This window comes from Zea mays, chromosome 9 (genome assembly GCF_902167145.1).
Source record: "Zea mays cultivar B73 chromosome 9, Zm-B73-REFERENCE-NAM-5.0, whole genome shotgun sequence".
Lineage (NCBI taxonomy): Eukaryota > Viridiplantae > Streptophyta > Magnoliopsida > Poales > Poaceae > Zea > Zea mays.
This window is the reverse complement of record NC_050104.1, coordinates 110,407,848-110,458,448: the sequence shown is the minus strand read 5'-3', so window position 1 is coordinate 110,458,448 and position 50,601 is coordinate 110,407,848. Positions and strand designations below refer to the sequence as shown.

General features: G+C 44.7%; 1 protein-coding gene across 1 annotated transcript; it reads right to left on the bottom strand.

The window, feature by feature from the left end:
* Positions 1–31,351: 31,351 nt before the first annotated feature.
* On the bottom strand, positions 31,352–37,753 carry LOC100192547 (gl1 protein). Its single transcript, NM_001353471.1, has 11 exons — positions 37,605–37,753; positions 37,185–37,408; positions 36,106–36,344; positions 35,738–35,957; positions 33,457–33,578; positions 33,106–33,362; positions 32,868–32,975; positions 32,496–32,702; positions 32,239–32,349; positions 31,957–32,130; positions 31,352–31,774 (listed from the first exon to the last, which is right to left on the bottom strand). Exons 1-11 carry the CDS (start codon positions 37,653–37,655, stop codon positions 31,619–31,621), a joined length of 1,869 nt encoding a protein of 622 aa, NP_001340400.1. The 5' UTR covers positions 37,656–37,753; the 3' UTR covers positions 31,352–31,618.
* Positions 37,754–50,601: the final 12,848 nt, after the last annotated feature.

The following is a 50,601-nucleotide window of genomic DNA, read 5'->3' as shown; positions in this document are numbered from 1 at the left end:
AGTCTGGGTGCACCGGACTGTCCGGTGGTGCACCGGACAGTGTCCGGTGCGCCAGGCGGGCTCGAGAGAAAAGGCTGCTCTCGGGACTTCGACGGTGGTGTACGGCTATAATTCACCGGACTGTCCGGTGGTGCACCGGACTGTCCGGTGGGCCGTTCACCGGTGAACTCGTCGCTCTCGGGAATTCATCGTCGACGTACGGCTATAATTCACCGGACTGTCCGGTGTGCACCGGACTGTCCGGTGAGCCAACGGTCGGCAGGGCCAACGGTCGGCCGCGCGATCTGCGCGGGACACGTGGCCGAGCCAACGGCTAGAAGGGTGCACCGGTCTGTCCGGTGTGCACTGGACATGTCCGGTGCGCCAACGGCTCTCAGGCTACCAACGGTCGGCTGCGCCATTTTTGGAAGGAAATCGGGCACCGGACAGTGTCCGGTGTGCACCGGACTGTCCGGTGCGCCAGTCGACAGAAGGCAAGATCAGCCTTCCAAGATTGCTCTCAACGGCTCCTAGCTGCCTTGGGGCTATAAAAGGGACCCCTATGCGCATGGAGGAATACACCAAGCATCTCCTAAGCATTCCTAAGCACCAAGACATCAATTCCGCGCCTTTGATTCTTTGCGATAACATTTAGAGCTCTAGTTGAGTGGTGAACTCATTGAGTTGTGTTGCGAGCTCTCGTTGCGACTTGTTTGCGTGGTGTTGCTGTGATTTCTTGTCTTGAGTGCGTTGCTAATCCCTCCCTTGCTCCGTGTTCTTTGTGAATTTCAAGTGTAAGGGCGAGAGGCTCCAAGTTGTGGAGATTCCTCGCAAACGGGATTGAGAAAAAGCAAGCAAAACACCGTGGTATTCAAGTGGGTCTTTGGACCGCTTGAGAGGGGTTGATTGCAACCCTCGTCCGTTGGGACGCCACAACGTGGAGTAGGCAAGCGTTGGTCTTGACCGAACCACGGGATAACCACCGTGCCATCTCTGTGATTGATCTTGTTGGTTATTGTGTTTTGTTGAAGATTCCTCTCTAGCCACTTGGCGGTTATTGTGCTAACACTTAACCAAGTTTTTGTGGCTTAAGTTTTGAAGTGTTACAGGATCACCTATTCACCCCCCCTCTAGGTGCTCTCAGGGTGACAAGAAGAAGAAGATGAAGAAAGTGGTCTACTACGAGACTGACTCTTCGTCACCCTCCACCTCCGACTCGGAATCGGCATCCGCCACTTCTAAGCGCCATGAGCGCAAGAAGTATAGTAAGATGCCCCTTTGCTATCCTCGTATTTCAAAACGCACTCCATTACTTTCCGTCCCATTAGGCAAACCACCTATGTTTGAAGGTGAAGATTATTCAATGTGGAGTAATAAAATGAGGCATCACCTAACCTCACTCCACAAAAGCATATGGGATATTGTTGAGTATGGAGCGCAGGTACCAAAGAAGGGAGACAAGGATTATGACTCAGAGGAGGTCGAACAAATCCAACACTTCAACTCCCAAGCCACTACTATACTCCTCGCCTCTCTAAGTCGAGAGGAGTATAATAAGGTGCAAGGGTTGAAGAGCGCAAAGGAAATTTGGGACGTACTCAAGACCGCGCACGAAGGAGATGAGGTGACCAAGATCACCAAGCGGGAGACGATCGAGGGGGAGCTCGGTCGCTTCATGCTTCACCAAGTGGAGGAGCCACAAGCAATGTACAACCGGCTCAAGACCTTGGTGAACCAAGTGCGCAACCTCGGGAGCACCAAATGGGATGACCATGAAATGGTCAAGGTTATTCTTAGATCACTAGTTTTCCTTAACCCTACGCAAGTTCAATTAATTTGTGGTGATCCTAGATACACACTAATGTCTCCCGAGGAAGTGATAGGAAAGTTTGTGAGCTTTGAACTAATGATCAAAGGCTCCAAACAAATCATCAAGCGAGGCGCCACCTCCACACCTGAGGTGCAACCCGTCGCCTTCAAAGCGACGGAGGAGAAGAAGGAAGAGTCTACATCAAGTAGGCTCCCCATCGACGCCTCCAAGCTCGACAATGAGGAGATGGCTTTAATCATCAAAGCTTTCGCCAAATCCTCAAGCAAATGAAGGGGAGAGATTACAAGTCTCGTTCCAAGAAGGTGTGCTACAAATGTGGTAAGCCCGGTCATTTTATCGCTAAATGTCCTTTGTCTAGTGATAGTGATAGGGATAACGACAAGAGGGGGAAGAAGAAGGAGAAGAAGAGATATTATAAGAAGAAGGGCGGCGATGCCTATGTTTGCCGGGAGTGGGACTCCGACGAGAGCTCCACCGACTCTTCCTCCGACGAGGACGCCGCCAACATCGCCGTCAACAAAGGACTCTTCTTCCCCAACGTCGGCCACAAGTGCTTTATGGCAAAGGACAGCAAAAGGAAGAAGGTAAAATCAAAATCCTCCACTAAGTATGCAACTTCTAGTGATGAGGATAATTCTAGTGATGATGAGGATAATTTGCTCACCCTTTTTGCCAACTTAAACATGCAACAAAAGGAAAAATTAAATGAATTGATTAGTGCTATTCATGAGAAGGATGAACTCTTGGATAGCCAAGAGGACTTCCTAATTAAAGGAAACAAAAAACATGTTAAAGTTAAAAATGCTTATGCTCTAGAGGTAGAAAAATGTGAAAATTTATCTAGTGAGCTAAGCACTTGCCATGACGTTATTTCCAACCTTAGAAATGAAAATGCTAAATTAATTGCTAAGGTTGAGAAATCAAATGTTTGTGATGATTCAATTGACAATCTTAGAAATGATAATGCTAGTTCAATTGCTAAGATTGAAAAATTGAATGCCTCTCTTGCTAGCCTTAGAAATGAGAATGAAAAATTAATTGCTAAGGCTAAGGAATTAGATGTTTGCAATGTTTCTATTTCCAATCTTAGAAATGAGAATGACATTTTACATGCTAAAATTGTTGAACTAAATTCTTGCAAACCCTCTACATCTACCGTTGAGCATGTTACAATTTGCACTAGATGTAGAGATATTAACATTGATGCTATTCATGATCACATTGCTATGATTAAACAACAAAATGATCATATAGCAAAATTAGATGCTAAAATTGCCGAGCATGAGTTAGAAAATGAAAATTTTAAATTTGCTCGTAGTATGCTCTATAGTGGGAGACGCCCTGGCATTAAGGATGGCATTGGCTTCCAACAGGGAGGCAATGTCAAACTCAATGCCCCTCCTAAAAGATTATCCAACTTTATTAAGGTCAAGGCTCCCATGCCTCAGGATAACGAGGGTTACATTTTGTACCCTGCCGGTTATCCCGAGCACAAAATTAGGAGAATTCATTCTAGGAAGTCTCACTCTGGCTCTAATCATGCTTTTATGTATAAGAGTGAGGCATCTAGTTCTAGGCAATCAACCCGTGCTAAATTGCCTAAGAAGAAAACTCCTATTGCATCAAATGAACCTAACATTTCATTTAAGACTTTTGATGCATCATATGTTTTAACTAACAAATCAGACAAAGTAGTTGCCAAATATGTTGGGGCCAAACACAAGGGCTCAAAGACTTGTGTTTGGGTACCCAAGGTACTTGTTTCTAATGTCAAAGGACCCAAGACCATTTGGGTACCTAAGAACAAGGCCTAAAATTGTTTTGTAGGTTTATGCATCCGGGGGCACAAGTTGGATCATCGATAGCGGGTGCACAAACCACATGACAGGGGAGAAGAAGATGTTCTCCTCCTACGAGAAAAACCATGATCCCCAAAGAGCTATCACATTCGGGGATGGAAATCAAGGTTTGGTCAAAGAATTGGGTAAAATTGCTATATCTCCTGACCACTCTATTTCCAATGTTTTTCTTGTAGACTCTTTAGATTACAATTTGCTTTCTGTTTCTCAATTATGCAAAATGGGCTACAACTGTCTTTTCACGGATATAGGTGTTACTGTCTTTAGAAGAAGTGATGATTCAATAGCATTTAAGGGAGTGTTAGAGGGTCAGCTATACTTAGTAGATTTTGATAAAGCTGAACTCGACACTTGCTTAATTGCTAAGACTAACATGGGTTGGCTCTGGCACCGCCGACTAGCCCATGTTGGGATGAAGAATCTCCATAAGCTTCTAAAGGGAGAGCACATTTTGGGACTAACAAATGTTCATTTTGAGAAAGACATGATTTATAGTGCATGTCAAGCAGGAAAGCAAATTGGTGTTCATCATCCACACAAGAACATCATGACGACCGACAGGCCGCTTGAGCTACTCCACATGGACCTATTCGGCCCGATAGCTTACATAAGCATCGGCGGGAGTAAGTATTGTCTTGTAATAGTGGATGATTATTCTCGCTTCACTTGGGTGTTCTTTTAGCAGGAAAAATCACAAACCCAAGAAACCTTAAAGGGATTCTTGAGACAGGCTCAAAATGAGTTCGGCTTGAGGATCAAGAAAATAAGAAGCGACAACGGGACGGAGTTCAAGAACTCTCAAACTGAAAGCTTTCTTGAGGAGGAGGGCATCAAGCATGAGTTCTCTTCTCCCTACACGCCACAACAAAATGGTGTAGTGGAGAGGAAGAATAGAACTCTATTGGACATGGCAAGAACCATGCTTGATGAGTACAAGACTTTGGATCGGTTTTGGGCCAAGGCGGTCAACACCTCTTGCTACGCCATCAACCGGTTATATCTTCACCGAATCCTCAAGAAGACATCTTATGAACTCCTAACCGGTAAAAAGCCCAATGTTTCATATTTTAGAGTCTTTGGTAGCAAATGCTTTATTCTTGTTAAAAGAGGTAGAAAATGTAAATTTGCTCCTAAGGCTGTAGAAGGCTTTTTACTTGGTTATGATTCAAACACATGGGCATATAGAGTCTTTAACAAGTCCACTGGACTAGTTGAAGTTTCTTGTGACATTGTGTTTGATGAAACTAACAGCTCTCAAGTAGAGCAAGTTGATCTTGATGAGCTAGATGATGAAGAGGCTCCATGCGTCGCACTAAGGAACATGTCCATTGGGGATGTGTGTCCTAAGGAATCCGAAGAGCCTCCACAGGCACAAGATCAACCATCTTCCTCAATACAAGCATCTCCACCAACTCAAGATGAGGATCAAGCTCAAGATGATGATAATGAAGATCAAGATGAGCCACCTCAAGAGGAGGACAATGATCAAGGGGGAGATGCTATTGATCAAGACAAGAAAGATGATCCAAGACCGCCACACCCAAGAGTCCACCAAGCAATCCAACGAGATCACCCCGTGAACACCATCCTCGGCGATATTCATAAAGGGGTAACCACTCGATCTCGTGTTGCTCATTTTTGTGAACATTACACTTTTGTTTCCTCTATTGAGCCACACAGGGTAGAGGAAGCACTTCAAGATTCGAATTGGGTGTTGGCGATGCAAGAGGAGCTCAACAACTTCACGAGGAATGAGGTATGGCATTTAGTTCCACGTCCTAACCAAAATGTTGTAGGAACCAAGTGGGTCTTCCGCAACAAGCAAGATGAGCATGGTGTGGTCACAAGGAACAAAGCCCGACTTGTGGCCAAGGGATATTCACAAGTCGAAGGTTTGGATTTCGGTGAAACCTATGCACCTGTAGCTAGGCTTGAATCAATTCGCATTTTACTTGCCTATGCAACTTACCATGGCTTTAAGCTTTACCAAATGGACGTGAAAAGTGCCTTCCTCAATGGACCAATCAAAGAAGAGGTCTACGTTGAGCAACCTCCCGACTTTGAAGATAGTGAGTACCCTAACCATGTCTAAAAACTCTCTAAGGCGCTTTATGGGCTCAAGCAAGCCCCAAGAGCATGGTATGAATGCTTAAGAGATTTTCTTATCGCTAATGGCTTCAAAGTCGGAAAAGCCGATCCTACTCTCTTTACTAAAACACTTGCAAATGATTTGTTTGTATGCCAAATTTATGTTGATGATATCATATTTGGGTCTACTAACGAATCTACATGTGAAGAGTTTAGTAGGATCATGACTCAAAAATTCTAGATGTCTATGATGGGGGAGTTGAAGTATTTTCTAGGATTTCAAGTCAAGCACCTCCAAGAGGGCACCTTCATTAGCCAAACAAAGTACATTCAAGACATTCTTGCAAAGTTTGGGATGAAGGATGCCAAGCCCATCAAGACACCCATGGGCACTAATGGGCATCTCGACCTCGACACGGGAGGTAAATCCGTAGATCAAAAGGTATATCGGTCGATGATAGGTTCTTTACTCTACTTATGTGCATCTAGACCGGATATTATGCTTTCTGTATGCATGTGTGCAAGATTCCAAGCCGATCCTAAGGAAGTTCACCTTAAGACCGTAAAACGAATCTTGAGATATTTAGTTTATACTCCTAAGTTTGGCCTTTGGTACCCCAGGGGATCCACATTTGATTTAATTGGTTATTCCGATGCTGACTGGGCAGGGTGTAAAATTAATAGAAAGAGCACATCAGGGACTTGCCAGTTCTTGGGAAGATCTCTAGTGTATTGGCCTTCAAAGAAGCAAAATTCTGTCGCACTTTCTACCGCCGAAGCCGAGTACATTGCCGCAGGCCATTGTTGCGCGCAATTGCTTTGGATGAGGCAAACCCTTAGGGACTATGGTTACAAATTAACCAAAGTTCCTCTTCTATGTGATAATGAAGGTGCAATCCGCATGTCGGATAATCCCGTTGAGCATAGCTGCACTAAACACATAGCCATTCGGTATCATTTTTTGAGGGATCACCAACAAAAGGAGGATATCGAGATTGCATATGTTAACACCAAAGAACAATTAGCCGATATCTTTACCAAGCCACTAGATGAGCAAACTTTTACCAAACTTAGGCATGAGCTAAATATTCTTGATTCTAGTAATTTTGGTTGATATTTTGCACACATAGCTCATATATATACCTTTGATCATCTCTTTCTTTGCTATGACTAATGTGTTTTTCAAGTGTATTTCAAGCTATAAGTCATAGATTGAAAGGGAAATGGAGTCTTCGGCGAAGACAAGGCTTCCACTCCACTCCATCGAATTATTCATCCTTCGCCGTCGCTCCGCACCGCTCTCCAACTTTGGTATAATCTTGACTCATACATTATTTACCATAGGGGGAGAAAGTAGTTAAAAAGGGCTTATATTTCACTCAAAGTATCCGTTTTTGGCGATTCATGCCAAAGGGGGAGAAAGTATTAGCCCAAAGCAAAAGGACCGCACCACCACCAATTTCAAAAATGTAATCTTTCAAATATGGATTAAGAAAAGATTTTTCAATTGGTATGTTTTTCAATTGGTATCTTATTTTTTATATAATTTCAAATTAGTATACCCTCTTCAAAATAATATCTAAAACCCTCTTGAACACTAAGAGGAGGATCTCATTAGGGGGGAGCTTTGTTTAGTCAAAGGAAAAGCATTTGAAACAGGGGGAGAAAATTTCAAATCTTGTAAATGCTTATCAAAATCTTATTCATTTACCTTTGACTATTTGCAAAAAGACTCCGAAAAGAATTTCCAAAAGAGTTTGCAAAAACAAAACATGTGGTGCAAGCGTGGTCCAAAATTTTAAAATTAGAAGAAAGCCATCCATGCATATCTAGTAGAAATAATTATTGGTTTCATTCCAAGCAACCTTTGCACTTATATTATGCAAACTAGTTCAATTCTGCACTTTTATATTTGCTTTGGTTTGTGTTGGCATCAATCACCAAAAAGGGAGAGATTGAAAGGGAAATAGGCTTACACCTTTTCCTAATTGATTTTGGTGGTTGAATTGCCCAACACAAATAATTGGACTAACTAGTTTGCTCTAGATTATGAGTTCTACAGGTGCCAAAGGTTCACAACAAACCAATAAAAAGACCAAGAAAGGGTTCAAATAAAAAGAGCAAAAGACTACCAAAGTATGCCTTGGTCTGGCGCACCGGACTGTCCGATGTGCCACCGGACAGTGTCCGGTGCACCAGGGAATCCAACTCCAAACTTACCACCTTCGGGAATTCTGGGAGCCACTCCACTATAATCCATCAGACTGTCTGGTGTAGCATCGGACTGTCCGGTGTGCCAGCGGAGCAACGGCTACTTCGCGCCAACGATCGTCTGCAGAGAGCAGTTAATGCGCTACAGTGCGCGCAGAAGTCAGAGCAGAGCCAGAAGGCGCACCGGACAGTGAACAGTGACTGTCCGGTGGCCCAGAAGACAGATTCTCCAACGGTCGAACCCTAACGGTCGGGTGACGTGGCTGGTGCACCGGACAGTGTCCGGTGCACCATACGACAGTAGCCTCCACCAACGGTTCTTTTGGTGGTTGGGCTATAAATACCCCCAACCACCACCATTCATTGCATCCAAGTTTTCATCCTTCACACCTCATACAAGAGCTATAGCATTCAATACAAGACACAAACAAAGAGATCAAATCCTCTCCCAAGTCCAAAGATCATTCCAATCAATTAGTGACTAGTGAGAGAGATACTTGTGTTCATTTGAGCTTTTGCGCTTGGATTGCTTTTCTTCTTCATTCTTTCTTGATTCCAACTCAATTGTAACCAAGGCAAGAGACACCAATTGTGTGGTGGTCCTTGTGGGGACTTAGTGTCCCATTTGATTGAGAAGAGAAGCTCACTCGGTCTAAGTGACCGTTTGAGAGAGGGAAAGGGTTGAAAGAGACCCGGTCTTTGTGACCACCTCAATGGGGAGTAGGTTTGCAAGAACCGAACCTCGGTAAAACAAATCACCGTGTCATCCGCCTTATTTTCTTGTGATTTGTTTTTCGCCCTCTCTTTTGGAATCGAATTTAATTCTAACGCTAACCCCGGCTTGTAGCTGTGCTTAAAGTTTGTAAATTTCATATTCGCCCTATTCACCCCCCCCTCTAGGCGACTTTCAACAGACACATCTACATTGGTAAATAGACAATTATATCCCATATTACATAGTTGACTGACAAATAATAAATTGTACCTGAGCGATTCAACTAAAAACACATTTGATATGGAATGCTCGGATGAAATGGCTATCTTTCCTAGTCCTTTAACCTTGCCTTGATTCCCATCTCCAAAGATGATCGAATCTTGGGAATCTTTGTTCTTGACGTAGGAAGTGAACATCTTATTCTCCCCCGTCATGTGGTTTGTGCATTCGCTGTCGATAATCCAGCTTGAGCCCCCGGATGCATAAAGCTTCAAGGCAAATTAGGCTTGGGTTTTAGGTACCCAACTCTTGTTGGGTCCTACAAGGTTAGTTACAATAGTCTTTGGGACCCAGATGCAAGTCTTGTCTCCTTTGTATTTGGACCCCATCTTTCTAGCAACCACTTTTTCATTTTTATATGAAAGTACATACGTAGTGTTGCAAGCATAAAAGACAAAGGTAGGTTTATTACACATTTTCCTAGGAGCATGAGACACAAAATTTCTCCCAGTCCTACCATTAAAATTGGAACTTGAAGCAATCATAGCATGTGAATCAAAAGCATTATAACTCCTATTATAATGAGAATTTCTAGAAAATTTTCTATCATTATACATGAAAGCATGATTCTTTTGATTACTACTAGCCATAGGGGCCTTCCCTTTCTCCTTGTTGGGAATGGGAGCCCTTTGGCTTGTTAAGTTCTTGGCTTCCTTTCGAAAGCCAAGTCCATCCTTAATTGAGGGGTGTCTACCAATAGTGTAGGCATCCCTAGCAAATTTTAGCTTATCAAAGTTATATTTGCAAGTCTTAAGTTGGACATTAAGACTTGCCACTTCACCATTTAATTTTGTAATAGAAGTAAGGTGTTCAACACATGCATCAACATCAAAATCCTTACACCTATTACAAATGACAACATGCTCTATACAAGAACTAGATTTATTAACTAATTCTAGCTTAGCATTTAAATCATCATTAATACTCTTTAAGCTAGACACAGTTTCATGACAAGCAGATAATTCAGAAGAAAGCATTTCATTCCTTTTAACCTTTAAAGCAATAGATTTTTGTACACTAACAAACCTATCATGCTCTTCATACAAAATATCCTCTTGCTTTTCTAATAGTCTATTCTTTTCATTTAAGGCATCAATCAATTCATTGATTTTATCTATTTTAGTTTTTTAAATAAGCTTGTGTAATCTACTTCATCATCACTTGAAGTAGTATACTTAGGGGTGTCTTGAGCGCTTACCTTTTTCTCCTTTGCCATGAGGCAAGTATGACACTCGTTGGGGAAGAGAGACGACTTGTTGAAGGCCGAGGCGGCGAGTCCTTCATCGTCGGAGTCGGAAGAAGAGCAATCCGAATCCCATTCTTTGCCAAGGTGTGCCTCGCCCTTCGCCTTCTTGTAGGCCTTCTTCTTCTCCCTCTTCCCACTCTTTTCTTGTTCCTGGTCATTAGCATTATCGGAACAATTCGCTATAAAATGACTAGTCTTACCGCATTTAAAGCAGGAGCGCTTTCCCTTTGCTTTGCTCTTGTTGAGATGCCCCTTGCGTCCTTTTAGCGTGGTCTTGAAGCGCTTGATGATGAGGGCCATCTCATCTCCGTTTAGCCCGGCAGCCTCAACTTGTGCCACCTTGCTAGGTAGCACCTCCCTGTTGCTGCTTGTTGCCTTGAGTGCAACGGGTTGGGGCTCATAGATGGGCATTGGGTCGTTCAATGCATCATCAACATATCTAGCTTCCTTGACCATCATATGCCCGCTTACAAACTTTCCGAGTATCTCCTCGGGCGTCATCTTTGTGTACCTGGGATTTTTGTCATACCCGGGTTTCGGGGGCAATAAGACCCGGGCGCGAACATAATCACCAGGTGTGCTGGGACCAAGTCTCACACATATGATGAATCATGGCACATGATCGAATGTCACATCTTTATTATATAATCAGAGTTTTGTACAAAATAAATAAATAAATACATTATATGGAGACAACGGTCCAGCAACCTAAAGTTGAATGGGAGACGATGGCCTAGACCTCTCACGAACTCGTCACAGCATCCTCCAAGCGCCTCATCCTGCAGTACCTGTTCTTGACCTGTGGGGGGGGGGTGTGAGACAGCAAGAGTAAGCTCACATACGTTCATCGCTCAACAAGTTGTGGGGAATAATGTGCATGCACTCGCCAAAGGTGGGAGCTCACGTGAAGTGTAAGGCTTACCAAAGAGGATGATTAGAGCTGAGCATTGCTTTTAAAGTTGGTCAAAATTTTATTAGCAATTACTAAGTATAAGTAAATACCAACCCAATTAAATAGTAGAACAGAAGTAACAACATCACCTGCGATGCAATGCATATGACAAATTGAATTTAAGTTCCATAAATTAATCATCAGAGAGTCCTGAGCTGCTCATGACCGTGAGCTCGGCTAGTATACCAGTTTTACACTCTGCAGAGGTGGTACCCTTTACCCACAAGTCATGTTACCCATCTTCCAAGGGATCGCGACTTCCCATACACCTCTACCGAGGAGGCGAGGCAGGGTAACACTACGAGGCCTTTACAAAGTTCCACTAGCTTCAGAAAACCCGCTACAGTTTATAGGAAGCTCCAATGCAGGGTTCTTGCCTGACCGCCATCGCAGCAAAATCAACCAAGGACCTCCCTACACTGACCACTCCCCTACTGTCATTGCCCCTTTCGGGTAAGGTAGTCCTCCACTAGCTTTCCTAATTAATCAGCCAAGGGCGTCCATAAACCCTTGTTGTGGCACGTGTTTCTCAAGTTAAGCTCTATGTTTCAATTAACATTAATGATCTTGACATGAACATAAATAGAATAACAAAATAACTGGAACATAGATATGATAAATAATTATCCCAAATCCATGTAAAGCAATAGCAAACTACCCAAGTGATTCAGGGGTAAACAAGGTAATGAGATAAACAATCTAGGGTGACCTATCGGGTCCCATCGAAATTAACCTATGCATGAATAAGTGATATTAAAGAACATTATTGGGTAAAAAGTGGTCAAGGGCACAACTTGCCTGGCACTTGAGATTCCATGTACCAACTTGCTCTTCAGATGACACATGTCCTCACTGCTAAACGTAGCAATATAGACAAACGGTGTATAGGCAAAATTAACATTACACCAAACATATATGCAAAATATGTTAATAATCTACATATTGAAATAAGATCACATGAACAAGAATTATTAATTTTGGATTTATAGATTTTAAGTTATGGATTTCCAAAGATTCTATGTGTTTTGTACAAGATTAATTAGCATATCAATTTTTATTTTGATATTCATGTCAAAACAGTGATACTAAATGATAAACAATAATATTACAAAATTATAGGAACTGGAATGGATCAATTTGGGCTTAATATGAATTTTCTATGAATTATACAAGTTTCTAGCATTTATTTTCTCATTAAAAATCATTTTCTAATTACTTTTACTAGATTTTCTAATTCTCTGGACTGGGCGCATAAATATCAGAAACTACAGGGTCTAACTAGCAATTGATCATAAGACTCAGGATTCCCCACAGTGTGGACTGCGGGTTGAATAAATGAAACGGTAGGGGCTCTTTAAGAAAATAGGCGCGGCGAAGGGGTACGCGCGAATCTCGGTCGTCCGATCAGATTTCGTCGCGCCAGATTAAATCACCAAGCTGGAATGCCCCTATGCCATCCCAGTCACCCGCGGAAAGATCAACGGTCCACATTCAATGAAGACCTGCCTTGATCCAAGCCCTCCACGTCGGTCTTGCGCAGATATGATCTTGCACGTTCATCACAATTTGGACGACCAGGGTTACTTCTTCTTCCCCCCGGGCGACAGGGCTGCGGTGCGGTGCCCATACCCGGCGGTGCCATGGTCAGGGCAATCCGCCCGCGTATTCTAGTGCCAGAGACGATGGGTTTTACGCACAGGATGGAACAAGGCGATCGCCGTGGTAGGAAGCATACCTCGGATTGGAGCAGCAGGGGTCCTGCACACAGCATGCGGCAGACCGCGACGATGCTGACCCCAGGTGAGAAATTTAGGGCACATGGTGGTCCCTTCAACCACGGTGATGCTATCCCAACCTCCCAAGGGCACGGGCGAAGCTCCTCAACCCGACAGCAGGACCCCGACGAGGCAAGTAGCTTACAGATGAGATCCCCACGAGCTCTTTTCCCCGCGCTCACAATGCTGCCCATGGCGGCACGAGCACCGAAGGTGGCCGCGCCCAGCCAACACCCCAGCCCTCCGTTCGATTTGTTCACAGCGCTTGGCCGACCATTTAGATCGCACCGCAGAGCACCACGCGACCTGGGCAAAACCATCGATGGGCTTCTTTCCTCCTCTCTCTCTTTCTTCTTGCGTGGCTAACTTGGGGCTGCTAATGGCTGGATTCAATAGGAGGCGCCAGGGCCGGCTATTTATGGTTCCGGGCGAGGGAGTCAGGGAAGCGCGACGTTGGTGGAGGAAATCCCGAACTCCATGGGGGTTTGTTGCGCCAACCGAGGGAAGTCCGCGGCGTTCGTTAGTTTGGCAACATCGAGCGAGGGAGGAAGAAACTGACGGGGATGGCCCACTGGAAGTGATTGCTTCTTACCCCATGCGAATACTGGACCAAGGCTGGAATGCGGGGATGGGAGACAGACAAGTGGGACACACCTGTCGGTGCAGGGTCATGCAGGTTTGCAGGCCGAGTGGGCTATAAGTGATATTGGTCCAGGCGCGATGGTGAGGCTTTTCTTTATATATATATATATACTCTGTTTTATTTCCATTACTATTTTCCTTTCTCAAATTCTTTACTATATATATATATATGTTTTGTAAATTGAGGTCAAATTAAGTCTTGATTCCTTTGTTCAAACAAAAATGCTCATCACAAAATCATCAGCATGAAATGCATATTTCTAAACTCATTTATTTGTTACCTGACCAATATAATTCCATTATTTGAATATGCACCAATATAAGGAGTTCAAATGATCTCCAAGGTTCCATAAATTCTCAAACACTAAGAATAATTATATTTATTTATTTATTTTCCTGATACAAATTTTGGGCTTTACAAATCCTACCCCCCTTAACAGAAATCTCGTCCTCGAGATTTGTAAGAAAAGGGATACAATAGGTTTGGTCTAGAATTTTAGTTTCTCATTTAGTTTTGGGAATCAAGGTTTTGTTCATTTTTTTACATAACTGTTAGTAGATGATTTAGAAAATATGAATATTGTATGTCTAGCCATCTATTAGGTCAGATGAGGTACGGTTATGGCAAGTAGAGGTTGTGGCAAGGGTATAATAAGGAAAGACTTCATTCTGAACTCTGGATCTTGATTCCTCTCGTGATCCAACTTGATATTTGAAGACTTGAGTTGATGCTTATCCTCCTTTGACATGGTTGGTCTTCTTTGGCCTTCATCCTTAGAGTTTCCATCCGCGTTATGGACGTATGGTTAAGATAGTTGTCGGGTGCTTGGGCTGGGTAGGCCCAACAAGGTTTACTTTGCTTTTGGGATAAATGGGTTGGGCAACCTATAACATAGGCTAGGTTGTGGTGGTTCCACAGACGAGTTGGTCTAACACACCAATTTAGGTTTAGTACCCATCTATGTTACCAATATTAACTAACTTGTTTAAGTAACTCAATTTGGATTAGATCATGTTAGATTAGGTGGGATCTAGATCAGATTGGTATAACTAGATAAGTTCTATTTATTTTAGGCTAGATCATGGTTGTTACTGTAGAGTGGGATAGGTATGCCAATTAGAACAAGATAAATCCATAAGGATGAGGTATAATCTTTTGGGGTTAGTTAGATCTATTAGGATAACATAAAATCTTTTCAAGATAAGACGAACTTACTAAGGTAATAGAGTATTATTTAAGATAAGATGGATCTATGTGTGTAGGATAGAATCTTTTCAGATGAGATAGATACGGAATACTAGTTACCTTTTTAATGGGATATTCTAGATTGTCTAGTCATTTTATGAATACTATCCTTTATGCCTAGATGTATATGCAGATGTAATTGTGGACACTACTCCACAACTCATCACACTCAATCAAAGATCCAAATCAAACAAGTATCATAAGAACAAACATTCAAGTTCATAGATATCTATATAAAAATAGTTTTGTTTTTGTTCCTAAGAGTAGGTCTCTTATTCCTAAAGGTCACTTTAGGCACAGGATTTCAAAGTGTGAAATCCACATTTGTCTTTAGAAAGAAAAGGTAAGAGTAATCAGAGTAAAGCGGAAATAGATGAGAAAAGATTAAGAAAAGTTTAGATAAGAATCAGAGTAGCAAAGGTAAGTAGACAATGGTTGTCCAGTTCTATCTAGGTTTCGTCCTACAGTCAACATTCCTCTAATACCACTTCTGTCACACCCGGGTTTTGGGGGCACCAAGACCCGGGCGCGAACATAATCACCAGGTGTGCTGGGACCAAGTCTCACACATATGATGAATCATGGCACAGGATCGAATGTCACATCTTTACTATATAATCGGAGTTTTGTACAAAATAAATAAATAATTACATTATATGGAGACAACGGTCCAGCAACCCAAAGTTGACTGGGAGACGACGGCCTAGACCTCTCACGAACTCGTCACAGCATCCTCCAAGCGCCTCATCCTGCGGTACCTGTTCTTGACCTGTGGGGGGGGTGTGAGACAGCAAGAGTAAGCTCACATACGTTCATCGCTCAACAAGTTGTGGGGAATAATGTGCATGAACTCGCCAAAGGTGGGAGCTCACGTGAAGTGTAAGGCTTACCAAAGAGGATGGTTAGAGGTGAGCATTGCTTTTAAAGTTGGTCAAAATTTTATTAGCAACTACTAATTATAAGTAAATACCAACCCAATTAAATAGTAGAACAGAAGTAACAACATCACCTGCGATGCAATGCATATGACAAATTGAATTTAAGTTCCATAAATTAATCATCAGAGAGTCCTGAGCTGCTCATGACCGTGAGCTCGGCTAGTATACCAGTTTTACACTCTGCAGAGGTGGTACCCTTTACCCACAAGTCATGTTACCCATCTGCCAAGGGATCGCGACTTCCCATACACCTCTACCGAGGAGGCGAGGCAGGGTAACACTACGAGGCCTTTACAAAGTTCCACTAGCTTCAGAAAACCTGCTACAGTTTATAGGAAGCTCCAATGCAAGGTTCTTGCCTGACCGCCATCGCAGCAAAATCAACCAAGGACCTCCCTACACTGACCACTCCCCTACTGTCCTTGCCCCTTTCGGGTAAGGTAGTCCTCCACTAGCTTTCCTAATTAATCAGCCAAGGGCGTCCATAAACCCTTGTGGTGGCACGTGTTTCTCAAGTTAAGCTCTATGTTTCAATTAACATTAATGATCTTGACATGAACATAAATAGAATAACAAAATAACTGGAACATAGATATGATAAATAATTATCCCAAATCCATGTAAAGCAATAGCAAACTACCCAAGTGATTCAGGGGTAAACAAGGTAATGAGATAAACAATCTAGGGTGACCTATCGGGTCCCATCAAAATTAACCTATGCATGAATAAGTGATATTAAAGAACATTATTGGGTAAAAAGTGGTCAAGGGCACAACTTGTCTGGCACTTGAGATTCCAGGTACCAACTTGCTCTTCAGATGACACGTGTCCTCACTGCTAAACGTAGCAATATAGACAAACGCTGTATAGGCACAATTAACATTACACCAAACATATATGCAAAATATGTTAATAATCTACATATTGAAATAAGATCACATGAACAAGAATTATTAATTTTGGATTTATAGATTTTAAGTTATGGATTTCCAAAAATTCTATGTGTTTTGTGCAAGATTAATTAGCATATCAATTTTTATTGTGATATTCATGTCAAAACAGTGATACTAAATGATAAACAATAATATTACAAAATTATAGGAACTGGAATGGATCAATTTGGGCTTAATATGAATTTTCTATGAATTATACAAGTTTCTAGCATTTATTTTCTCATTAAAAATCATTTTCTAATTACTTTTACTGGATTTTCTAATTCTCTGGACTGGGCGCATAAATATCAGAAACTACAGGGTCTAACTAGCAATTAATCATAAGACTCAGGATTCCCCATAGTGTGGACTGCGGGTTGAATAAATGAAATGGTAGGGGCTCTTTAAGAAAATAGGCGCGACGAAGGGGTACGCGCGAATCTCGGTCGTCCGATCAGATTTCGTCGCGCCAGATTAAATCACCAAGCTGAAATGCCCCTATGCCATCCCAGTCACCTGCGGAAAGATCAACGGTCCACATTCAATGAAGACCTGCCTTGATCCAAGCCCTCCACGTCGGTCTTAACGGTTTAGATTGAGGCGTCGAACCGGCACGCGCAGATATGATCTTGCACGTTCATCACAATTTGGATGACCAGGGTTACTTCTTCTTCCCCCGGGTGACAGGGCTGCGGTGCGGTGCCCATACCCGGCGGCGCCATGGTCAGGGCAATCCGCCCGCGTATTCTAGTGCCCGACTCTCAGAGACGATGGGTTTTACGCACAGGATGGAACAAGGCGATCGCCGTGGTAGGAAGCATACCTCGGATTGGAGCAGCAGGGGTCCTGCACACAGCACGCGGCGGACCGCGACGATGCCGACCCCAGGTGAGAAATTCAGGGCACACGGTGGTCCCTTCAACCACGGTGATGCTATCCCAACCTCCCAAGGGCACGGGCGAAGCTCCTCAACCCGACAGCAGGACCCCGACGAGGCAAGTAGCTTACAGATGAGATCCCCACGAACTCTTTTCCCCGCGCTCACAATGCTGCCCATGGCGGCACGAGCACCGAAGGTGGCTGCGCCCAGCCAACACCCCAGCCCTCCGTTCGATTTGTTCACAGCGCTTGGCCGACCATTCAGATCGCACCGCAGAGCACCACGCGACCTGGGCAAAACCAGCGATGGGCTTCTTTCCCCCTCTCTCTCTTTCTTCTTGCGTGGCTAACTTGGGGCTGCTAATGGCTGGATTCAATAGGAGGCGCCAGGGCCGGCTATTTATGGTTCCGGGCGAGGGAGTCAGGGAAGCGCGACGTTGGTGGAGGAAATCCCGAACTCCATGGGGGTTTGTTGTGCCAACCGAGGGAAGTCCGCGACGTTCGTTAGTTTGGCAACATCGAGCGAGGGAGGAAGAAACTGTCGGGGATGGCCCACTGGAAGTGATTGCTTCTTACCCATGCGAATACTGGACCAAGGCTGGAATGCGGGGATGGGAGACAGACAAGTGGGACACACCTGTCGGTGCAGGGTCATGCAGGTTTGCAGACCGAGTGGGCTATAAGTGATATTGGTCCAGGCGCGATGGTGAGGCTTTTCTTTATATATATATATACTCTGTTTTATTTCCATTACTATTTTCCTTTCTCAAATTCTTTACTATATATATATATGTTTTGTAAATTGAGGTCAAATTAAGTCTTGATTCCTTTGTTCAAACAAAAATGCTCATCACAAAATCATCGGCATGAAATGCATATTTCTAAACTCATTTATTTGTTACCTGACCAATATAATTCCATTATTTGAATATGCACCAATATAAGGAGTTCAAATGATCTCCAAGGTTCCATAAATTCTCAACCACTAAGAATTTATTTATTTATTTTCCTGATACAAATTTTGGGCTTTACAATTTTCACGGATGAGGTTCACAAGATGAGGGTCAATGACAGTAAAAGACCTGAGCATAAGTCGGACGACGTCGTGGTCCGTCCATCTCGTGCTTCCATAGCTCCTAATCTTGTTGACCAGGGTCTTGAGCCTGTTGTACGTTTGTGTTGGCTCCTCTCCCCTGATCATGGCAAAACTTCCTAGCTCGCCTTCCACCAACTCCATTTTGGTGATCATGGTGGCGTCGTTCCCCTCATGTGAAATCTTGAGGGTGTCCCATATTTGCTTGGCGTTGTCCAAGCCGCTCACCTTGTTGTATTCATGCCTGCACAATGATGCTAACAAAACAGTGGTAGCTTGTGCATTCTTATGAATTTGTTCGTTAATGAATACAGGGTTATCCGTACTATCAAATTGCATTCCATTCTCAACTATCTCCAAATACTAGGATGGAGAGAGAAAAGGTGACTACGCATTTTGTGACTCCAAAAGGTGTAGTCCTCTCCATCAAAGTGTAGAGGTTTACCAAGAGAAATAGAAAGTAAATGGGCATTGGAATTATAAGGAATACGAGAATAATCAAATGAAAATTTTGAGTTAACCGGTTTCTTTTTCTCGTCGTAGTTGTTGTCTCTTGGGGAAGAAGAAGACTCATCACTGTCGTAGTAGACGATCTTCTTGATGCGCCTCTTCTTCTTCTCGTCCTTCTTCTTATGACTTGAGCCAGAGTCAGTGGGCTTGTCGTCCCTCGGCTCGTTGAGGAAGGACTCCTTCTCCTTGTCGTTGACCACCATCCCCTTTCCCTTAGGATCCATCTCTTCGGGCGATTAGTCCCTTTCGTCAAGAGAACGGCTCTGATACCAATTGAGAGCACCTAGAGGGGGGTGAATAGGTGATCCTGTAAAATTCAACAACTAATAGCCACAAAACTTGGTTAAGCGTTAGTATGGCTAAGTAGCGAGCTCTTGCGAACACAAGTATCACAGAAAAACAATCACAAAAGACACGCGAGTTTATCCCGTGGTTCGGCAAGTATAACACTTGCCTACCTCCACATTGTGGCATCCCAATGGACGAGGGTTGCACTCAACCCCTTTTAAGTGATCCAATGATCAACTTGAATACCACGACTTTTCTTTGCTTATCTCTTTTCCCGTTTGCGAGGAATCTCCACAAGTTGGAGTCTCTCGCCCTTACAATAAAGATTATGGTGGAAGCACAAGAGTAAGGATGGGAAGCAACACACACAAATCCGCAACACACATGCACACAAGCCAAGACTTGAGCTCAAAATGAAGCACAACGAGTTCACTACAAGAACGGAGCTCAAATCACTAACACGGTCGATCAAGTGCGCGGAGACGGAGTGTGGAAGACTTAGAATGCTCAAAGTATGCTTTGGTTACTCCTCCATGCGCCTAGGGGTCCCTTTTTAGCTCCAAGGCAGCTAGGAGCTGTTGGAGGCATTCTTGGTAGGCAAATCTTGCCTTCTGTCGGGTGGCGCACCGGACAGTCCGGTGCGCCACCGGACAGTCCCTGTAGCTGTCCAGTGTGCGATCTCCTTCCTTTTCTGGTGCATCCGACCATTGCAGATTCATGGCAGTTGGCGCACCGGACACTGTCCGGTGCACACCGGACAGTCCAGTGCCCCTGCCGACCGTTGGCGCGCCCATGCGTCGTGCGTGGATTGCGCGGCCGACCGTTGGCGCAGTCGACCGTTGGATCACCAGACAGTCCGGTGCACCACCGGACAGTCTGGTGAATTTTAGTCGTACGCCGTTGAACGTTTCCCGAGAGAGGCCTGTTCACCGAGACTGGTCTGGCGCACCGGACACTGTCCGGTGCACCACCGGACAGTCCGGTGCACTCAGACCGAGCAGGAGAGCCAACTCATTTCCAATCGCTTTTCTCATGTTTCTAGCACTTAGACACAATACATTAGTACCCAAATCAATGTACTAAGTCTAGAAACGTACCTTGTTGCATGATTTGCACTTCTTAAATCTTTGGCACGGTTTAACACTTAGAGAATATGTGTTGGGCACTTAATCACCAAAACACTTTAGAAATGGCCCAAGGGCACATTTCCCTTTCATAAGTGCCCAACACATTTTAATAAGTTCTTACGTGCTAAATGAAGAGAGAAGTGCAAATCAAAGAGAAGGTATGTTTCTAGACTTAGTACATAGTTTTAAGTACTAATATGTTTTATCTAAGTGCTAGAAACAGTGAGAAGAAAAGAAGAAAAGAATTGCAAGTGACTTGGCTTGGTGCAGCCGAAGTCCAGCTCGGTCTGGCACACCGGACTGTCCGGTGCGCCAGGCTGGCTTACGGTGAACAGGCCACTCACGAGAAAAATCGGCGGCGTACGGCTATAATTCACCGGACAGTCCGGTGGTGCACCGGACTGTCCGGTGAGCCAACGGTTGCCAGCGCAACGGTCGGACGCGCAATCCGCGGGCGACGCGTGGCCCATGCCAACAGTCGGCAGGGGGCACCCGACTGTCCGGTGTGCACCGGATAGTGTCCGGTGCGCCACCTGGCCCAGAGATGCAACGGTCGTCTACGCCAGAATAGGAAGGAGATCGGCACCAGACCGTCTACAGTGACTGTCCGGTGGCACACCGGACTATCCGGTGTGCCACCCGACAGAAGGCAAGGATAGCCTTCCTTGTTGGCCTCCAACGGCTCCTAGCTGACTTGGGGCTATAAAAGGGACCCCTAGGCACATGGAGGAGTCACCCAAGCTTACAAGAAACATTCTAAGACTCCAAGACTCCAACTTTGTGCATTTGATTCTTTGAGATAGTGACTTGAGCTCCATTTGAGTTGTGAACTCCGTGGGTTGCGTTTTGAGCTCAAGTTGTGACTTGTGTGCGTGATTGTGCTGTGATTTGAGTGTTGTGTGTGTTGCTCTCCCCTCCCTTACTTCTATGCTTCTTTTGTGATCATCATTGTAAGGGCGAGAGGCTCCAAGTTGTGGAGATTCCTCACAAACGGGAGAAAGACAAAGAAAGGAAAAATCGTGGTATTCAAGTTGATCATCGGATCACTTGAAAGGGGTTGAGTGCAACCCTCGTCCATTGGGACGCCACAACGTGGAAGTAGGCAAGTGTTACTTGGCCGAACCACGGGATAAAAATCACGTGTCTCTTGTGTGCTTTCTCTTTGATTGTCTGTGTTCACAAGAGCTCGTTTCAAGCTACTTAGCCGTTCTAACTTTAGTAATTAAGTTTTGTGGCTATTAGTGTTGAATTTTTATAGGATCACCTATTCACTCCCCCTCTAGGTGCTCTCAATTGGTATTAGAGCCGTTCTCTTCATCTAAAGACTAATCACCCGAAGAGATGGATCCTAAGGGAAAGGGGATGGTGGTCAACGACAAGGAAAAGGGGTCCCTCTTCAACGAGCCAAGGGACGACAAGCCCACTGACCCAGGATCGAGTCACAAGAAGAGGGATGGGAAGAAGAAGAGGTGGATCAAGAAGATCATTTACTACGATAGCGACGCCTCCTCTTCTTCACCAAGAGACGACGACGACGATGACTCATCTAAAAAGAAATCGATTAATCAAAACTATTCATTTGATTATTCTCGTATTCCGTTCAATTCCAATGCTCATTTGCTTTCAATTCCACTTGGTAAACCTCCACACTTTGATGGAGAGGACTACTCTTTTTGGAGTCACAAAATGCGTAGTCACTTATTTTATATCCATCCTAGTATTTGGGAGATAGTTGAAAATGGAATGCATTTCGATAGTATGGATAACTTGGTGTTTATTAATGAACAAATTCATAAGAATGCACAAGCTACCACTGTTTTGCTAGCATCCTTGTGCAGGATGAATACAACAAGGTGAGTGGCTTGGACAACGCCAAGCAAATATGGGACACCCTCAAGATATCGCATGAGGGAAACGACACCACCATGATCACCAAAATGGAGTTGGTGGAAGGCGAGCTGGGAAGGTTCGCGATGATCAGGGGAGAGGAGCCAACACAAACATACAACAGGCTCAAGACCCTGTTCAACAAGATTAGAAGCTATGGAAGCACAAGATGGACGGACCACGACGTCGTCCGACTAATGCTAAGGTCATTTACGGTAATTGACCCCCATCTTGTCAATCTCATTCGTGAAAACCCCAGGTACACCAAGATGACGCCCGAGGAGATACTTGGAAAATTCATGAGCAGGCGCATGATGGTGAAGGAGGCTCGATATGTGGACGATGCTCTAAACGGTCCACTACCCGTCCACGAGCCTCAAACTGTTGCCCTCAAAGCAACCAACAGCAGGGAGACGCTACCAAGCAAGGTGGCACAAGTGGAGGCCGCTGGCCTCAACGAAGATGAAATGGCGCTTATCATCAAGCGCTTCAAGCCCATATTAAAAGGACGCAAGGAGTACCCCAACAAGAATAAGACAAGGGGAAAGCGCTCCTGCTTCAAATGCGGTAAGACTGGTCATTTTATTGCTCAATGTCCCGATAATGAAAATGACCAGGGGGAAGAAAGACATGGGAAGAAGGAGAAGAAGAAAAGCTATAGTAAGGCGAAAGGCGAGGCTCACCTTGGCAAAGAATGGGATTCGGACTGCTCTTCATCTGACTCCGATGATGAAGGACTGGCAGCCTCGGCCTTCACCAAGTCCTCTTTCTTCCCCAACGAACGACACACTTGCCTCATGGCCAAGGAAAAGAAGGTAAGTGTTCGTGATACCCCTAAATACACTACTTCTAGCGATGATGATTCTAGTGATGATGAAAAAGATTACTCTAGCTTATTCAAAGGTTTAGATAGAGCTAAGGTAGAAAAGATCAATGAATTAATTGATGCTCTAAATGCAAAGGATAGATTGTTAGAAAAACAAGAGGATATTTTATATGAGGAGCATGATAAATTTGTTAGTGTGCAAAAATCTCTTGCTTTAGAAACTAAGAGAAATGAAATGTTATCTTCTGAGTTATCTGCTTGCCATGAATCTATCTCTAGTTTAAAGACTTCGAATGATGATTTAAATGCTAAGCTAGAGGTAGCTAATAAATCTAGTTCATGTATAGAACATGTTGTAATTTGCAATAGATGCAAGGATTTTGATATTGATGCTTGTAATGAACATCTTGCATCCATTACTAAATTAAATGATGAGGTAGCAAGTCTTAATGCTCAACTTAAGACTTGCAAGGTTGATTTTGATAAGTTAAAATTTGCTAGGGATGCCCACACCATTGGTAGACACCTCTCAATTAAGGATGGACTTGGCTTTCGAAAGGAAGCCAAGAACTTAATAAGCCAAAGGGCTTCCATTTCCAATAAGGAGAAAGGGAAGGCCCCTATGACTAATAGTGCTAAAAGGAATCATGCTTTCATTTATAATGATAGAAAATTTTCTAGGAATGCTCATTATAATAGGAGCTATGATCACGATGCCTTTAATTCACATGCTATGTTTGCCTCTAGCTCTACTTTTGTGCATGGTAAGCCTAGGATAAATCATGTTGTGCATCATGTGCCTAGGAGAGTGTGTAATGAACCTTTCACTATTTACCATGCTTGCAATACTTCATTTGCGCTTGTATGTAAGAATGAAAAAGTAGTTGCTAGAAAGTTGGGATCCAAATGCAAGGGAGACAAGACTTGTATTTGGATTCCAAAGGCTATTGTAACTAACCTTGTAGGACCCAACAAGAGTTGGTACCTAAAACCCAAGCATAAATTGTTTTGCAGGTTTATGCATCTGGGGGCTCAAGCTGGATTATCGACAGCGGATGCACAAACCACATGACGGGGGAGAAGAAGATGTTCACCTCCTACGTCAAGAACAAGGATTCCCAGGATACGATCATCTTTAGAGATGGGAACCAAGGCAAGGTCAAAGGCTTGGGCAAGATAGCCATCACCAACGAGCACTCCATTTCAAACGTATTTCTAGTAGACTCGCTTGGTTACAACCTCCTGTCTGTAAGTCAATTGTGCCACATGGGCTACAATTGTTTGTTTACAAATGTTGATGTTTCTGTCTTTAGAAGGAGTGATGGTTCATTAGCATTTAAGGGTGTATTAGACGACAAACTCTACTTAGTTGATTTTTTGAAAGAGGAGGCCGATCTAGATGCATGCTTAATAGCTAAGACTAGTATGGGCTGGCTGTGGCATCGCCATCTAGCACATGTTGGGATGAAGAACCTTCATAAACTTCTAAAGGGAGAACATGTGTTAGGACTAACCAATGTATGTTTCGAAAAAGATAGACCTTGTGCAGCTTGTCAGGCAGGGAAACAGGTGGGAAGCACACATCACAACAAGAATGTGATGACAACATCAAGACCACTGGAGCTTCTCCACATGGACCTCTTCGGACCCGTTGCCTATCTTAGCATCGGGGGAAGTAAGTATGGTTTAGTAATTGTTGGTGATTTTTCCCGCTTCACTTGGGTGTTCTTTTTGCAGGACAAATCAGAAACCCAAGGGACCCTAAAGCGCTTTCTAAAGAGGGCTCAAAACGAATTTGAGCTCAAGGTGAAAAAGATAAGAAGCAACAACGGGTCCGAGTTCAAGAATCTTCAAGTGGAGGAGTATCTTGAGGAGGAAGGCGTCAAGCACGAGTTCTCCGCTCCCTACACACCACAGCAAAATGGTGTGGTAGAGAGAAAGAACAAGACACTTATCAACATGGCGAGGATGATGCTAGGAGAGTTCAACACGCCCGAGCGGTTTTGGTCGGAAGCTGTGAACACAGCTTGCCACGCCATAAACTGGCTCTATCTGCATCGTCTCCTCAAGAAGACCTCCTACGAACTCCTTACCGGTAACAAACCCAATGTCTCTTACTTTCGTGTATTTGGGAGCAAATGCTACATTTTGGTGAAGAAAGGTAGACATTCCAAATTTGCTTCCAAAGCTGTAGAAGGGTTTTTACTAGGGTATGACTCAAATACAAAGGCGTATAGAGTCTTCAACAAATCATCGGGTTTGGTTGAAGTCTCTAGCGACGTTGTATTTGATGAGACTAATGGCTCTCCAAGAGAGCAAGTTGATCTTGATGACATAGATGAAGATGATGTTCCAACGGCCGTAATACGCACCATGGCGATTGGAGATGTGCGACCACAGGAACAACAAGAGCAAGATCAACCTTCTTCCTCAACAATGGTGCACCCCCCTACTCAAGATGATGAACATGTTTCTCAAGAAGAGGCGCATGATCAAGGGGGAGCACAAGGAGAACAAGTTTTGGAGGAAGAAGCACCACTGGCCCCTCCAACTCAAGTCCGAGCGACGATTCAAAGAAATCACCCCGTCTATCAGATTCTGGGTGACTTAAGCAAGGGAGTAACAACTCGCTCACGTTTAGCTAATTTTTGTGAGCATTACTCGTTTGTCTCTTCTATTGAGCCTTTCAGGGTAGAAGAGACCTTGCAAGATCTGGACTAGGTGTTGGCCATGCAGGAAGAGCTCAACAACTTCAAGAGGAATGAAGTTTGGAGCCTGGTGCCACGTCCAAAGCAAAATGTTGTGGGAACCAAGTGGGTGTTCCGCAACAAACAAGACGAGCACGGGGTGGTGACAAGAAACAAGGCTTGACTTGTGGCAAAAGGTTATGCCCAAGTCGCAGGTTTGGATTTCGAGGAGACTTTTGCTCCTGTGGCTAGGCCAGAGTCTATTAGAATATTATTAGCCTATGCTGCTCACCACTCTTTCAGGTTGTTTCAAATGGATGTGAAGAGCGCTTTCCTCAACGGGCCAATCAAGGAGGAGGTGTATGTGGAACAACCCCCTGGCTTTGAGGATGACAGGTACCCCGACCATGTGTGTAAGCTCTCTAAGGCGCTCTATGGACTTAAGCAAGCCCCAAGAGCATGGTATGAATGCCTTAGAGATTTCTTAATTGCTAATTCCTTCAAGGTTGGGAAAGCCGATCCCACTCTTTTCACTAAGACTTGTGACGATGATCTTTTTGTGTGCCAAATTTATGTCGATGACATAATATTTGGTTCTACTAACCAAAAGTCTTGTGAGGAGTTTAGCAGGGTGATGACTCAAAAGTTTGAGATGTCAATGATGGGCGAGTTGAACTACTTCCTTGGGTTCCAAGTGAAGCAACTCAAGGACAACACATTCATCTCCCAAACGAAGTACACTCAAGATCTTCTCAAGCGATTTGGGATGAAGGACGCCAAGCCCGCGAAGACACCTATGGGAACCGATGGACATGTCGACCTCAACAAAGGAGGTAAGTCCGTTGATCAAAAGGCATACCGGTCTATGATAGGGTCATTACTTTATTTATGTGCTAGTAGACTAGATATTATGCTTAGCGTATGCATGTGTGCTAGATATCAATCCGACCCAAGGGAATGTCACCTTGTGGTCGTTAAGCAGATTCTTAGATATTTAGTTTCTACGCCTTGCTTCGGGATCTGGTATCCAAAGGGGTCTATCTTTGACTTAATTAGATATTCATACTCCAATTATGCTGGATGCAAGGTTGATAGGAAGAGTAAATCAGGGACGTGTCAATTCCTAGGAAGGTCCCTGGTGTCTTGGAGCTCAAAGAAACAAATCTTTGTTGCCCTATCCACCGCTGAGGCCGAGTATGTTGCCGCAGGACAGTGTTGCACGCAACTACTTTGGATGAGGCAAACCCTCTGGGGCTTTGGCTACAATCTGAGCAAAGTCCCACTCCTATGTGACAATGAGAGTGCAATCCACATGGCGGATAATCCTGTTGAACATAGCCGCACTAAGCACATAGACATCCGACATCACTTTCTGAGAGACCACCAGCAAAAGGGAGATATCGAGGTTTTCCATATTAGCACTGAGAACCAGCTAGCCGATATCTTTACCAAGCCATTAGATGAGAAAACCTTTTGCAGGTTGCGTAGTGAGCTAAATGTCTTAGATTCGCGTAACTTGGATTGATCTATAGCATACATGTGTTTTATGCCTTTGATCATGTTACTTTATGCATTTATGAAATTTGTTGCTTGTTTATGGTGCTCAAGTTGTGCAAGGGATCCCCGGACCTCACAAGTCCATGTGTGAATGATGCACATATTTAGGGGGAGAAGTGCTACAACTTGACCCTTTGAGACTAACCCTTGTGTTTGAGTTACTTGATGTAGTCTCAAAGGTGCATTGAAAGGAAAAGGTGAACTTGGACCATGCAAAGACTTCCACTGCACTCCGGTATTAGTGTACTCACCTCCAAGTTCATTCTTATGCTCTTATTGCCTTTTGCTCTTAATTGACATTTTTGGTGAGGCAATGGGGTTAAAGGGCAAAAAATGATGTCGTTTTGGTGCTTGATGCCAAAGGGGGAGAAATTAAGGCCAAAGCAAATGGATCAGCTACCACTTGAGAATTTTGAAAATAGTAGAGTTAGAACTTTTGATTTGTCCAAAATACTCTTATTGCAAAATTTGGTCTCCTGCGGGGAAGAATTTATGATTATGGGAAAAAGGGGGAGTTTTTGGCACTTGATCATTTTTTCCATTAGAATATCTCTCTTTGTGCCTAAACAAGTGTGTTTGACTTAGAGATAGGAAAATGAATTTGATTTGCAAAAACAATCCAATTGGTGGCAAAGAATGATCCAAATATGTCAAAATTTGTGCAAATACAATTTTGTTCTCAATTGCAGTAATGTTGCACTTCTTTTAGTTGCTTTTGGATGTGTTGGTATAAATCACCAAAAAGGGGGAGATTGAAAGGGAAATGTGCCCTTGGGCAATTTCTATTATGTTTTGGTGATTAAGTGCCCAACACATTTTAATAAGTTCTTATGTGCTAAATGAAGAGAGAAGTGCAAATCGAAGAGAAGGTATGTTTCTAGACTTAGTACATAGTTTTAAGTACTAATATGTTTTATCGAAGTGCTAGAAACAGTGAGAAGAAAAGAAGAAAAGAATTGCAAGTGACTTGGCTTGGTGCAGCCGAAGTCCAGCTCGGTCTGGCACACCGGACAGTGTCCGGTGCGCCAGGCTGGCTTCCGGTGAACAGGCCACTCTCGGGAAAAATCGGCAGCGTACGACTATAATTCACCGGACTGTCCGGTGAGCCAACGGTCGCTAGCGCAACGGTCGGCCTCGCAATCCGCAGGCGATGCATGGCCCACGCCAACAGTCGGCAGGGGGCACCGGACAGTGTCCGGTGCGCCACCTGACCCGGAGATGCAACGGTCGTCTACGCCAGAATAGGAAGGAGATCGGCACCGGACCATCTACAGTGACTGTCCGGTGCGCCACCCGACAGAAGGCAAGGATAGCCTTCCTTGTTGGCCTCCAACGGCTGCTAGCTACCTTGGGGCTATAAAAGGGACCCCTAAGCGCATGGAGGAGTCACCCAAGCTTACAAGAAACATTCTAAGACTCCAAGACTCCAACTTTGCGCATTTGATTCTTTGAGATAGTGACTTGAGCTCCATTTGAGTTGTGAACTCCGTGGGTTGCGTTTTGAGCTCAAGTTGTGACTTGTGTGCTTGATTGTGCTGTGATTTGAGTCTTGTGTGTGTTGCTCTCCCCTCTCTTACTTCTGTGCTTCTTTTGTGATCATTATTGTAAGGGCGAGAGGCTCCAAGTTGTGGAGATTCCTCGCAAACGGGAGAAAGACAAAAGAAAGGAAAAACCGTGGTATTCAAGTTGATCATCAGATCACTTGAAAGGGGTTGAGTGCAACCCTCGTCCATTGGGACGCTACAACGTGGAAGTAGGCAAGTGTTACTTGGCCGAACCATGGGATAAAAATCACGTGTCTCTTGTGTACTTCTCTTTGATTGTCTGTGTTCACAAGAGCTCGTTTCAAGCTACTTAGCCGTTCTAACTTTAATAACTAAGTTTTGTGACTATTAGTGTTGAATTTTGACAGGATCACCTATTCACCCCCCTCTAGGTGCTCTCAGTTACAGCAGTCGACCGTTGGACCCAGTGGATCGTTGCTCCGTTGGCTCACCGGACTGTCCGGTGCACACTGGACAGTCCGGTGAATTATAGCGGAGTGACTCTGGGAAAACCCCGAGAGCGCCCAGTTCGTGGGTTGCCTCGGCCTGGGCACCGGACAGTGTCTGGTGCGCCACTGGCAACACCAATGCTTGTCTTTGCTCTAAACTTTGTAGAGTTCCCAACTTATTTTCTTTGCTGGTTTATGTTGAACTTTATGCAACTAAGATAAATGACAACTAGGCAAACTATTTAGTTCACGTGGTTTGTGATGGACGTCAACCACCAAAATTGATTATAGGAAATGTTTTAGACTAATTTCCCTTTCACTATACAACAGATATACTTGAGTAACAACCTTCATATATTCCTAGATACAAGCAAGCATATCTAGCCAATAAAGTAGCGAGAGGTTGTTACTCGAGTACACGATATACATGGGTATAGAATATACATCGCATATCTACCTTTGTCGTGCTCTGCAGGTTCTTTTCATGACGTCCTAGTCTAAGGGTTGTTTGTTTATTATTATAATCTATCTAGATTATATAATCTAACTTATTTTAAACTATCACTTAATTTAAAATAAGTTATGTTATAATTCCAAATAAATAGGCCCTAAGTATGTTCGAGGCACTCATGCCATGCTATGTGGGGCGGCACGGTAGGCCACAAATTAAGGTATAGCCTAGTTGGTGGACAACTAGATTATAATATTATATGATCTGTATTATATTCTAAATTATATAATCCAGATTATAATCTATATGTAGCTGTTTGGTAGTCTAGATTATACAAATGTAGATTATTTACAAAGACAACAGTACGCTTGTTTGTTTATTTGAGTTGAGGAAAGAAAGATGATATATATTGTAATTTCTATTTACAATAACTATTAGTAGTAGGTCTTTTGCCAAAAATAATCTTAAATAAGCTACTTTTTGAGAAGATTATGAGATTATTGTAATCTAGGCTTTAGATTATATAATTTGAACTCATAATCTAGGTGTTTGTTTACCTGCTGGATTATTTGCGCTAGATTATATAATCTGGATAGATTATAATCCGAAACAAACAGAGCCTTATGCCCTGTTTGTTTCAACTTACAGATTATATAATCTAAATTATAATCTAGATTATATAATCTGGATTATTTGCTCTGGATTAAATAAGCTAGGTGCTACTATTTGTTAGCTCAGATTATTTGGACTCGGCTTATTATTCATATGCATACAAATATAACAATACCCTTGACTGTTTTACTTGTCTGGTGGGTGAGAACGCTTATGGCCAGGTGGATGGCAATTGGAAGTAGTTTTAATCAACTTGCCATGGGTAGTGGGTCTTTTATCAAAAATAAGATGAAATAAGCACCCTTTGACGAGCTTATAGGATTATCATAATCTCAAGTGCTAGATTATATAATCTTATCAGATAAGTTGCTTGTTTGTTTCCTCACTAGCTTATTTACATTGGATTATATAATCTACATAGATTATAATACCAAACAAACAGGGCCTTAGGGGGTGTTTGTTTAGAATTATAATCTGCCTAGATTATATAACCTAACAACTTTTAAACTAATCGTTGGTCCAAAAGTTGTTGGATTATATAATCTGGGCAGATTATAATCCGAAACAAACACCCCTTAGTCTAACTGTTCAATTGATTTCGAGTCGGATCGTTTTTCGGGCTCTTGTTTTTGTACCATGCTTGGGTGGGCCCAGTTGGTCCGGCCCAGACTTTCAATCCAGTTTAGAGCCCAATGAACAGTACAGACCGACATGACGATTTATACTAGGTCGCAGGCCTGGCCATAAGTAACGGAAGCCCATGCCTCGTGCAATATTGCAGTATTCGGTACGTACATAAGAGTATTGGTATATGCGAACCAGCCTATCAACTCTGTTGCATTGCGCTTGCAGCAGTCTTGGACTATGGTAGCTAGTAGCTGGTAGTAGTAGTACACGGTAGCACACCGACCCACCCGTCGCAACAGCCATGCGACAACGAATAGACGACGCGTTATTTCCGGGCGGGGCCGCGCGCGCCGGCCGTCTCGGTCTCCCGCTCCGGGCGCCCTCCCGCTCACGCCGGCGTGAGCCCGTGCTTGAGCGCCGCCTCCCACACGACGTCGATCCGGTCCACCTCGAGGGCGCCCACCTCGTGGTGCTCCCACCCTTCCAGGCAGTGCACCACGCCGCCGGCGTGGCACGCGTGCACCACCCCGCGCTCCATCGTGTACTGCAACAACAACAACAACAAAAAGGCCCATCCCAGCGCGCGGCGGCGGCGCACACGGTCACCGTTAGCAAGTAGCAACCATACGTACGTAACCAAAGCGTGCAATAATGCATGCTGAACGGCGAGACGACGTCGGTCGCTAGCGAGCGTCGCCTCTCACACGACCATTCAGCTGATCATACCTCGCAGGAGCCGAGACCCTCGACGTCCTTGGGGAGCCTCATGGCGGCGAGCTTGCCGTAGGTGCAGTCCCGGCGGAAGCCGATGATGGGCGGCACTACGAACTGGTGGAAGTGCGTGCCCGGCGGCGCCCACCGCTGCTCCCGCGGCGACAGCCACTTGCCCACGATCCATGTCTGCCATGTGGTTCACCCACACCCCCCGGAGTCAGTGTCAGCACGTAAGGCAATGGCCACAAGCTCCAACGAAAGAAGGGACGTCTTCAGTCAGTAACTCCCTGCTACCTTACAGCCCTGCGCCGCCTGGTACTTGGTGACCTGCACGATGTACTGCTGGAACTCTGGCGGCGCCTCCCTCTGAATCTTCAGAAACCTCTCCGTCGAAAGCGTCAGCATCTGAAATTAAAAAGGCAGGGAATTATTCCATAACTGAATATTTTTAGTAACTTGCTTCGTTTCAGAGGAGCCTCCAAGTTCAGTCGTGATGAATTGTAAATCCAAGTTCAGCCGTGATGAATTTTTCAGGACGCGCACGCACGTACCAGGACCCTGATCCTCTTCCTGCAGAGGTACAGCGCGATGGCCCTGCCGAGCTTGGACGTGGCGCCGGTGAGGAACACCTCCCTCACGCTGCTGGGGATCTCGTTGAGGATCACGGCAGCCGTCAGGGTGTTGCCGTGCACCACCCTCACCCTCAGGTTCGGGTGCTTGTTCACGAAAAGTGTGCCGCCGCCGTTGAGAGCCTCGTTCTGTAAAGAATACAATATATACATGTGTTCGGTGGTTTAGTCTAGAGTGACCTGTCCATTTCTTTTTTTTCCTTAACCATTTTGCTCTCTTCGTTCATGACCAGTGATCACAGTTCTGAAATCAACAGGACATATATATAGAGGATAATGATGCTGGAGATCCACCTTGTTCAGCGCAGCAAGGCTGATGACCTTGACGCCCATCTTGTCTGCCCTGAGGATGGCGAGCTCGATCTGGCGGTTGATGCCCTTCTTCGCCGACGGGATGAAGTACTGCATGCAGTCCGATCGACAAGGGAAAAAACAAAACAAAAACAAAGAGAGACGCATTATCAGTGCGAAGCGCCGGCGGGGTGGGTAGCCAGCCACTGGCCAGCAAGGGGTGCGCGCGGCTGGTGGTGACCTGGAAGCCATATCTCGGGACGCTCCACGTCTGGTGGAGCCGGCCGCGGAGGAAGTAGAAGCTGACGGTGAAGGTCTTGGAGAAGAACCACTGGAGGAGCATGAAGGCGAAGGCGACGGGCCAGAGCGGGAGCAGCACCGGGCGCATGGCCCACGGCAGCGAGCTGCAGGAGCGGAAGGCGAACGGCACGTGCATCGACGACACCACGTCCACCACGTGCGCCAGGAACACGAAGTCCGGCACCCGGTCGTTCATGCCTGTGTATATATCAAGACACATTCAGTCATCAGCTCCAGTTCTTCACAGATCGATCGATGCCCGTCTGCAGACTAAAGCTGGACTATTTGCTACCTTGGTCGACCTCTCTCTGCAGCCCCCACGATCTGGAGCTGAGGGTCCCTCCGAGGGCGTCGTACAAAGGCATGAACAGGCAGAAGTTGCAGTCCTTCTCCCTGTGGTGCAGGCTCAAATACCTGCAAATTAATCACCATTCACCACATCACAAAAGGACGGCAGTGATTAACCAGTTAATAACAAATCAACCAAACACACACACACACACAAACAAACAAAAGGTTCTTCGAATTTAGAGCGTTGCGGCAAGGCCCTCCATGCATGAATGAATGCAATATATAAGGAGGACCCCCCATGTTGCATTGTCATGCGCAATATAAGAGGTCTTTTTGGATCGTGATCTTGGGCACAACAAGATGTGAGCGACAACGCATATGTGTGCAGGAGGACCAGCTAGTGGTCGCAATTGTAACCCCCTCCGATCCGGATCCCGTCCCCTCCCGGTGCTGTACGAGGATCATTGATTGCCCAAACATGGGTTGCTGATGCCGACCCGGCTTGGGCCTGCCTGCTCGGTGCTCGCCGCGCCGTGCCCAACTGGACGACCACGGCCAGACGAGAGCCAGGCGCTCTACGGCCACAGGAACAGGACGGGCGCACATGGCCGGAATCCCAGCCGACGGCGGCTCGCCGGCTGGCCCCTGCCTTGGCCCTTGGCGCGGCAGCTAGGCTCCAGCGGCAATCAAGGGATACATGTGCCGCATAGTATAGGCCGCACGGGCGGCAGTAAAGCCAACGACACCGCCCAGCCGGCGGCACATGCGCACCGGTACGGCCCCTATCGTCGCCGGGAGCTTTGGTTCCACCGGTCGGATGGCGGGACGATCGGCCACTGCATGCACTCGCTGCTGGCTGGCGCTGAGACCATCTGTCTGTGGGCCTCCGATCGATCGAGCGCGGCGTCCTGCTCCACCGATCTGTGCGTGGTCTGGGACGACGACGCACTGTTGTGGCTGTGAGCGAGGGGGCCGGGCCGTGGAAAGGACATGCGTTTGGGACTGCCCGCGAGTGCAGCGAAACAAACAGGAACATTCTCCTCGGAACAGCCCAGCGGCCGATCCGATCCGGCGACATATGAGCCTACTCGATTATTACTGGCCTATTTTTTTATTATCCTGCTCGTCGTTAGCCATGCGTCGCTGGCCGTGGGCACCTAGACTAGACAAAAAAAAAGGTTCAAATTAAAAATGGCGGCAGATCGGTCAGCAGGTGGTTAACTAGCCATCCATATTAGTATTGCCGGAAACGATTCCTGCATTCCTGTATAAACCGACGAGTCCTAATTACCATTAGCTCTTGTAACTATTGAAGTTAGCAGCATATAGATATCGGCAATTGTTTACTAGGTGTCTGGTTCCTGCCAATTAAAGTTTAGTGTAGGTCGCATGGAATATTTAAACAATAAATTACTGATATTAAATATAGTTTAATTATAGATGAAGACAAAAAAATTAGGTGAATTTATTAAACATAAATAAAACTATATTTAATACCCGTCATTAACAATTAAACATTTGATATGACTAATAAGAAACCAGAGGGCGGAGGGAGTGGCAGCTAGCGCCAGGTGCGCGCGCACGCAAGGAAAGTGCGTCCGTGCAGTGGCCTAACTGCAGGCAGGCATGTCTGAAGTTCGGCTGTTCGGGAGTAGTAGATCGCAGGAGTATTGATTATCATGAGAAGCGCGCGCAACCCATAAATGAGGTAGTTGGAACGAAGGTTGGCGACATCATCTGTCATCTCATCTCATGCGCCTCGTCTCTTTTTGTGTGTTGGACGAAGCTGCCAATCACGACCATGTACTGAGTACTATGCTTGCAGTCGCCTCGCCCGCACTGAGTACGAGCTCGAGTGCAGAGCTGGTCTACTACATCGGTAGCTAGTCTACGTACGTATACTACACACGATCGAGTAGTGGTGATAGAGCAGAAGTATACGTACGTACTAGTACTATGTCAGTATGCGTACGTAGGCCCAGCGCCTATACGCAATCCCGCACACAGCGGAAACGGAACACGACACAGGTGGATTTTTGCCTATACGCAGTAGTACGTACAGCGGCCGCATGGACGCGTGCCGCCGTCGTACACACTGCTCGTCGTGCTCGACTCCTGTCCTGACGCAGTTTGACCATCCTCATGTCATGTTGTACGTACGTACACGTACGTACTAGTAGTACATCATATAAAAGTAGATGGATTCGATCGAGACGACCAAAAGACTTGGCGACAGACACACACACACAGCAGCAAGTGCAGCGATGGTGTGGCTTACGTACGTGGCGGTGTAGACGAGGTATCTGAGCGGCGGGAAGGCGGCGAAGGCCCTGTGCGAGATGACCTCCACGTTGCTGTACCCCATGCACCGGAGGCAGTCGAAGAGGAGGACGTGGCCGTAGACCAGGCTCACGGACCCGGCGCCCGCCAGGAAGGCTCCCGCCAGCGGGGCCCCCATCGCCAGCGTCAGGAGCAGCGCCTCCAGCGGCGTGCCGAACCCGGCTGCAGTGCATACGATACGAAACGATGCACGCATTAATTAATTAGCACCACCGTGAACGGTTTTTGTAACCACTCAATTCAAAAAAAAATAAAGATGAAAAGAAAATCTCTCGAGTCTGCAGGGTAGCAGTAGCACGCGTAGACGTACCCGTGAACGGCTGCGTGACGGGGGACGAGTGGTGCCTGGCGTGGTACTGGCTGAAGAGCGGGCCCCGGTGCAGCGCCCTGTGGGTCCAGTAGAAGACGGGCTCCGAGACGGCCACGTGCAGGAGCAAGGCCAGGGCCCACCCGCGCGGGTCCCACGCCCGCAGCTCCGACACGGCCGGGAACGCCGCGCTGCCCATCGCCACCGCCGCGACCAGGGTTTGCAGGATCACCATGTTATCCCTGCGAGTACGCACGTTCGAGTTCAGGTTCAGGTCATAGTCATACGTACATACTATACACATGAACTGTGCGTCAGTGCGTGCTCCTTATTATAATTTATTAGATGAACACAAACAGTCCTCCCGTACAGCACAGTTTATGCAGATGCGCAAAGCAAGCAAGCAGGTGATAAGGACTGAAAAGAATTACTGCACATTTATTACTGCCCTGGCGTGAATGGCACCTCCCACCCGCTAAGTCCCCAACGGCCGGCCCATCCATCCATCCATATAAAAGGAGGGAAACCGGAGCACGGCACGGAGAAAACATGTACAAGACCAAAGTGAGCAGGCGCGCACTCGTACGCCATACATGGACATGGACGCCCCCTGATGCGCGTGCACCAGTACTAGTACCGTCACTGATTTCTTTGCCGATCAAATCCCACTGAGACCGTGCAGTCATCATCTAAAACACTGTTTTGCATTAATCATGAGTGGAGTTCGAATACGAATACGAGGACGAGCAAATAAATTACTGGAGATAGCCTCACTCGTTTCTTTTCAGAGTTGAAACAAAATAATAATAATAATAAAAGATAGACGCCACCTTCTCAGTAAAATTCGGTGTTCCAGATAGACGAGAGTTTCGACTTTGAAGCGAGTTTTTTAGTGGGGAACCTTAGCAGGAGCTCCAGCCAATCGGAAGAAGCACACCAGCTAGGTAGCGAGCTCGGTCGTCAGAGCCATGATCAGCACAGCAGTCAGCAGACAGCCATGGCGGCAGGCCGGCAGCAGGCAGAGAGACATAGAGAGTACTACGTATTATATGCATGCTCAGCAGATCAACGCTATAGCTCACCAGTCCCACTCGGCGTCGATCTGGCGGAAGTCGACGCCGTCCTTGACGACGCGGCGGCGGCGGGTGAAGAAGAGCATGTTGCCGTAGGAGAACCAGAGCTGGAAGGTGAGCGAGCGGAGCGCCAGGAGGAGCAGGAGGTGGAGGCACCACGACCCCAGCGGCAGGCTCCCCGTCTCCCTCCACGCGTGCGCCACCTTCGCCACCAGAGGCCCGTACAGCAGGTACTGCGCGTGCACGCCCGTCCAGACAAACAAAAGCGAGACCAAGATCAGTAAAGCTGCTGCGTGCGTCGTCGTCTACATACCGATGGTGAGCAGGAGCTAGCGTCAAGCTAACAGCTATGGCGCGCGCGCGGGCGAATGAACGAACCGGCCGGTATGCATGATCAGACAGACAGACAGACAGTCGTTACTTGCTTGCCTTGTATGATCCGAGGCTTGCCCATGGCCAGGAGGCGAGCGGAGCACCCATACCCAGGCCCTGGCCGGGAAGATGGGGTGCTCGTGAGCGAGAGGTGGCCGGGGAGAGAGAGAGAGAGTCTCTGCACTGCTGGGTGGGACGACGATGCCTATCGCCTCGAATGCGTCTTGGACGCCACCCCGTCCCTATTTATAAAGGACCAGTTGCAAAAATAGCAGAGCTAATTAATAAAGGGACAGTTGCTGCCATTTCCAACTAACCCAGGGTTTCTTCCAAAAAAAAGTCGAATGTCTTTAATTTTGTTTCATATATAAAAAAACAGCAAGGCTAGTTAATGAAGAAACAGTTGATACTGTCCTATATTTTCTTTTTTACTTTTAGCCCTTCTTTCTAAAATAATTTACATCCGTCCTTTTGTTTTTATTTTGAAAACATATTTATATGTCACAAAGTTGAGGTATTAAGATCCGGAAGCTGGAGCCGCACGAGTGCTGCTGGATTGTTTGCGGTTCTATTCTACAGAGAAAATTAATAGAGGAAAATGCATTAGAGGTTATCGACATGTTATGTATTTGAGTTCTGAAACTCTCAAAACCAGATAAACGGATCCTCAAATTTAGTCGGCCGTCAAATTTGGATTTGCTCAAACTGACTTTGGCGCACAAATGCCGGAGGGAGTTGTCAGATGCTCAAGCGCTGAGGTGAAGTATGGTGTATTCCTGCTGCTTTTCAATTAATTGAGTAATAAATAGTAGCAGGATGAACATTCGTACTTTGAATTCAGGTTTTCAAGCTTGGTGACGTTGTGCGTGTGACAGTACTTTCAAAAGTATGGTCATCTTCAACCATTCTCACCACATTTTCACCCTATCTGTACTTTCTACTATATTTCACTATATCATTCCAAAAGATACTTCATTACTTCCACATTAAGGACGTCTCCAACAACACACCTTATCTGGGTCCCCATATATACTATAGTTTTAGTTATTTAGCATTTTTTCATCAGTTTTTAAAGTGTAAAAAATCATAAAATGGTTGTACTATCATATCATAATACACGTTGTTATCATATTACATTACTTAAAAAGAGTTAATATCCCAAAGAAATTAATTAATTAAAATATGGGAAGAGATTAGAGGTCCCCATATATGAGGGAACAACCTCTCTCCCCCAACATGGGGTAGGCTGTAGAGGCAATTGTTAGAGGGGTTTCTCACCCCAAATCACACCCTATATGTGGGGTGGGGGAGTGGTAGGGGGCTCCGTTAGAGCTGGTCTAAGGCGTGCTTCAACAGAGCCCTGGATTGGCTTCTCCTGACACATCTCCATGTACGACGCCTCCCTCTTTCCATCTAATAGATCCCTCAACCCTTCTCCCTTTTTCCAGTCTAACAGGAATTTCTCTCCGTGGAGAGGGGGAGCGTCCCCCTCTACTCTAATTAACTATATTTATTGTGAAGTTAACTTTTTGAGCTTAACTAATAGATAACAATATATATTACGATACTATAACATTATACCAATTTTTTAAAACTTCAAAAATTGATGTATAAAAATCAAATAGCACACTTAAAATATAAAGGAAAAGGTCGTCAATAAGGGGAATTTTTGGAGACGAGAAAAAAGAGGGATGGAAGAGGGTGAGGTACTTAAAATGAATAAAAGGTATAAACAGGGAGATATAAAGCCTAAGTGATTTGCTTCGTATCCACCTCACACTTCGTGCTCACACTAAACTTAGTCAGATCATATTTAAAAGTTTTACTAAATTGAACAAGACATCGATGAATTACGTATAGGACTGGACGAAATGGCCATGACTCATCGGCTCGCTCGGCTTGTGCTCTGCTCGGCTCTCATTTGATATTTTTTTCTCGAGTTGAGCCGACATTCTAGCTCGCTTCCTTAACGGGCCAGCTCGGTTTGTTAACGAGCCAGCTCGTGAGCTAAACGAGCTATCACATTTCAGCAAAAATAAACTATATGCATATCATTTACACACCAATTGATGAACATGTTATATACGTGTGTGGTTCCTATGACCTACAGTATGCGTTAAACTAATGATTAATGAACTGTGTCTTATGTGTTAAATTGGTTTGTGCGACTATGACTATGGGCTAAACTGATTAACATGTGTGTGAATGGTCAATTGATGAGTTATGTAAATTTGGTGTTATATTGATGTGGTATGTGAAACTATGATTATAATTACTATTTTTATTGTCAAATTGGTTTGAAATTAGTTAAAATTGATTATTATATATGTTGGTTTTTTTTGCTCTGTCCGCGAGTTAAACGAGTCAGCTCGAGATCGTAAAAGAGTCGAGCTGTCTTATATGGCTCGTTTGCTTAACAAGCCAAGCCAACTTGTTAGCTTAACGAGTCAGCTCAAACTCGGACAAAGCGAGCCGGCTCAATATTCAACGCTAACTGCATAGCCAAAAGTATCAACGTTTTGCACTCAGTCTATTTTAAACTGTAGTCTGTTTCAGTTATTTTATAAAATATATTATATATAGGTGTAGCGTACATACCAGTGTATATATCACAAAAAAGACTGTATACTAAAAAAAATGCTAAAACAATATATAAATGAAATTAAATGGCACGCCGCGCAGCTTGCATCAGTAACCGAAACGTACAGCAGTAGTCCTAGTCGTATGTATGGAAGGCAAAAATATCATAGACCATCCGTGCAACTTAGGGGGTGTTTAGTTTAAGGAATCACTATATCCAAATTGAGGTGATGCATCATGGGTTCATTCTTCAAATTTGGTGGGATGACCTCATTCCTCACATTAGTACTAACTAACTAACTATGAGGAATGAGGTGGCGATGGATCAACTCATTCCATTCTACAAACCAAACAAAAATAGCGAGGAGTGAGAAGATGATGGACTAGCTCATTCCTCAAACCAAACACGCTATTAATTTCTTCTTGCCTCCCGCAGTACTGCTCATCCAACGTTGTTGTAACCGTTCAGCCCATTTCTGCTAGAGGGTCCAGCCATGCGTAAAGGAGTTGCCGTGCAATGCGGTACGGTACGGCGTGGTCCATCTGGATCTGGTCCGATGTTTTGTTTCCAGCTGCTGCAATATTCCGCACATCAGACCGTTGTTCCCGAATCAACCTGCGTTCTTTTTTATTTGTCGCGGTTTAGTTTAAAAATAAACTATTAAACGACAAGTATCTGAAAATGGATGTAGTATAACCAGCGAACAGGATGTATTTCTTCCCTTCTACTTAGAGTACAAGATATTTTTACTAAATATCTAGGTACAATGTATATTTAAACGTAGTAAAAATCTATATATCAAGAAATTAAAATGTTCTATAATATAAGATAAAGTAATTATTATCTAAGCAGCTCTAAATTAATGGGTTAACTGATATGTGGCTCGAACGGTACAGGTGGTGATAATTGTAACTTCGTATGTTAGACATGCAAGTAGGCAAGTAGCAACATCAATCGACATGCTTTACATGAACATGCATGTGTGCGTCACGCATGCATGGCATGGTGTAAAACACAAGAGCGCTGTTGCTTGCTTTAACAAGACTTTAATTCATGACTATAGGCGTTGGCTGTTGTTTATTGCACAAGATGAAATTGTATGTATGCAAATATGAGTTACTCGGTCAGAATATAGCACCGTTTGGTATGACAACAGAGAGAGAGATATATAGAAGGCGGCAGTGCTTATCAGAGTGTTTCGTGGATTAGCTGTGAATCAAAATACACCATAAAACAGATTACCTTTTTCATCATCAAAAGAACAGAAACAGGTAGAAGGCAGAGAGGGAGAGACATAAACAAATTCAAAGGTGCAAGAAGCAAGCATGGCGCAACGTGAGTTTGCGCTGTTTAGCACATGAACGATTATTTCTTTATGCTCCGCACATAAAAGATGGTTATTCTGGTTAAATCAATTTGTGCTAGCTATCACAATTCTTTAAGTTTTAGCGAACTATTTTTGCTTATATTTGGTATCAAAGTCAAGTTTTTAGTATTTTGATTTACTAGGATAGCTATGTTGAAAGACCAAACTAGAGGACTAAAGGGGGTAAATGAGAGACAATAATTTTTTTTTGTTCAAAAACAATCATGACTTCGATCTCAACTAACCCTGATAGTCCTCTGAAAAACAAAGGTCAATACTCACACGAGAAACACATATACCAACTAGTGAGATGATTTGCTCAAAGCAGTGCAACAAACATAAAGGAACAATTAGACTACGAGACCCGATATTCCGTGAGGTACTATAACTTGATTGGATGGAGATTTCGACATTGATGATCCAAGACTCCGAGCGAACGGATCCTCGCAATCACTACACCACTGCTCCGTTTGTTATCACCCGTGTCACACGAGTGACCTCGCCACGAAGGCTTATTCTTGCAAGCGCAATCAATAACACAAGCAAGAATAGGAAGAACGCAATCAAAACTGCATTGATCATGAGGTGGAGTCTCACAAACTGATGAACGATGACACTGTTTGATGACATATATGATCTAAGCAAAATCTAAACCCTAATGTGGCGGCGGCGGCTGGTAAAATAGAGGTTAGGGGCGTGCACAACCCCTATAGGTACCCCTAATGGGTTCCAACACGATACACGGCCCAACAGCCCAACAGACGGCGTTGCCGCACCAAAATAGAATCTGAACGCTGACTTGTTTCGACGATTCCCGTTGACTCCGGATGAATTTTAAGGTGATTCTAGTTGGGTTGGAAAGCTTATCTTCTTATATTTCCATCCATATAAAGTCCAACCTAATCGAAGTTCGGATGCATCCTAGGCGTCCATTTTAGTGCAGATTGGTCCTAGACTCTGAGGTTGTAACACCCCGTCCAATCCCGGACCGGCGGTACTTACTCCTGGCAGCTCTCTAGAATCACATATTGTCCCCATAGACCAACACGAGCCTTTTGTGCGCACTTTGTCCTCACGTAACCGAGAAAACTTTCCGGTTGGTCACCCATCCCAAATTGCTCCAAGTCAAGCACGCTTAACTTGGAGGTTCTTTCGAGATAGGCTTCCAAAAAAGAAGATGCACCTTGTTGGTATGAAAACTTAATTAATTCTATTATTAAGTCTTGGTCCAGGATATCACCATCCTAGGGGCCAGAATATCACAGAGGTGGAGATGAAGTTGAGTCGAACTTGGCTTTCTCTTATTATGAATGTCCTAACTTCTCCTCCTTCACATCTTGGCATTTACTAAGTCCTTGATGGTCCTCTCCGAGGTTCCTAATCATCAAAACATCCATGACACAAAGTGTAAGCTCTAAAATACAATTGACTAGGTAAGAACGAACCTGAAGATTTAGTTGTCGTGCACGTGCTCGTGTTGTCGGCCCATGCATTATTTGTATGAGAGTTATGTCCTCATCATACTCCCCCACTTGAATTGGAGTCGTCCTCGACTCAGGCGGTGCCCAAGCAACCCTGAGATGTACAAGGCCTTTAGGCCCAAAAACAGGCGTCGCTGATTTCTGGCAGATTTTGGACGTCATCTTGTTATGACGATTCCCATTAGCTCCAAGCATATTTTAACGTGGGACTAGTTGGGTTGGAAAACTTATTTCCTTAGCTTTCCAACAGTATCTAGAACATCAAAAACAAGACCTTGACCTAGGACAAACTCGATACGACGGAATCTGAAACCAAATTGTGCAAAAAGGCTAAGGCGAAGTCTTTAGGTCAGGATACACTAATGGTTTTTTTAAAGATAAGACCTAATGTTAGAACTCTTTTCTCTTTGACTTTTTTGTAGGTTATAGGATGAACAAAATGAATCTAAAGGCAGGATTATATCTCACGGGCAACCTAAATCTTGATACCACTTGATAGAGGGTAAGGCCTGATCTTCCGTGAGGTAGGATAACTTGATTGGGTGGAGATCTCGACGTTGATGATCCAAGGCTCCGAGCGAACAGATCCTCGAACAAATCTTCTTATTTCTCTAGGAGATCATCTTTTTCATCAATGGCTGAAATAAGATTTCTAATTTTAACAATAGCATTTTTATCTAAGCCTTTCAACAGTTTGGTCATATCTTCATCATCCTCACTAGAGCTAGAAGAATAACTCCCATCACTTGAGAAAGTATATTTTGGAAAGAAGCTTACATTGGTATTTACCTTCTTTTTGCTCTCCTTGTCCATAATACATGTATGCTTGGGGAAGAAACTGAAGTTGATGGTGGCAACTCCATCATCGGTTGAGCTCTCATCATCAAAGTTCCATTCCTTGTCGATATGTGCCTTCCCACCACTCTTCTTGTTGTTGAATAACTTCTTGTTCTTCCCATAGATTTTCTTGTCCTTTTTCTCCTTCTTTTCATTCATATCATCATTTTTAGAATATAGACAATTTGAAATGACCACCCTTACCACAGTTGTAGCAATTTTTCTTTGAGTGTAGCTTGTAGGTCTTTTCTCCTTTGTCCTTTCGACCCTTCATAAGTTTCTTGAAGCTTTGGATGAAAAGGGACATCTCCTTCTCATCAAGGCTTGATTCTTCCTCATCTTCATCTTCACGTTCACTTGATGATTCTTCCTTCACTGCCTTGGCCTTTTGCCTTTTGGTTGCTTTTAGTGCAATCTCTTGTGGCTTGTTGATAGGGACCCCATGGAGAGGTTCATAATGTGCTTGGCCTCTTTATGCAAGATGTCGTTGTTGTTGATCCTACCAAGTACTTCCTTTGGGGTGTCTTTCCTAAAATTAGGACGTTTATGAATTAAGGTGCACAAGGTAGGATTTCTAAAAATATAAGCCCTTAACATCAGTTTGACGACGTCGTGATTGCTCTTCTTGCTTTCGAGGCTTCTTTGTGAGTTGATGATGTTCTTGAGCCAATTGTACATCTCTAGCGGTGACTCATTGGGGGCGAATGGTGACTATTTTGAGCTCCCATTCAAGAAGCTCGATTCTTGCCTTGTGAATGGATTTTGTCCCTTCATGTGCCACCTTGGGAGTGCCCAAAATTTATTTGGCACTCTCCAATCTATGCACCTTGTTGTACTCCTCTTGGTTGAGGCAAGAGATGAATACGGTGCAAGCTTGGACGTAGCGGTGTATCTTTTGCCTGACTTCCATTTGGGAGTAGTCCTCGTCGTTGCTATCCAAAACTCCATCCCTTCTACAACATTCCAAATACTTGGATGGAGTGAGTATAAATGACCTCTCATGACATGGCTCCAATTAGCATAGTTTGTTCCATCGAAGTGAGGAGGCTTGCCAAGTGATACCGATAGAAGATGGGTAGTGGTGTTCGAGGGAAGGCGACCATAGTTAAATGCCATGTGGGAATAATTAGATTTAGATTTAACTGATTTATTTCTTTAATGTCGCTTGTGGTGGATGACCTCCTCTTTACTACTTGAGCTTGAGGAAGATGTGTCGTCGTCGGAGGAGACCACCTTCTTCTTTTTTGATTTCTTGGGCCTTTTTTCTTTTGGTTGTTCTTTGATACTTCTTCTTCTTCCATATTTTTTTGTCCTTGTTCCTCTCGGATTTGGATACTTCTCCTGACATCACTTTGAGTTGGTAGACATTTAAAGAAGTGTCGGTCTCTAATACCAATTGATAATTGCCTAGAGGGGGTGAATAGATGAGTTCTAAAAATTAGCTCAAAACAATCCAAAACTTTATCGAAGATATGTTATTTTGATAGAACAAGTCCGTTAGTTAGGGGATCAACTAAGTTCAATTGTTGTAAAGATGAATGGACACTTAAGATTTGGCGACAAAGAGAACACATGGAGATGAGAGAAAATGTAAATAGCAAAAACAAATGCAAGAGAGACATGGTGATTTGTTATCGGAGTTTGGTTTCATAAAAAAACCTACGTCGCAGTCGAGGAGTCCACTAAGGACTGGGTCTCTCATAACCCTTTCCTCACTCAAGTCATCACTTAGAGCACCTAGAGGGGGGTGAATAGGTGATCCTGTAAAAATCGAACACTAACAACCACAAAACTTAGTTATAAGTGTTAGTACAGCTAAGTGGCTTAAAGCGAGTTCTTGTGAACACATACAATCACAGAGAGATCAACACAAGACACGCGATTTTTATCCCGTGGTTCGGCCAAGTAACACTTGCCTACTTCCACGTTGTGGCATCCCAATGGACGAGGGTTGCACTCAACCCCTTTCAAGTGATCCGATGATCAACTTGAATACCACGGTATTTTTCTTAGACTTTCTCCCGTTTGCGAGGAATCTCCACAACTTGGAGCCTCTCGCCCTTACAATGATGATCACAAAAGAAGCACAGAAGTAAGGGAGGGGAGAGCAACACACACAAGACTCAAATCCACAGCACAACCACGCGCATAAGTCACAACTCGAGCTCGAAGTACAACACACGGAGTTCGCAACTCAAATGGAGCTCAAATCGCTAACACAGAGAATCAAATGCGTGGGAGCGGAGTCTGGATGCTTTAGAATACTCAAAGAATGCTTGGGTGACTCCTCCATGCGCCTAGGGGTCCCTTTTATAGCCCCAAGGCAGCTAGGAGTCGTTGGAGGCCAACTTGGAAGGCCAAACTTGCCTTCTGTCGGGTGGTGCACCGGACAGTCCGGTGCACCACCGGACAATCACTGTAGCTGTCCGGTGCGCGATCTCCTTCCTTTTCTGGTGCATCCGACCGTTGGTCCTTGGGGCAGTTGGCGCACCGGACACTGTCCATTGCACACCGGACAGTCCAGTGTGCCCAACCGACCGTTGCTGCGGGCCACACGTCGCCCGCGGATTGCGCGGCCGACCGTTGCGCTGGCGATCGTTGGCTCACTGGACAGTCCGGTGCACCACAGAACAGTCCGGTGAATTATAGCCACGTCGCCTTTTCCATTTCCCAAGAGCGACGAGTTCGTCGCGGACGACTCACCGGACAATCCGGTGCACCACCGGACAGTCCGGTGAATTATAGCCGTACGCCGCCGTCGAGTCCCGAGAGCGGCCTTTTCACGCGGACCAGCCTGGCGCACCAGACACTGTCCGGTGCACCACCGGACAGTCCGGTGTGCCAGACTGAGCTGAAGATTGGCTGTACAGAGCCAAGTCTTTTCCTTTCCATCTTGTCTTCTTTTCTCACTGTTTCTAGCACTTAGAGAACTTCATTAGTATTCAATAACAAATGTACTAAGTCTAGAAACATACCTCATGCCTTGATTTGCACTTTTCAACCTTTGACACATTAGGACTTAAAGAACCGTGTTGGGCACTTAATCACCAAAACATTATAGAAATTGCCCAAGGGCACATTTCCCTTTCAATCTCCCCCTTTTTGGTGATTTATGCCAACACATCAAAAAGCAACACAAAACATGCAACATCGATTCAAATTGAAGACCAAATTGTTTTTGCTATAATTTGGCATATTTGGATCACTCTTTGCCACCACTTGGTTTGTTTTTGCAAATCAAATTCTTTTCATATTTCTAAGTCAAACACACTTGTTTGGGCAGATAGAGAGTTATTCCAAGAGTAAAATTGATCAAGTGCCAAAAACTCCCCCTTTTTCCCGTAATCAAAATTCTCCCCCACAAGAGACAAAATTTTGCAATAAGAGTATTTTGGACAAATCAAAAAGTTCTAACTCTATTGTTTTCAAAATTCACAAGTGGTAGCTAATCCATTTGCTTTGGCCGTAATTTGTCCCCCTTTGGCATTAAGCACCAAAACAGGATCATTATTGGCCCTTTAACTCCATTGCCTCACCAAAAACGTCAATGAAGAGCAAAAAGGCAATGAGAGCATAAGTATGAATTTGGAGGTGAGTACACTAATACCGGAGTGCAGTGGAAGTCTTTGCAAGGTCCAAGTTCACCTTTCCCTTTCAATGCACCTTTGAGACTACATCAAGTATACTCAAACAAACAGATTAGTCTAAAAGGGTCAATTTGTAGCACATCTTCCCCTAAATATGTGCATCATTCACACATGGACTTGTGAGGTTCAGCGATCCCTTGCACAACTTGAGCACCATAAAAGCAACAATTCATATAAATGCATGAAGTGACATGATCAAGGGCATAGAACACATGTATGCTATAGATCAATCCAAGTTACGCGAATCTAAGACATTTAGCTCACTACGCAACCTGCAAAAGGTTTTCTCGTCTAACAACTTGGTAAAGATATCGGCTAGTTGGTTCTCGGTGCTAATATGGTACACCTCGATATCTCCCTTTTGCTGGTGGTCTCTCAGAAAGTGATGTCGAATGTCTATGTGCTTAGTGCGGCTGTGTTCAACAGGATTATCCGCCATGCGGATTGCACTCTCATTGTCACATAGGAGTGGGACTTTGCTTAGATTGTAGCCAAAGTCTCGGAGGGTTTGCTTTATCCAAAGTAGTTGCACGCAACACTGTCCTGCGGCAACATACTCGGCCTCAGCGATGGATAGGGCAACGGATGTCTGTTTCTTTGAACTCCAAGACACCAGGGACCTTCCTAGGAATTGGCACGTCCCTGATGTACTCTTCCTATCAACCTTGCATCCAGCATAATCGGAGTCTGAATATCCAATCAAGTCAAAGGTAGACCCCTTTAGATACCAGATCCCAAAGCAAGGCATAGAAACTAAATATCTAAGAATTCGCTTAACGACCACAAGAAACGAAGTACACATGCATACACTTAGCATAATGTCGGGTCTACTAGCACATAAATAAAGCAAGGAACCTATCATAGACCGGTATGCCTTCTGATCAACGGACTTACCTCCTTTGTTGAGGTCAACATGCCCGTCAGTTCCCATCGGTGTCTTCGCGAGCTTGGCGTCCTTCATCCCAAATCGCTTGAGAAGATCTTATGTGTACTTCGTTTGGGAGATGAAGGTGTCGTCTTTGAGTTGCTTCACTTGGAACCCAAGGAAGTAGTTCAACTCACCCATCATCGACATCTCAAACTTTTGAGTCATCACCCTGCTAAACTCCTAACAAGACTTTTGGTTAGTAGAACCAAATATTATGTCATCGACATAAATTTGGCACATAAAAAGATCACCATCACAAGTCTTAGTGAAAAGAGTGAGATCGGCTTTCCCTACCTTGAAAGCATTAGCAATTAAGAAATCTCTAAGGCATTCATACCATGCTCTTGGGGCTTGCTTAAGTCCATAGAGCGCCTTAGAGAGTTTGAACACATGGTCGGGATACCTGTCATCCTCAAAGCTAGGGGGTTGTTCCACGTACACCTCCTCCTTGATTGGCCCATTGAGGAAAGCGCTCTTCACATCCATTTGAAACAACCTTAAAGTGGTGAGCGGCATAGGCTAATAATATTCGAATAGACTCTAGCCTTGCCACAGGAGCAAAAGTCTCCTCGAAATCCAAACCTGCGACTTGGGTATAACCTTTTGCCACAAGTCGAGCCTTGTTTCTTGTCACCACTCCGTGCTCGTCTTGCTTGTTGCGGAACACCCACTTGGTTCCCACAACATTTTTCTTTGGACATGGCACCAGGCTCCAAACTTCATTCCTCTTGAAGTTGTTGAGCTCTTCCTGCATGGCCAACACCCAGTCCGGATCCTGCAAGGCCTCTTCTACCCTAAAAGGCTCAATAGAAGAGACAAACGAGTAATGCTCACAAAAATTAGCTAAACGTGAGCGAGTTGTTACTCCCTTGCTTAGGTCACCCAGAATCTGATCGACGGGGTGATTTCTTTGGATCGTCGCTCGGACTTGAGTTGGAGGGGCCAGTGGTGCTTCTTCCTCCATAACTTGTTCTTTTTGTGCTCCCCCTTGATCACGCGCCTCTTCTTGAGAAACTTGCCCATCATCTTGAGTTGGGGGATGCACCATTGTAGAGGAAGATGGTCGATCTTGCCCCTGTTGTTCATGTGGTCGCACCTCACCTATCGCCATCGTGCGCATTGCGGCCGTCGGAACATCATCTTCATCTATGTCATCAAGATCAATTTGCTCTCTTGGAGAGCCATTAGTCTCATCAAATACAACGTCGCTAGAGACTTCAACCAAACCCGATGATTTGTTGAAGACCCTATACGCCTTTGTATTTGAGTCATACCCTAGTAAAAACCCTTCTACAACTTTGGGAGCAAATTTAGAATGTCTACCTTTCTTCACCAAAATGTAGCATTTGCTCCCAAATACACGAAAGTAAGAGACATTGGGTTTGTTACCGGTAAGGAGTTCGTACGAGGTCTTCTTGAGGAGGCGATGCAGATATAGCCGTTTTATGGCGTGGCAGGCTGTGTTCACAGCTTCCGACCAAAACCGCTCGGGCGTCTTGAACTCTCCAAGCATCGTCCTCGCCATGTCGATAAGTGTCCTGTTCTTCCTCTCTACCACACCGTTTTGCTGTAGTGTGTAGGGAGCAAAGAACTCGTGCTTGACACCTTCCTCCTCAAGATATTCCTCAACTTGCAAATTCTTGAACTCGGACCCGTTGTCGCTCCTTATCTTTTTCACCTTTAGCTCAAATTCGTTTTGAGCCCTCCTTAGAAAGTGCTTTAGGGTCCCTTGGGTTTCTGATTTATCCTACAAAAAGAACACCCAAGTGTAGCGGGAAAAATCATCAACAATTACAAGACCATACTTACTTCCCCTGATGCTAAGGTAGGCAACGGGTCCGAAGAGGTCCATGTGAAGAAGCTCCAGTGGTCTTGATGTTGTCATCACATTCTTGCTGTGATGAGTGCTTCCCACCTATTTCCCTGCCTGACAAGCTGCATAAGGTCTATCTTTTTCGAAACATACATTGGTTAGTCCTAACACATGTTCTCCCTTTAGAAGTTTATGAAGGTTCTTCATCCTAACATGTGCTAGACGGCGATGCCACAGCCAGCCCATACTAGTCTTAGCTATTAAGCATGCATCTAGATCGGTCTCCTCTTTTGAAAAATCAACTAAGTAGAGTTTGCCGTCTAATACACCATTAAACGCTAATGAACCATCACTCCTTCTAAAGACAGATACATCAACATTTGTAAACAAACAATTGTAGC

Coding starts and splice junctions, on each gene's coding strand:
- LOC100192547 (NM_001353471.1), bottom strand. CDS start 37,655: ATGGGTGCTCCGCTCGCCTCCTGGCCATGGGCAAGCCTCGGATCATAC. Junction 37,409..37,604: donor CAAGCCTCGGATCATACAAG/GCAAGCAAGTAA, acceptor GTGCACGCGCAG/TACCTGCTGTACGGGCCTCT. Junction 31,775..31,956: donor AGGGTCTCGGCTCCTGCGAG/GTATGATCAGCT, acceptor TTGTTGTTGCAG/TACACGATGGAGCGCGGGGT.